Genomic DNA, 72089 nt, shown 5'->3' with positions numbered 1-72089 from the left:
AATCCCTTAATTCATTGCAACTGAACGTTGAGAAAATTGTTCTTAAACTGTTGGACTATTTTTTCACATAGTTGTTCACAAAGTGGTGATCCTCACCCCATCTTTGCTTGTGAACGGCTGAGCCTTTTGGGGATGCTCCTTTTGTACCCAATCATGACACACACAATTAGTGTCCTCAGTTCCCAAACGCTTATTGAGTGTTGTTAGAAGGAAAGGTGATGTAACACAGTGGTAAACATACCACTGTCCCAGCTTTTTAGAAATGTGTTGCAGCCATCCATTTCAAAATGAGCAAATATTTGCACAAAACAATAAAGTTTATCAGTTTGACATTAAATATCTTGTCTTTGTGGTGTATTCAATTGAATGTAGGATGAAGAGGATTTGAAAATCATTGTATTCTGTTTTTTTTTTACATTTTACACAAAGTCCCAAATTAATTGGAATTTCGTACTATCATATTGACCCAGGCCAATAAATGGGAAATGCAGCGTGCTGTCTCGTCAAGGGGACACTGGAACCATCCTTCCGGTAAACTGTTTTGTGTCTGCTCTAACCTGGGACATTGAATCTAAGATTAAGTCTGTTGTTGGTGATACACCTAACCCTGTTGTTGGTGATACACCTAACCCTGTTGTTGGTGATACACCTAACCCTCCGGTGGCAAACTTGTTCATACCAGCTTCGTTTAGGGGAGAAGAAATTCATTGGGGCCACAATAGCCATTTTTCATGTAATCCTGGTCTTCAGAGGACCATGTACGTGCTTAAACAAAGATTCTGGTGGCCGCAAATGTTAGCTGATGTTACCGAATTTGTCAATGCTTGTTCCATCTGCACCAGGCATAAGTCATATACACGCCCACCTGTGGGTGCTTTGTTACGTTTACCTGTTCAGCAATGGTCACATATTTCAGGTGATTTCGTGAAGGGTCTTCTGCCCTCGAAGGGCAACTCAGTAATTATGACTGTAGTCAATAGATTGTCTAAAATGGTTTATTTTTTACCTCTGCCCAAGGTACCCTCTGCTAAAGATACCACTGTCGCCTTACAACACATCAGGCCCCTCCCACCAGCACGCCCACAAACACAGACCAATAGAGACAGAGAGCCAACATGAGTGACAGCGAGTCACCTGAAGGTTTCCTCCAACAAGACTTTTTTTTTACAAAGAGCTTGATGGGCGGAGTCAGTGACTGATAAAATGTGAGTCTGGGGCCCCGCCCACAAAGGCTGAAGTGTTGTGTGGGCCGCCAGAAGAGGAGGTACTGCTGGCCCACCACCAGAGGGCGCCCTGCCTGAAGTGCGGGCTTCAGGCACGAGAGGGCGCTGCCGCCATGGACACAGCCGGGGGTGACAGCTGTCGCTCATTACCTCTTGACAGCTGTCACCCATCTACTCAACATCATCTCACTCCATAAAGACCAGACGTCATCTCCACCTCGTTGCCGAGATATCATACTTCATAGGAGGTACTACTCTCAGCCTTTTTTTTGAGATTTATAAATCTGTGATTGTGAGTGTTTGCAGGAGAACCGGTCGTTTTGGTGGAGGCTGTGCATGACGGCGCTCCTTTTCCTCTGAGACCACTGCAACGTGTTGAGTGAGAGGTGGAGGTGGCATTCCCACCGTTGTTGTTACTGGGTGTACACACACCCACACTTGACTGTCTTTGTTCTTCGCCAGCAGTACCAGATCCGACAGTCGGGGACGGTGATCACCTGGGAATTTGGGACTTGGCGGCTCCAGTATTCACCAGGTTCTGGGGCGGCGGAAATCGTGTGGTTCCGGCTCTTCTCAGGACAGACGTCTTCTATCCTCGAGCCTGCCCACACGTCACCTCTGTGTATTGACTGTTATGATATTCTGTGATTGTCTGTATGTTCGTTGTGCACATTCACAACATTAAATTGTTATATTTTGGCTCATCTATTGACCGTTCATTTGCGCCCCCTGTTGTGGGTCCGTGTCACTACACTTTCCCAACATGAAGTCAACAATGCTGATATTTGTGTGTTCAGCTGAGAAACGTTTGACTGACTTTGAGTGTGCAGTGGAAGAAGATCAGCTGAAGTGACCATCAGAGATGTAACGGGGGCAGACTCAGCGCTCTACTACTGTGCTCTGGAAACACAGTGAGACAAAGTGTTGAAGACGTCGTACAAAAAGCTCCACACCGATACGTGACGACTCTCCAAAGAGCAGGAAGTGGTTTTCAAAGCGCAGGATTCTGCACCTTCCTGATTCCAGTCACCGTGGTTACACCTGATCACCAAACGCTGTGGGAGGGGCATGAAGGGATGAAAGGAGGAGCCAAAGTGTCAGCCAAGAAAAGACTCAAACTGCACGAGTGCTGTTTCACACCAAAGAGGACTTTGTCTTGAAGATGATGTCAGTGCACTTCACTTTGTTTCTGATCACACTGACAGGTAGGTGACATCATCAATAACCAATAATCACCATGAACATTCATCACCAACAACATCTGGACCATCAAGAGACACTTTTGTGTCCTTCAGGTGTCAGCTGTGAAGAACTCACTGCAGTCCACCATCAAGAGGACACTTTAGAAGGCAGTACTACTACTCTGGAGTACAAATACCACAAAACTGCTACTGCTGGTGATTATTTCTTCTGGTATCGACAATATCCAGGAAAACCACCAGACTTCCTCTTGTTCATCTCAGGTTCAAGCAGCACAAGAGCAGCAGAGTCTGTGAAATCAGACAAAAGGTTCTCAACTAAACTGTCTGAAGATAAACGTGGTGTGTATTTGGAGATCAGCAGTACTGCAGTTACAGACTCTGCTGTGTACTACTGTGCTGTGAGGCCCACAGTGACACAAAACACTCAGTCTGTGGACAAAAACCTCACTCAGTGACAAACAGCGCCACCAAGTGGACACAAAGCATGAGTTTGAACTCTTTGTTCAAAAGCACTTAAATATTCAGCACTAAGAAGATCCAGTTTACTGTGGTGTACCACAGGGGTCAATCTGAGGGTCTCAGTACAATTTAAATGTTGGCTTTCTGTGACATCATTTGGCAACACAACATTCTCCCTTTTGCTGATGACATCCTGTTCTATCTTTCTGTACTGATGGCAGTCGCTCTGTTTTTCTCACAAACTTTGTGTTCACAGCTGCAGTTCTCCTACCAGGGTTCCACCAATCACACATTTTCCTTCCTGACTCAAACTAAATAAAGTCCTTAATGACCACTAGAGGGAGCCACAGACTGTTTGCCATCAATGGATGATGTCATGTTGACGGTTTACCAACAGATGATGTAGATGAAGGTCCAGATGGTTCAGAGTCTCAGTGTTCTTCCTCTCTCTCCTCCCCTCTCACTGCAGAAGGAGAAGACAGAGTGATCCAGCCCACAGCAGATGTCATTGCTGCTGAAGGACACCACGTCACACTTCAATGTTCCTTTCAGACCAGTGACGCAAGTCCTAGATTTTTCTGGTACCAACAAGAACTAAATGGTTCTCCAAAGTTTATGCTGAAACGTTTCAGTTTTGGAGGAGGACAAAATGCTGCAAAGTTCAACAAAGAGAGATTTGATGCTGAAGTCAACAAGACATCAGTTGATCTGAAGATCCAGAAACTGCAGCTGCGAGACTCTGCTGTGTACTACTGTGCTCTGCAGCCCACAGTGACAGCAAGCAGCAAAAGAGAGGACAAAAACACTACACAACCACCACTAGAGGGAGTCAGTGTGCAAAAACACTACACAACCACCAATAGAGGAAGCCAGGAGCATCCGAGTTGGGTTTCAACTGTTGTTTCATGGAGTGGAGTCATTCTTGAGGAAGAGTGTAACAGTGTGTTGGAGGTTAAGTGAGTGTCTGACAGGATGATGAGTGTTAAGTTGAACATTGAAGACATGATGATGAATGTCATCACTGCATATGCTCCACATGTAGGTGTGAGATTAAGGAGAAAGAAGATTTCTGTAAAGTTCATTGAAGTGTTGGAGAGTGTTTTCTTTCATTTTCAGATGTTTTGTCTCCGTAAGGTCCACAGTTTATGGAAAAATGCCACAATTGTTCCTGTGCTAAAAGTCAGTGCACCCAAGCTGCTCAGTGACTACAGGCCGGTTTCACTGACCTCTTCAATGATGAAAACATTGACAAAAATTGTTAAAACTGCTCTTTTAAACTCTGTCAATAATTTGGACTCTCTCCAGTTTGATCCAGGTCAGATTGGGGGACTGATGATGCACTTTATTGAACACGGTCCTTCCACATTTAGAGGGGACTAAAACTTTCGCACATCTTATAGTTATTGATTTTTCTTCTGCTTTTAATTGTATTCAGACTCACATTTTAGCAGAGAGGTTAAAAAAACAAACACTGACCCAGGAATTTTATGCTGCTGATGGACATAATTCTGAATACAAACAATTCTAAGGAGCCTTTGATATGAGACAGTGGAGTCACACCAATATGAAGGATGCAGCCTTCAAAGGACGCAGCCTTCAAAGGACGCAGCCTCTGTCTGCTTTACAGTTTTTGCCAACTGTTTACACCCAAAAAGTGAATGTTTAAACTAAAACGTCAAATCCAAGTCTTCTTGTAACAACAGTTAAAACACAATGTGACAATATGTTAAACACATTTTCTGATTTGCACTTTGCTTCAATTCTTTAACAGTTGTTGCAGAACATTACACACAGTTTCTAACATTAGACACTGAACTCAAAGATAAAATACCTTGTTATCACTGGGAAAAACACTTTTCATAAAAGTGCAAAACATGTCTGGTAAATGGAAACACTTATGCACAAAAAACTGGGACTGAGTTTTGTGTTTTATCTGTTGCTATATTGTAAATGTAAATTGTTCGGTAGCATTCGGATTGTGTCCTTTAAGTTGAAGTGATTAAAGTGGTTGAAAAAGGGAGTGGGAATAAATACATTACCCCCCCCCCCCCCCACACACACACACAGACACTCCTTTTCAGACTAGATTAAACTGGATGTATAATCCAGATATGTAAGATGTTACAGTTTTGAGCTGTATATTGTTTGAATGCTGTAGGTTTATGGCAGATTGTATTTTTAAGTTGTGTGCGTATGTTATCTTTTCTTTTTCTGTGGTCTGAATAAACCATTCATTCATTCATTCATTCATTCATTCATTCATTCATTCATTCATTCATTCATTCATTCATTCATAAGATCTTTCAATTTCTTTGTAAAAAAAAACTACAAACAGGGGAAAAAACACTTTTGTTGCTAACTACTGTAACTTTCAGAGCTCTTGTTTGAGAAAAAGTAAATAAAAAAATATACTGACTTCAGTGTTTGTGTAAAACTCATCAGTGTGTTGCTGTTGATTTATAACCATTTCAAAATGGTGTGTGTGGATCATTTTGTTGCTCAAAGGACATTTTTAGAAGAGATTGTTAGGTTTTGACTATAGGATTTCATTTTGATGGAGCTGTGAGGAGTTTTACAACAAGTGTTGTGTCTTATCTTGCTTTTGTGTGTCAGGAGTTGGACTTTATGTGGTATGTTCTCTGTTTTATTTTTTGGTTGCATTTGTGTTCTGTCTGTTCTCTTGCTCTGTCTTTCTGCTTGGGTTTTCTCTGTCCTGTTCTTTCTTGTCTCTCTCTTGGTGCTTGGTGGTGGGCGTTCCTCTCTGTCTGGCCACACCCTGGTTCTGGAAGTTCCTCTCACACCTGTTCTAACATTTTAAAACAACACAGTTGTGTTTCTGCGTCCTGCATTTGTGTCCAACCTGCATTGCCGTCAAACCAAATAGACCGATCTGGCCACAGTAGACACAAACACTTTCCAGCTGGCGGTACGCCACCACAGCCAGCAGTTAGCTCAGCAAGAGGACCAGCTTGCCGCTCTGAACTCTGGTTTTAGCAAACTCACTAAACAGCAAGACTCCTTCATGGCCTCTGTGAGCTCTCACATGGAGCAACTGCTGTTGACCATGAAATGTCAGGCTAGGAGACCGACATGGTTCCCGCCGCCACCCCACTTCTGGGACCGTCAGCAGCCCCGCTGGCTTCTGTACCTTTCTCTGATTTTTGTAACCAACTCTCTCAGCCTGAACTTTTTCTGGAGAGTCTGGGGACGTGAAGGCTTCATCATGCAGTGTGAGTTGCACTTTGAGCTAATGTCATCAATATTTCTGTCTGAAAAGGCGAAAACAGCATTTTTGATCCCTCACCTGGCCGGCCGGGTTACAGCATGGGCTACAGCTGAGTGGAGTTGCAATTCACCCTCCTGCTCCTCTCTCTCACCCTTCAGCAACTCTCTGCAGCAGATGTTTCAGCATACTTCTCCAGGGCGCGAGGTGACGCACTTGCTGATGAGGTTGAAGCAAGGCAATCGCTGGGTGGTCGACTACGTCATAGACTTCCGCATTCTGGCCATGAAGAGTGAGTGGAATTCCACAGCACTCCATGATGTGATCTTCCAAGGTGTGAACGACAGCATCCAGAATCAATTTGTTGTTGTAGATCTGCCAGATGACCTTGATGACCTCATCGCACTGGCAATCCGGACTGATCACTGTCTCGCCCACTGTCCACACAGAGAAAACCACCATCCCGTGCAGCTGGCTGTCTCATCAGAACGATCCTCTACCTCCACTCATGCCAGTTTCAATGCTTCCCACGGCGCTGCAGAGAAGCCCATGCAAGTGGGACACACACACCTCTCTGTCGAAGAGTGGCAGTGACACCGTGTGGAGGGACTGTGGGTTTACTGTGGACAAGCTTTTTAGAAATGTGTTGCAGACAACCATTTCAAAATGAGCAAATATTTGCACAAAACAATAAAGTTTATCTGTTTGACATTAAATATCTTGTCTTTGTGGTGTATTCAATTGAATGTAGGATGAAGAGGATTTGCAAATCATTGTATTCTGTTTTTATTTACATTTTACACAATGTCCCAACTTCATTGGAATTGGGGTTGTAATTTCGTACTATCATATCGACCCAGGCCAAAAAATGGGAAATGCAACATGCTGTCTCATCAAGGGGACACTGGAACCATCCTTCCATGTACCTGTTTTGTGTCTTCTCTATCCTGGGAAATTAAATCTAAGATTAAGTCTGTTGTTGGTGATACACCTAACCATCCGGGATGCCCAGGTGGAAAACGTGTTCGTACCAGCTTCGCTTAGGGGAAAAGAAATTCATTGGGGCCATGATAGCCATTTTTCATGTAATCCCGGTCTTCAGAGGACCATGTATGTGCTTAAGCAAAGATTCTGGTGGCCACAAGTGTTAGCTGATGTTACAGAATTTGTCAACGCTTGTTCCATCTGCACCATGCATAAGTCATCTGCACGCCCACCTGTGGGTGCTTTGTTACCGTTACCTTTACCTACCTCTTTACCCCTCTGCTAAAGATACCGCTGTTGCCTTACTTCCCCATGTCTTCAGGTTACATAGTTTACCACAGGATATAATTTTGGACCGGGGTCCACAATGTGTCTCTCAGTTTCAGAGGGAGTTCTGCCGTCTCCTCGGGGTCACGTCCATCCTTACCTCAGGATATCATCCTCAAGCTCATGGTCAAACTGAACGCCTTAATCAGGAACTAGAAAAAGGAGTCCGGATCCTAGCTTCACAGTTTCCCTCGTCCTGGTCTTCTCAACTGCCATGGATTGAACTCGCCCATAACAGTTTGACCACATTACACCCATTTTGGCATCCCTTCACTGGCTTCCTGTCCCAGTGAGATCAGATTTTAAGGTTCTGCTACTAAACTATAAAATTATTCATGGACTGGCACCTCCCTACCTAGCTGACCTAATTAAACCTTACGTACCGGCCCGGACTTTACGTTCTCAGGGTGCAGGACTACTTTGTGTCCCTAAGGTGAATAAGAAGTCTGCCGGTTACAGAGCTTTCTCTAATCGTGCCCCTGTTCTGTGGAATGATCTCCTTGCATCAATAAAACAGTCAGATTCTGTGGAGACTTTCAAGTCCAGACTTAAGATGCACTTCTTTTCCCTTTCATATGACTAGCATACTGGTACAATTTTGTTTGACACTTTTTACTTTTTTAAATCATTTATTAGTAATTGGAGCGGGCTGCGGCCTCAACTTTACCTAAATTCTGGGTCTTTTAGTGAAGTTTAGGGCTAGTGGCCGGCGATCACCTTAGAATTTTTCTGTTTTTCTTGTTGTTTAATGCTGACAAATTATACAGTATTTTTTGTCTTTCTGATGCCTGATTCTGTTTTTTGTCTCTGTTTAAGGTGCAGCTCCATCCAGAGATGGGAGTTGTATTCATGTTGGAGATCCTCCTGTCCTGTGCGCCAATAGCATTTCTTGTATATTCGTCCGTGAATTGTTCTGTAATTTATGTCTGTATCATGGCCCAAGCAGAGGGTCTGGTCTTGCGTCTGATCTGCTTGAGGTTTCTTCCTCAGAGGGAGTTTTTCCTTACCACTGTTGCTCTGGGGGTTGGTAAGGTTGTGTGAAGCGCTTTGAGGCAACTCTGTTGTGATTTGGAGCTATATAAATGAAAATAAATCAAATCAAATCAATTTTATTTATATAGCACCAAATCACAACAAACAGTTGCCCCAAGGCGCTTTATATTGTAAGGCAAAGCCATACAATAATTGCGGAAAAACCCCAACGGTCAAAACGACCCCCTATATGCAGGCACTTGGCGACAGTGGGAAGGAAAAACTCCCTTTTAACAGGAAGAAACCTCCAGCAGAACCAGGCTCAGGGAGGGGCAGTCTTCTGCTGGGACTGGTTGGGGCTGAGGGAGAGAATCAGGAAAAAGACATGCTGTGGAAGAGAGCAGAGATCAATCACTAATGATTAAATGCAGAGTGGTGCATACAGAGCAAAAAGAGAAAGAAACACTCAGTGCATCATGGGAACCCCCCAGCAGTCTAAGTCTATAGCAGCATAACTAAGGGATGGTTCAGGGTCACCTGATCCAGCCCTAACTATAAGCGTTAGCAAAAAGGAAAGTTTTAAACCTAATCTTAAAAGTAGAGAGGGTGTCTGTCTCCCTGATCTGAATTGGGAGCTGGTTCCACAGGAGAGGAGCCTGAAAGCTGAAGGCTCTGCATCCCATTCTACTCTTACAAACCCTAGGAACTACAAGTAAGCCTGCAGTCTGAGAGCGAAGCGCTCTATTGGGGTGATATGGTACTATGAGGTCCCTAAGATAAGATGGGACCTGATTATTCAAAACCTTATAAGTAAGAAGAAGAATTTTAAATTCTGTTCTAGAATTAACAGGAAGCCAATGAAGAGAGGCCAATATGGGTGAGATATGCTCTCTCCTTCCCCGTCAGTACTCCTGCTGCAGCATTTTGAATTAACTGAAGGCTTTTCAGGGAACTTTTAGGACAACCTGATAATAATGAATTACAATAGTCCAGCCTAGAGGAAATAAATGCATGAATTAGTTTTTCAGCATCACTCTGAGACAAGACCTTTCTAATTTTAGAGATATTGCGTAAATGCAAAAAAGCAGTCCTACATATTTGTCTAATATGCGCTTTGAATGACATATCCTGATCAAAAATGACTCCAAGATTTCTCACAGTATTACTAGAGGTCAGCGTAATGCCATCCAGAGTAAGGATCTGGTTAGACACCATGTTTCTAAGATTTGTGGGGCCAAGTACAATAACTTCAGTTTTATTTGAGTTTAAAAGCAAGAAATTAGAGGTCATCCATGTCTTTATGTCTGTAAGACAATCCTGCAGTTTAGCTAATTGGTGTGTGTCCTCTGGCTTCATGGATAGATAAAGCTGGGTATCATCTGCGTAACAATGAAAATTTAAGCAATGCTGTCTAATAATACTGCCTGAGGGAAGCATGTATAAAATGAATAAAATTGGTCCTAGCACAGAACCTTGTGGAACTCCATAATTAACTTTAGTCTGTGAAGAAGATTCCCCATTTACATGAACAAATTGTAATCTATTAGATAAATATGATTCAAACCACCGCAGCGCAGTGCTTAATACCTATGGCATGCTCTAATCTCTGTAATAAAATTTTATGGTCAACAGTATCAAAAGCAGCACTGAGGTCTAACAGAACAAGCACAGAGATGAGTCCACTGTCTGAGGCCATAAGAAGATCATTTGTAACCTTCACTAATGCTGTTTCTGTACTATGATGAATTCTAAACCCTGACTGAAACTCTTCAAATAGACCATTCTTCTGCAGATGATCAGTTAGCTGTTTTACAACTACCCTTTCAAGAATTTTTGAGAGAAAAGGAAGGTTGGAGATTGGCCTATAATTAGCTAAGATAGCTGGGTCAAGTGATGGCTTTTTAAGTAATGGTTTAATTACTGCCACCTTAAAAGCCTGTGGTACATAGCCAACTAATAAAGATAGATTGATCATATTTAAGATCGAAGCATTAATTAATGGTAGGGCTTCCTTGAGCAGCCTGGTAGGAATGGGGTCTAATAGACATGTTGATGGTTTGGATGAAGTTACTAATGAAAATAACTCAGACAGAACAATCGGAGAGAAAGAGTCTAACCAAATACCGGCATCACTGAAAGCAGCCAAAGATAACGATACGTCTTTGGGATGGTTATGAGTAATTTTTCTCTAATAGTTAAAATTTTATTAGCAAAGAAAGTCATGAAGTCATTACTAGTTAAAGTTAAAGGAATACTCGGCTCAACAGAGCTCTGACTCTTTGTCAGCCTGGCTGTTATGTGCCGACGCGGGTTGAGGAGCGGACCTGCGTCTGACTGAACCCAGCACTAAATAACCAGAAAGCGGTTCCAAAAACAAAACAATTTTATTTCCCCTCTTGTGCAATACTTGGTGTACAACATAAAAGTGTGTTTGTCTGGCAAGGTGAAGGACGGCGCGCTGACAGCATGTGTCCCTCACCCGTCCTCCTTCACAGGCACGATGTGTCAAACCCAGGCGCGGTCCTGAGCGTCTCACAAACGAACGTCACAAGGTCGAGTTCCCGGCAATTCTGCTTGAATCATTCAAGGCTTAAATGCAGAACGCCATCTCATTATCTGCTTCAGCTGAAAGTCTTTAAGTCTGGACGTGAGCATCATCCACAGGTGCAGCGAGTCATTAGGCCTGCACATGAACATCCTTCACAAGTGCAGCCAATAATGTTGATGAGGGTGAAGGATTCTTCTGCCAGCACTGTCTCCACAGACAAAAACCAGTTTGCATACCACCTGGAGAGCAAAGAAAAGAAAACAACACAAAAACATCCAGCCAAACCCCCCAACACACAATAGTACCCCCCCCATCAACGGGAAGCCTCCCGGCGACCGAACAGACCAGGCCCGAGAACAGCACCTCCCTCCGGGGTCCATGACAGCAAGCAGACGGCGAAACGCTCCCAAGGTCCACAGCAGACAGCAGGACAGGGCACCGTGGCTAGAAGGCCGGCTGGCATCAACAAAACCCCAAAAAAGTCCCATATACAACCCAACATACAAAAAAAACACAAAACCCACCCAAAACCTCCCCAGGGGGCCGTCCCATCCAACCCCGGGAAGAAAAGAAAAACTCCCAAATGCAAAAACCCAACACAGCCCCAACAACACAATACAAACACAAAGTCACAAAGAAAAACAACAAACAACCCCCCCCAGAACGATATGCAGAGCCCAACCCCCCCCCCCCCCTCCCCCAGAAGACCTTTACCGCCAGTTCCAGGAGAGACAACCAAAACCGGAATCCTACAGAGGTCTCCAGGTTAACATGGAGGAGCAGCGCCCCCCAGAGGACCGTCCCATCAACCCCAGGAGGCCCCCTCCCCACAACCCAGGAACCCCAGACCCGGCCACACTTGGTGAGTCGGCCCCACACTCAATTCCCCCCCAGAGGACCGTCCCATCAACCCTGGAGGTGGAACCTGGAAGGAAAAAAAAAAAACACAAAAATCCAACCCCCGGCGGACTTCATTAAAACCCCCCCGGGGGCAAATAAAACAACTGGAAAACCCTGTTACCTCCCCCAGCACCCCGAAAGACCCCAGATCACTCCCAGAGCCAGTCGGTAGCTCCATCTTGGCGAACGGGGAAGCCGGGGAAGGAAACAGGAAAAACTAACCCGGTCCCAACCCCGAAGCGCAGCGGAAAACCGGAAATACGTCCGGTGCACTTACCCGACCATACCACCAGCCTATCGGGAGGGGCGGAACTACCGAAATGGCGAACGGCAACAGATCGGCCCACCCCTCCGACTGAGGTATGTTCCCGCTGCACCACACCCCGGTAACACCAATGACAAACGGTCAAAGGCCCACCGAGGCTGGAGTGGAACCGGGCCCTAACCAAACCCAAAAAAACGCCCCTGACAACCCCCCCCCTAGGTGCAGAGGTCTTCTGAGAAACACTCAGCGTGACCAACCTGCACCACCCCACAACCCACAAGACGAACAGTCTTAGGGCAAGTGAGGTTGGGGTTAGGGAAGCAGGGAAATAAAAAACAACAAAACAAAACGACCCAATCCTAAACAGAAAATACCTAAATTCAAATGATAAAAACCGACGATTGGCTGAGTCCAGCCGTGCTCTGACCCGCCAGTCGTTCACTCCACCAGAACCGCCTCTAACCACCCAAACAATTTATAACCCCTTACAAAAAACAAAAACAGCCCAAACAACTAATTATTATTATTATTATTTTTTTTCCATTATTGTGCCTGTCCAAGAACACCTGGAGATATCCTTAAAGGATCCTAACAATGGAGAGTCATTACTCCACAACGCAGTGACCCAAGCTAAGGCGTCACGTCGGAGCAAATTTGTCACATATGAGACACGGCTACCATCAGAAGAGAAGGAAGCCGAATCTCTGGGTGACGGAGTTATCTGCACCGGTATCGATAGTGCCGCAGCTGGAGGAGCAGAAAGCAGAATGGCGTGCGCTGCAAGCTCCGTAATGCAGGCATCTGTTTGTTTAATTAGGTTTGCGCGATACTGTAATTGCTCCCATATTTTCTCCAAGTATTCTTGAACTCTTTCGGCAAAAGGAACTGCTTCTGCCGCTGGGTCCATTTCAGAATGGCCGGGAACTACTGTTACCAAAGCGCTGTTAAGCTTAGCAGAGAAATTACCAGAAAGCGGTTCCAAAAACAAAACAATTTTATTTCCCCTCTTGTGCAATACTTGGTGTACAACATAAAAGTGCGTTTGTCTGGCGAGGTGAAGGACGACGCACTCTCCAGCACCCAAAGGGATCGAAGCCCGGCGCTTCTGGACTCAAATTCACCGCTAAAACACCCCCCAGGTGGACACGACAAACTGACTCTAAGAAGGACAGAAGAGGTGAGGCAAGTCAACAGCCACAACCAATATCCTTCAAAGGCACACACCATCAGCAACACATTCAGGTCTGAATCCAAGCTCCATGCAAATGAGCAGCTTCTCACAACAGGCGGAGGATCATCACTCCGCACGCCACGGCAGTGAGAAGCGAGCTGCACAATTCTCATCAATGCTCAAATACACTGCGCAACAAAATACCAAATTACTGTTAACACTTATTCAGACAATAAATCACCTCTGATGTGTGCTGACAGCATGTGTCCCTCACCCGTCCTCCTTCACAGGCACGATGTGTCAAACCCAGGCGCGGTCCTGAGCGTCTCACAAATGAATGTCACAAGGTCGAGTTCCCGGCAATTCTGCTTGAATCATTCAAGGCTTAAATGCAGAATGCCATCTCATTATCTGCTTCAGCTGAAAGTCTTTAAGTCTGCACCTGAGCATCATCCACAGGTGCAGCGAGTCATTAGGCCTGCACATGAACATCCTTCACAAGTGCAGCCAATAATGTTGATGAGGGTGAAGGATTCTTCTGCCAGCACCGTCTCCACAGACAAAAACCAGTTTGCATACCACCTGGAGAGCAAAGAAAAGAAAACAACACAAAAACATCCAGCCAAACCCCCCAACACACAACACTGGCTACAGTGCTGAAAAGAAACCTGGGGTTGTTCTTATTTTCTTCAATTAGTGATGAGTAGTAAGATGTCCAAGCTTTACAGAGGGCTTTTTTTTATAGAGCAACAGACTCTTTTTCCAGGCTAAGTGAAGATCTTCTAAATTAGTGAGATGCCATTTCCTCTCCAGCTTACGGGTTATCTGCTTTAAGCTGCAGGTTTGTGAGTTATACCATGGAGTCAGGCACTTCTGATTTAAGGCTCTCTTTTTCAGAGGAGCTACAGCATCCAAAGTTGTGCTCAATGAGGATGTAAAACTATTGATAAGATAATCTATCTCACTCACAGAGTTTAGGTAGCTACTCTGCCCTGTGTTGGTATATGGCATTGGAGAACATAAAGAAGGAATCATATCCTTAAACCTAGTTACAGCGCTTTCTGAAAGACTTCTACTGTAATGAAACTTATTCCCCACTGCTGGGTAGTCCATTAAAGTAAATGTAAATGTTATTAAGAAATGATCAGACAAAAAGGGGTTTTCAGGGAATACTGTTAAGTCTTCAATTTCAATACCATAAGTAAGAACAAGATCTAAGGTATGATTAAAGTGGTGGGTGGACTCATTTACATTTTAAGCAAAGCCAATTGAGTCTAACAATAGATTAAATGCAGTGTTGAGGCTGTCATTCTCAGCATCTGTGTGGATGTTAAAATCGCCCACTATAATTATCTTATCTGAGCTAAGCACTAAGTCAGACAAAAGGTTCGAAAATTCACAGAGAAACTCACAGTAATGACCAGGTGGACGATAGATAACAACAAATAAAACTGGTTTTTGGGACTTCCAATTTGGATGGACAAGACTAAGAGTCAAGCTTTCAAATGAATTAAAGCTCTGTCTGGGTTTTTGATTAATTAATAAGCTGGAATGGAAGATTGCTGCTAATCCTCCACCTCGGCCCGTGCTACGAGCATTCTGACAGTTAGTGTGACTCGGGGGTGTTGACTCATTTAAACTAACATATTCATCCTGCTGTAACCAGGTTTCTGTAAGGCAGAATAAATCAATATGTTGATCAATTATTATATCATTTACTAACAGGGACTTAGAAGAGAGAGATCTAATGTTTAATAGACCACATTTAACTGTTTTAGTCTGTGGTGCAGTTGAAGGTGCTATATTATTTTTTCTTTTTGAATTTTTATGCTTAAATAGATTTTTGCTGGTTATTGGTGGTCTGGGAGCAGGCACTGTCTCTACGAGGATGGGGTAATGAGGGGATGGCAGGGGGAGAGAAGCTGCAGAGAGGTGTGTAAGACTACAACTCTGCTTCCTGGTCCCAACCCTGGATAGTCACGGTTTAGAGGGTTTAAGAAAATTGGCCAGATTTCTAGAAATGAGAGCTGCTCCATCCAAAGTGGGATGGATGCCGTCTCTCCTAACAAGACCAGGTTTTCCCCAGAAGCTTTGCCAATTATCCATGAAGCCCACCTCATTTTTTGGACACCACTCAGACAGCCAGCAATTCAAGGAGAACATGCGGCTAAACATGTCACTCCTGGTCCGATTGGGGAGGGGCCCAGAGAAAACTACAGAGTCTGACAATGTTTTTGTTCAATGTTAATTTTAGTGACCTCCGATTGGCGTAACCGGGTGTCATTACTGCACTTATTACAAGTACCATTACTGCTAAAGGAGGCCGAGGAATAACTAAACATTTCACACCCAGAGCAGAAAAGTGCAGGAGAGACAGGAGAAGCCGCCATTTTAAACCGGCTAAGAGCTAGTAGCTGCGCTAAGCTAACAGATTCCTAAAAACACACAAAGTGAATAATGTGTAAATAATTTAGAGGTGATTCAGCAGAGGGAGTGCTTTAGTTAAGGCATGTGAAGATTACACTGTGAAATAAATCGTTATCTAGTTATCTAGATCAATCTAACTGCGCAGATTAAACAGCTAACAGATACAGCAAAACACCGCTGTGCTCCGGAACAGGAAGTGATACAATACCGCAGTGAGAGCCAACCACCAGTAGAGGCAGAGTTCTAGTATACACTAGTGTATACTCAAAATACGAGGGCTGTCAATAAAGTATAGGTCCTTTTTATTTTTTTCAAAAACTATATGGATTTCATTCATATGTTTTTACGTCAGACATGCTTGAACCCTCGTGCGCATGCGTGAGTTTTTCCACGCCTGTCGGTGACGTCATTCGCCTGTGAGCACTCCTTGTGGGAGGAGTCGTCCAGCCCCTCGTCGGAATTCCTTTGTCTGAGAAGTTGCTGAGAGACTGGCGCTTTGTTTGATCAAAATTTTTTCTAAACCTGTGAGACACATCGAAGTGGACACGGTTCGAAAAATTAAGCTGGTTTTCGGTGAAAATTTTAACGGCTGATGAGAGATTTTGAGGTGATACTGTCGCTTTAAGGACTTCCCACGGTGCGAGACGTCGCACAGCGCTCTCAGGCGCCGTCGTCAGCCTGTTTCAAGCTGAAAACCTCCACATTTCAGGCTCTATTGATCCAGGACGTCGTGAGAGAACAGAGAAGTTTCAGAAGAAGTCGGTTTCAGCATTTTATCCGGATATTCCACTGTTAAAGGAGATTTTTTTAATGAAAGACGTGCGGGCGGATTGCAGCATCGGCTCGCAGCCGCCGCGATGCTCCGCACAGGAAAAACACCTCTGCTGGAAGCCTTAAGGACAAGTTGGAACATGTCCAGCTGTTAAACAATTTCTCATATACTCACTCCACTGAAAGCCATCAAAAGCCGCCTGGATTTTACAAATGGTTATCAACACGGAGGTGTTTTTCCTGTGCCGCCGCACCGCGTCAGCTGCGTCCCGACGCGCGGACCCCTCCGCACGTCTTTCATTAAAAAAATGTCCTTTAACAGTGGAATATCCGGATAAAATGCTGAAACCGACTTCTTCTGAAACTTCTCTGTTCTCTCACGACGTCCTGGATCAATAGAGCCTGAAATGTGGAGGTTTTCAGCTTGAACAGGCTGACGACGGCGGCTGAGAGCGCTGCGCGACGTCTCGCACCATGGGAAGTCCTTAAAGCGACAGTATCACCTCAAAATCTCTCATCAGGGGTTAAAATTTTGACCGAAAACCAGCTTAATTTTTCGAACTGTGTCTACTTCGATGTGTCTCACAGGTTTAGAAAAAATTTTGATCAAACAAAGCGCCAGTCTCTCAGCAACTTCTCAGACAAAGGAATTCCGACGAGGGGCTGGACGACTCCTCCCACAAGGAGTGCTCACAGGCGAATGACGTCACCGACAGGCGTGGAAAAACTCACGCATGCACACGAGGGTTCAAGCATGTCTGACGTAAAAACATATGAATGAAATCCATATAGTTTTTGAAAAAAATAAAAAGGACCTATACTTTATGGACAGACCTCGTAAACTGAAATTGAACAGTCTCCCCCCTTCTGGTTCTGGGTACTCCCCGTTTGATGTTGTGTTTGTCATCTACCATCCGTTTTCCCCTGCAGATTTACGTTCACCGATTCATTATGCGGTGTTGACGAACCTGGGAACAGGCCAGGAGAACTTTGGTGAGAAGCTCAGAGCAACAAGAATGTGGCTGATCACAAGAGGTCAATGGCGCCATCCTACACCCCAGCTCAACGTGTTTGGTTGTCTCCACATCACCTGTCACTTCAAGGAGTGCCCCCGAAAATGGCTCCCTACTCGTTGGCCTGTTCCCCATTTCCGCCTCCGCCTTCCAAGATCCATGAAGATCCATCCCACATTATATGTGAGCCGGCCAAGATGAGTCCAGTCGGCAAAAAATGTAAACACATCAGGCCCCTCCCACCAGCACGCCCACAAACACAGACCAATAGAGACAGAGAGCCAACATGAGTGACAGCGAGTCACCTGAAGGTTTCCTCCAACAAGACTTTTTTTTTTTTTACAAAGAACTGGATGATCAGCTGATGTTTCCTTTGGTCTTGAAGTCCTCCACAAACAAACATGTCACTTTACTGCTTTCTGCTCTTTTCTCACTTTATAGGTCAGTTTGACACATTGAAGCTGCTGCAGGTCAACTGATAAAGTCTGACCCTCATCTGTCCGTCACCTCGTCCTGCTCAAACTCCACACCTTCTGACTGCAGCCGCACTTTGAACACTTTCAGTCTGACGCCTTCATTTGGATCCTTTTTCCAGGTGGAGCAGCCGGAGACAAAATCTCTCCTGAAGCAGCTGAAGTCAGTGGAAGAGAAGAAGAATCTGTCAGACTCAAATGTGTCTACGAGACAGACAGCGAGCACGTTGGTCTCCACTGGTACGAGCATCATTCTAACCAGGCGCCTCAGTTTATCCTCTGGAAAGGAGCGAGGTCACGGAGCCACGGTCAATACATTCCTGATCATCGATATCGATCCCAAACATGGAGGACTTCAGCTGAAGTGACCATCAGAGATGTAACGGGGGCAGACTCAGCGCTCTACTACTGTGCTCTGGAAACACAGTGAGACAAAGTGTTGAAGAGGTCGTACAAAAAGCTCCACACCGATACGTGACGACTCTCCAAAGAGCAGGAAGTGGTTTTCAAAGCGCAGGATTCTGCACCTTCCTGATTCCAGTCACCGTGGTTACACCTGATCACCAAACACTGTGGGAGGGGCATGAAGGGATGAAAGGAGGAGCCAAAGTGTCAGCCAAGAAAAGACTCAAACTGCACGAGTGCTGTTTCACACCAAAGAGGACTTTGTCTTGAAGATGATGTCAGTGCACTTCACTTTGTTTCTGATCACACTGACAGGTAGGTGACATCATCAATAACCAATAATCACCATGAACATTCATCACCAACAACATCTGGACCATCAAGAGACACTTTTGTGTCCTTCAGGTGTCAGCTGTGAAGAACTCACTGCAGTCCACGATCAAGAGGAAACTTTAGAAGGCAGTACTGCTACTCTGGAGTACAAATACAACAAAACTGCTGATGCTGGTGATGAATTTTACTGGTATCGACAATATCCAGGAAAACCACCAGAGTTCCTCTTGTTCATCTCAGGTTTGAGCAGAACAAGAGCAGCAGAGTCTGTGAAATCAGACAAAAGGTCCTCAACTAAACTGTCTGAAGATAAACGTGGTGTGTATTTGGAGATCAGCAGTACTGCAGTGACAGACTCTGCTGTGTACTACTGTGCTGTGAGGCCCACAGTGACACAAAACACTCAGTCTGTGGACAAAAACCTCACTCAGTGACAAATAGCGCCACCAAGTGGACACACAGCATGAGTTTGAACTATTTGGACAAAAGCACTCAAACATTCAACACTAAGAAGATCCAGTTTGCTGTGGTGTACCACAGGGGTCAACCTGAGGGTCTCAGTACAATTTAAATGTTGGCTTTCTGTGACATCATTCGACAACACAACATTCTCCCTTTTGCTGATGACATCCTGTTCTATCTTTCTGTACTGATGGCAGTCGCTGTGTTTTCCTCACAAACTTTGTGTTCACAGCTGCAGTTCTCCTACCAGGGTTCCACCAATCACACATTTTCCTTCCTGACTCAAACTAAATAAAGTGCTTAACAATGACCACTAGAGGGAGCCACAGACTGTTTGCCATCAATGGATGATGTCATGTTGATGGTTCACCAACAGATGATGTAGATGAAGGTCCAGATGGTTCAGAGTCTCAGTGTTCTTCCTCTCTCTCCTCCCCTCTCACTGCAGACATGAAACACTGGCTGACAAACATCCTGATTCTGACTCTCTGGCTCGGTAACTCTTTAAACCTACTGATTGTTCTCCTTTAATCAATCATCTTTATTGATTCATCTCTTCCTCTGCATGTTCTGTTCTTCCCCAGAGTGTAAAGGAGAAGACAGAGTGATCCAGCGCACAGCAGATGTCATTGCTGCTGAAGGACACCACGTCACACTTCAATGTTTGTTAAGGATTTTATATATATATATATATATGTTATCACTGTTAAACATGTGTACCTTCGTCTTCTTTCTTATGAAAACGGTGTTGTGCTGTTTGCACCTAACCCCGAGAATGTATGTGTTATTCAACCTTGTTTTAGCATGCTGGGGTCAATCTGAACTGGGAATGAAGAGCTGGATGTACTTATTATTATTATTATACAACTTGTTTTTGTAGCCGCTAACGACTGGGAGTGAAGCATGACGGGGTCAGTCATGAACTGGGAGTAATAGACCTGAAGGTTGTTTTTGACTGTTGTGACGTGATGCTTAGTGTGAAGACCAGGACACTCCAGGCAGATGCACAACAGCTGATAACTGCAACAGACGAACGAGATGTGCTGACCTCCGACGATAAGAGTAAAAGAAAGAAACTGTTTGTCCTTACAGGTGCGCTTATTGACGTATGTGTTTATGTTACGGGAAGAAACTTGTCTCGCGTTGTCCCCCCCCCCCCTTAGGACAAGTTTTATGATGTAATGAGGGCATCTCTAATAAAAAGAGCGGGAGCACAGGCCAGACTTTAGTGTAGCCTTGGTGTACAGCCTGGCCGCATTCCGCGCGTGATTAATTTGACTTTCTGTCTCACTGGTGTTTCTTGACTCTGTTTGTCTTATCAAAGGTTTTAAGAATGTTTGGAGGAGAAAATACCCAACATTGACTGGGGGCTCAGTCCGGGATCTCAACAATACCGGAGGTGTCCAGCGGAGGTCGTCAAGTCCAGACGTAAATCCTTGGCCAAGGTCCGATCGATTGATCGTGTCTGCAATTGTCGACCACCGTTGGCATCGTCTGGTTGACGAGATTTTCCCGAAGAAGACAGACAGGAAGTCGAGTCAGTGAGTAAAATTTCTTTGTAAACAGTACTGAGTGAGTGGTGATCAGATCACATAAACAGTTAAATTCCGCAAGCGATGATACAGAATCGTCTGTTAATGAAACACAGTTAAACTCTGTAAGGAGGGCGGACTCCTCTGTTTATATACGCGTACCGGTAGGGGATAAAAGTGATCACATAAAACAGTTAAACTCCGTAAGCGATGATACAGAATCGTCTGTTAATGAAACACAGTTAAACTCTGTAAGGAGGGCGGACTCCTCTACGGTTGCGAGGGACGCACGTAGTTAAATTCCGGAAGGAGGATACGGACTCCTCTGTTTTAATACGTAAAGGAAATCCCGGGTAGAAATATGTGCACTGTAAAAAAGCAGTTAAATCTGGCAGGGACGGCGGAGTCCCCTAATGCAGGACATTAGTTAAATTTCACGGGAGGGCGAGCTCCCCTGGGCTAAGAATACGCGTACGATTATTAAAAGTGTTTCTATGTGTAAATAGTGTTTTGTGTAAGTGTAAATAACTGTGTGAAAGTGTAATACTTTGGACAACGTTAGTGACAACCGTGTGCGGATGCGAAGGCAAGTGATTCCGCTTCCTACGGGGAGGTGAAAGGAATCAACCACACGACGGCAAATTAATTGTCACGTCCAAAGAAAGTGAAAACTTCAGATTTAGAACACCCTAGGTGTGCCCCCGTCTGAAGTCCAAATTATAACAAGGGATAATAAAAATGGGGGGTAAGACGTCTAAAAAGAAGGAAAATTTATCAACTGACGACTGGAAATTTATGGAAGCAAAAAAAATCCAAAAGCAACAAAGAAATTGGAAACCTGGATAAATAAACATGACTTTGACGGACGACTGAACCTGATCAGTATACAGAAGCTAAAGAAGGAGTTAGAACAGCAACATAAAGGTGATGAGAAAAGATGCAGAAAGTAGGGGCCGATTTAGTGGCATTTTGGGAGGAGGAAGCAGAGAACAGACAGAAGGGAGCAGAGAAGCGACGATTAGAGAAAGCAAGGAAAAAGAAAGCTGTAGGTAAGGCAGAAGAAGATGTGATAATTCAGCACAGAGAACCAGAACAGCCTCAGCAACCACCGCCGGCTGAATCGTCGGTGACAACAACACCTTTATCTCCTCTACCAGAGGATGACGATGTACCGCCACCACAGTATGATTTGGCAGTAAAACCTAAGGTAAAAAGTGAAAAACCAGAAAAACCAGAAAAACCACAAACACGCAGTCAAGCGAAAGTGCCTACTGCCCCTCCCATGGTGGAACACAGTGACCAGGGAGGTGCCTATCCTATGATAGAAGTACCAAATCCTCGTGCAGGAACAGCAGGACATCGATCAACCATGCTCGTATATCGAACATGGAATGCTGATGATATCAAAGCAGCAGTCGACATGATACCATCGCCACATGTCGATATTGAGGGATTTATGCAGGATATAGAAAACATTAGAACATCTTACCACCTTAATGGACCTGAAGTCCAACAGGTGTGGATGAAAGCATGTGGCCCTAAATGGAGTCAGATACGCGGAGACTGGAATCCTGCAGACCAGGATGGCGTACCATTGCCACATGATGATCCAGTCTTGAAAACAAGAGTGGAAGCTATGATTACACGAGCAAAAGGTGTGTTAGGACCAAAGATAAATTATACTGAAATTACCAGGACAACTCAGAAAGAAGGAGAACCATGGACAGAGTTTAGATGCAGGTTTGAGAGTGTATTTAGAGTCCATAGTGGCATATTGCCAGGAACACCAGTGTATGAAAACAAATTGAAAAATATTTCACCTGTGAAGCTGACAATGACCGATTTGATTCATGATGGCAACTCAACAGCCGTCATAACAGTAACAGGTGCCACTGAAGATGTTTTAAAATTGAGATTCACAGGTATGCCTTTACATGTGTCACTTTGTAAACCATATTTGACAGAATGGCAAGAATTGGGACTGACAGTCATAACAGCTTTGTCAGCCACTGATTGGAGCAGAGTTGGACCAGGAACAGAGTTCAGTCCATCAACTAAATTGTATAAAGTGCCAGTTAATGTCTCATTGGTGCTGACAGCTGGAACACACATTAATGTGTCCACTTCACAATCCTGAGTGTTTCAGTTGAGTCCTGAAGAAGATGATCTTCTCTCTTCGGTACCATCAGGATTGTGGACAACAGGTCCTTCAGACGTAGGACTGATAAAAAATGCACAACCTGTAGTTATAAGACCAAAAACAGAATACAGACCATGTGTAAGACAGTATCCATTGAAACCTGATGCAATTGAAGGAATCAGACCAGTAATAGAGGATTTATTAACAGCAGGAGTAATAGTGCCATGTCCAGATTCACCATGTAACACACCCATATTTCCTGTAAAAAAGGCTCCGCCCTCAGTGGGATGGAGAATGATTCAAGATCTGCAGGCAGTAAATGCTGCTGTGATTAAAAGAGCACCATGTGTTCCAGATCCACATACCTTGTTAAATTCGCTGAGACCAAATTCTAATAGTTTCTCAGTAATTGACATAAGTAATGCATTTTTCTCTGTACCAGTACACCCAGATAGTCAATTCTGGTTTGCTTTTACCTTTAAAGGACAACGATATACATTCACCAGATTACCGCAGGGTTACGCAGAGAGTCCAACTATTTATTCTCAAGTCATGTCAGTATGTTTAGCTAATTTCGTTCCACCGGCAGATAGCCAACTGTTAGTGTATGTTGATGACATTCTGATTGCCTCTGACACACGAGAAAACTGCATAACTGACACAGTAGCATTATTATGTTTCTTATTTGATAATGGCCACAAAGTGAGTAAAAACAAAGTTCAGTTGTGTAGGGATAAAGTAAAATATTTAGGACATGAATTATCAGCCACAGGGTGCACGATCCTGTCTGACAGGAAGGAAGCAATTTTGCACGCTCCAAAACCACAAACCAAAAAGCAGATGATGTCATTTCTTGGACTGACTAATTACTGCAGGGCATGGATTCCCTGCTATGCAGAATTGACTAGTCCACTTTCTGATTTGATGTACAAGGATGATATTTCAATGTCAACCGTGTTGGAATGGAACAAAGATGCTGAGGAAGCTTTTGTAAAAGTAAAACAAACAGTGTCATCCACAGTTTTGGCACTACCAGATTATAGTAAACCATTCATTCAAACAGCTGATTGTAAGAATAAGTTCATGACTAGTGTTTTGGTTCAAGTGTATGGCTCAAAATTAAGGCCAGTTGCCTACTACTCATCTAAATTGGATGCAGTAGCAAGTGCTTTACCACCATGTGTACAGGCTGTTATTGCAGCCTCTATGGCTGTTCAAAGTAGCAGTAATGTTGTTCTATTCCATCAGTTGACACTGAAAGTTCCACATGCAGTTTCTGCACTTCTGTTGCAGACAAACATGAGCCTTTTGTCCCCAGCAAGACATCTTTTGTGCATGTCCTTGCTATTATCACAACCACACCTTACGGTAGAGCGCTGTACAACATTGAATCCATCCACATTGATACCTTTACCTGAGGATGGTGAGCCGCACAATTGTCTTGATGTAGCTACGGTCTGTATGAAAGCACGCCCAGACCTCCAGGACACACCCATCCCAAACAGTACAATTGTGTATGTGGATGGTTCTTCCACTAAAAACGCTTATGGACAAACACAATCTGGATATGCTGTTGTCACAAATTCAGAAGTATTGGATTCTGCTTCATTGCCATCCTCATTTTCAGCACAAGCAGCTGAATTAGTTGCTTTAACTGCAGCTTGCTATCTGTTTAAAGGTACGGCTGTAACAATTTATACAGACAGCCAGTACGCTTTTAGCACAGTGCATGTGTTTGCAAAACTGTGGGAAGAGCGTGGAATGGTGACATCATCTGGAAAGCCAGTGACTCATGCCACACTCCTAACTGCACTACTGAAGGCTGTGAAATTGCCTAACAAATTGCTATATGCAAATGTGCGGCTCACACCAAGGGCTCTGACAGTATTTCAAAAGGAAATGATTTTGCTGACAGAGCAGCAAAAGAGGCAGCAGCAGCTTCTTCTATTTTTGTTGTACAGGAAACCACTCCAGATTTGCATTTAGGTCATACACTGCTTGCTGACATGCAACAGCAGGCAACTGAAAGAAAAACAGATGTGGATAAATAAAGGAGCTACGTATGCAAATGATTTGTACGTATGCCCACAAAAGAAACCCATATTGCCAAAAAATATGTTTAAATGGGCAGCTATTATGAGCCATGGCGTGACGCATGTCTCATCAGGGGGTATGATATCGCAATTGCAATCTATTTTTTGTCTTTATGGGTTCGATGCATATGCAAAACAGCATTGTAGAGCATGCATGACATGTGCAAAACACAATTCACAAGGCAATTTGAGACCCCAAAGAGGCAAATTTCCAACACCACAAGATCCCTTTCAAGTGATTCACATGGATTATATACAGCTGAGTAAACATGAAGGGAAGGAATTTTGTTTAGTCGTAATTGATGCCTTCTCAAAATGGGTAGAATTGTTCCCTACAAAACATGCAGATGCACTTACAGTGGCTAAGGCATTGTGCAAAGACATCATTCCACGATTTGGAATACCAGAAACAGTTTATTCAGATAATGGAGCACATTTTGTTAATACAATAGTGCAATACGTAGGAGAAGCGCTACAGGTCAATCTCAAAAATCATTGTGCTTATCAACCACACAGTGCCAGATTAGTGGAAAGGACAAAGGGCACAATAAAAATAAGATTAAGGAAATGTATAGAAGAGACAAAACGAACCTGGATTGAATGTTGGACCTAGTAAAATTGTATATGAGAATAACACCAACACCATCAGGGTTAACACCATTTGAGATACTTTATGGACGACCATATCGTCTACCAATTTTGACATGGATACTAAAACAGCAGATGAGGAACAAACATTAGCAAAGTTTATGAAAAAGACATTAACACAGAAAGAGATAACTTAAACACATTTACTGCCGAATAATTTTGATCTTCCACAGGACGGCCTTCCAGTAGTCTAGCCAGGAGACTGGGTGTTCATCAGAGTCCAGTCCTCGTTGGGAAGGTCTATACCAAGTGCTGTTAACAACACCAACTGCAGTAAAGATAGCGGAGAGATCAACGTGGATACATCACTGTAAGATACAGCGTGTGTTGGCGGCCTCCACAGTGTAAGGGGAAGTCTGGCTACAAAGGGAGTCTATTTAATTAGCAACAGATTGTCTCAATGCCAGTGAAGCAGGGAGATCCTTGCACTATTAGGTGAGGTGGTTAACAACACTGTATCCTAGCAATCATGACTGAACTACAGCAGACCCCGGAGCGGCGTGCTCAGCGCCGCTGCTGCCGGACTGTTGGTAGGGCAGCCGGTTGCGTTGTGATCTTAGTGTGTTTCGTGCTCCTCGGATTCCTGGCCTGGTGGATGACCCAAGAATTGCAGCTCACTGTGGACCGAGCCAGAGAACAACGCAAGCAACGTCAGAAGAGGTTTATTCATAATGTGAACGAGACAGATGGACACCCTCATATATACCATACTAATATGTGGTACAGATATGTTCATTTATTGGCTATGGAATTACGTTACTAATTGTTATGTTTGTTCGCAAATACCTATATCCTCAACACACCCAGCTCTGACGCTAAACCGTACCCTGCTAGGGTGACAGAATGTCTTATCATACGGATGCATAATCAAACTGTATTTTGGGGCAGCAGTTCTCAGCAAATCTGATAAGATGTAACACCACTTGCCTCAGTGCAACCACTTATGATAGGGATTTCAACAGAGGACGTACAAGCGTGCCCAAGTGCTGCTTCATTGACTAGACTGAAGGGAAACGCAAAATATCATCACGTTAATTGTCCATCACAACGGCCATTCCCAAATTGCTTTACGGGACAGGGAATAAAACTGTAGGTAAATTAAGAAACGTCTGTGTACCCAAACGTATGTTTTATCAAATATTTAAGCCTAGCCAAAACATAATATGTGGATGGTACTTATCTTCATCACATTGGACGGGGATGTAATTATACAGGCTCCTGTCCATGGGGAACGGATGAATCATGTGCTTATGTTAGTAAGTTTTTGCTACCACCTGTAAATGGTACTCCGGTGTATGATGACATCTATTGGCTTTGTGGTTCCAGACTGTACATGAGTCTCCCACCAAATTGGGGTGGTGTGTGTGCACCTACCCAGGTGACTGACCATACATATGTGGTAGGACCTCCACAGAGAAGAATGGCAGCACCAGACGGAGGAGATTGATATACCCAGATGTGTTACCACATGATCACATGTGGGGCTCGGATGTACTAAAGGACCAAAAATTGTGGTCTGTAGGAGATAAATAGCACATTCATTGTTCCCCTGGATAGGAGTGGGAAAAAATTCATTAATGATTGAAACTCTGAATTATCGATTGGGTCTGTTCATGAATGTAACTAAAAAAATAGTAGCAGCTCAAAACACTGAAATAGATGCTTTACGTACCATGGTGATGCAAAATCGCATGGTTTTAGACTTGCTTACTGGTTCACAGGGAGGAATTTGTGTTCTGCTGAACACAACATGCTGTACTTTCATCCCAGACTCCATTCCAAGAGCTGAATAAACTTCGTGATGCAATGCATAAAGACACCCTAGCCGTGAACCGGTGGAATCCCTGGTCCTGGTTGACTTCAGGACCATGTTGGCAGTTTACTATTGAAAAATGGTGACACCAGTTATTATAGTCCTAATTCTGATTGGACTTTGCATGTGTTGTGTGATCCCTTATATCAAAACAATGGTTGGCAAAATGGTGTCAAATACATTTGTACAGTGTAATCTGGCCTTCCAACAAACTATGCCAAAATATCAAGCATTGAAACAGTCAGACCTTAGTGGAGAAAACTATAATGACTGTACTGAGAATTAAAAGCTCACAACTCCAGTTCAAGCTTGAACTGTTGACGTGATGAGTTAACACACTCTTAGCCTATGAAGCTTTAGCTGAAAAAGTATAAGACAAGTGGTGTAGTCGAATAATACAGAAAAACGGTTCATTTATACCAGTCAGCCGAAGTGATGTATGGTGGTGGTGTGGTGATAACAGAATCTTTGACAGACTGCCACAAAATGTGTCAGGTTATTGTGCATTAATATCATTATTGTTACCCATGACCCCTGAAGACGTTACGACATATGCAGCCTCTCTTATTCCTGAGGATTGGCAGAAAGGCATAGCCAGACATAGAGTAAAAAGAGATTGGAAGGAGTAGGAAATCCAACATATATTGACGCAATAGGAGTCCCCAGAGGAGTGCCTGACGAGTATAAACTGGTTGATCAAATAGCAGCTGGATTCGAATCTTCCATCTGTTGGTGGTGTTCAATTAATAAAAACGTGGACAGAATAAACTAAGTTAATAAACTAACTAACTAAGCTGGGTGATGCCTACTATATGTTTAACAGGTGATAAACAGGTGGGAAATGTTAAGGATTTTATATATATATATATATATATATATGTTATCACTGTTAAACATTTGTACCTTCGTCTTCTTTCTTATGAAAACGGTGTGTGCTGTTGCACCTAACCCCGAGAATGTATGTGTTATTCAACCTTGTTTTAGCATGCTGGGGTCAATCTGAACTGGGAATGAAGAGCTGGATGTACTTATTATTATACAACTTGTTTTTGTAGCCGCTAACGACTGGGAGTGAAGCATGACGGGGTCAGTCATGAACTGGGAGTAATAGACCTGAAGGTTGTTTTTGACTGTTGTGACGTGATGCTTAGTGTGAAGACCAGGACACTCCAGGCAGATGCACAACAGCTGATAACTGCAACAGACGAACGAGATGTGCTGACCTCCGACGATAAGAGTAAAAGAAAGAAACTGTTTGTCCTTACAGCTGCGCTTATTGACGTATGTGTTTATGTTACGGGAAGAAACTTGTCTCGCGTTGTCCCCCCCCCCCCCCCCCCTTAGGACAAGTTTTATGATGTAATGAGGGCATCTCTAATAAAAAGAGCGGGAGCACAGGCCAGACTTTAGTGTAGCCTTGGTGTACAGCCTGGCCGCACTCCGCGCGTGATTAATTTGACTTTCTGTCTCACTGGTGTTTCTTGACTCTGTTTGTCTTATCAAAGGTTTTAAGAATGTTTGGAGGAGAAAATACCCAACAATGTTCCTTTCAGTCCAGTATCACAAGTCCTTATTTGTTCTGGTACCAACAAGAACTAAATGGTTCTCCAAAGTTTATGCTGAGACGTCTCAGTTTTGGAGGAGGACAAAATGCTGCAGAGTTCAACAAAGTGAGATTTGATGCTGAAGTCAACAAGACATCAGTTGATCTGAAGATCCAGAAGCTGCAGCTGCAAGACTCTGCTGTGTACTACTGTGCTCTGCAGCCCACAGTGACAGCAAGCAGCAAAAGAGAGGACAAAAACACTACACAACCACCACTAGAGGGAGTCAGTGTGCAAAAACACTACACAATCACCACTAGAGGGAGTCAGTGTGCAAAAACACTACACAACCACCACTAGAGGGAGCCAGTGTGCAAAAACACTACACAACCACCACTAGAGGGAGTCAGTGTGCAAAAACACTACACAATCACCACTAGAGGGAGTCAGTGTGCAAAAACACTACACAACCACCACTAGAGGGAGCCAGCGTGCAAAAACACTACACAACTACCACTAGAGGGAGCCAGCGTGCAAAAACACTACACAACCAGTACTAGAGGGAGACAGTGTGCAAAAACACTACATAACCACCACTAGAGGGAGACAGTGTGCAAAAACACTACACAACCACCACTAGAGGGAACCAGTGTGCAAAAACACTACACAATCACCACTAGAGGGAGTCAGTGTGCAAAAACACTACACTAGAGGGAGTCAGAGTGCAAAAACACTACACAACCACCACTAGACGGAGCCAGTGTGCAAAAACACTACACAATCACCACTAGAGGGAGTCACTGTGCAAAAACACTACACAATCACCACTAGAGGGAGTCAGTGTGCAAAAACACTACACAATCACCACTAGACGGAGCCAGTGTGCAAAAACACTACACAACCACCACTAGAGGGAGTCAGAGTGCAAAAACACTACACAACCACCACTAGACGGAGCCAGTGTGCAAAAACACTACACAATCACCACTAGAGGGAGTCACTGTGCAAAAACACTACACAATCACCACTAGAGGGAGTCAGTGTGCAAAAACACTACACAATCACCACTAGACGGAGCCAGTGTGCAAAAACACTACACAACCACCACTAGAGGGAGTCAGAGTGCAAAAACACTACACAACCACCACTAGAGGGAGTCACTGTGCAAAAACACTACACAATCACCACTAGAGGGAGTCAGAGTGCAAAAACACTACACAACCACCACTAGATGGAGCCAGTGTGCAAAAACACTACACAATCACCACTAGAGGGAGTCACTGTGCAAAAACACTACACAATCACCACTAGAGGGAGTCAGTGTGCAAAAACACTACACAATCACCACTAGAGGGAGTCAGTGTGCAAAAACACTGCACAACCACCACTAGAGGGAGACAGTGTGCAAAAACACTACACAACCACCACTAGAGGGAGCCAGTGTGCAAAAACACTACACAACCACCACTAGAGGGAGTCAGTGTGCGAAAACACTACACAATCACCACTAGAGGGAGTCAGTGTGCAAAAACACTACACAACCACCACTAGAGGGAGTCAGTGTGCAAAAACACTACACAACCACCACTAGAGGGAGTCAGTGTGCAAAAACACTACACATTCACCACTAGAGGGAGACAGTGTGCAAAAACACTACACAAGCACCACTAGAGGGAGACAGTGTGCAAAAACACTACACAACCACCACTAGAGGGAGACAGTGTGCAAAAACACTACACAACCGCCACTAGAGTGAGCCAGTGTGCAAAAACACTACACAACCACCACTAGAGGGAGCCAGTGTGCAAAAACACTACACAACCACCACTAGAGGGAGTCTCATGTTGTTCCACTTCAAACCTGATCAGTGTCCTTTGAAAAACTTGAAACACAGTTGAGTAAAAGTACTGACATTTTACCAGAAAATTACTCCCATGAAAGTTAAGGTCTCACATTAAAATTTCACTGAACAAAAAAGTATTCAATTATCTGACACTGACTGTCTTTAAGTATAAAAATAATTTCTGAAATACTACTGAGTTATTGAAATAAACAAGAGAAAATATTTCAGGTTCTTGACTGACCAAATCAATCTCCAGACCTGAACTCACTGAGCAGTGTTGTTTCATGTCTTGAAGACTGAAGGAGCACTCTTCCTCCTCCCCCCCAAAATAAATAAATAAAATAAAGACATTAGTTGTCAATGGTGGTCTTGAAACCTCCATTCATCTTGTCTCATTCTCCCTCAGATGGAGCTGGTCCTGTCATGTCCGTGATGTTCACCAGCCCATCTGAACACCATTTCAGTCTTTTCATGTTTCTGTCCATCGCACAGCTTCTCTGTTTTCACTGAGTGTTGGAGTTCTATCATCTGTCAGACCCAGTGAGGTCCTTAGTCCAGGTTTCATCAATATAAGAGAAATGTCCTTGAAATCATTGTGGAGTGATGACCTAATTTTGGAACATGGTTTCAATGTCTGGGTTATGTTGAACCTGGTTGAAGCTTAATGTCTTCCTGCCTTTATATGAATCTTGCTGACCTGCATCCACATTTAGTCATGTTGTGAGTGACACTAAGCAAGGTGGAGGTGTGGCTTTAATTCACAAATCTGTCTTAAGCATAATGGTTTATGAGGGTCCTAAATTTATCTCATTTGAACATCTGGTTCAGTGCCTCTCTCAGGCTGCCACGAGCTCTCAGCATCTGCTTCACCTGTGAAATAACATACAGATGGACATACGAATGCCAGGAGACTAACAGCATCTTTATGTTAGTGAATGTATTTGTTAGTGAATGGAGCAAGCGCTTCAGTTATTTTTTGAACTGGAGGAAGACTGAGTGCGCAGTGCATCGTCAGAGTCTGAAACAGACAGTGAGGATTCTGGTCATGAAAGAGATAATCCCTGGAGGAGCAACCAAAGCAGGTGGATCCACCAACGTGCGCACAGAGATCTGAACAGAGGGTCTGAGCATGCGCTTCTGTTTCCAGATCTCCGCTTGGACACGCAGCAGAGACACGCCCCAGTGCTGTCTGCTGGAACACAGACACCGCTCCAGCAGTAAGCAGATTTCAGCCTCAGAGAACACCAGGAGTCAAGTTTCCACCCAAAGTCCAAAACACCTTTTTCTTTTGTTTTTTAAAACTGAAACAATTAGAACAATTTGCACCAACACCAATAAAATTACTGCAAAAAACAAGGCATTAGGGAAAAAATACAACTAAACAGACATTGAAATGGAAGATCTGTAGAAATTTTTTGGACTTCTGATATACATGTCGTTGGTGTCACTGCCGAGTCTCCAGGACTACTGGAAACAAAATAATATTTGTCTGTGCCCTTTCCAGCTAAAGTAATGTCCAGAGACAGATTTAAATTGATATTCTAGAACAGCCACCTAACTGATCCAGATCAGGATGTAGAAAATGATAGAAAAAAAGGGAACAGCAGGTCATGACAAACTGTTTGGAGTCAGGCCTCTTTATGATGACGTCCTCAAGGCCTGCCAGGCTTATTACCACCCGAGCAGGGAGCTGGCAGTGGATGAAAGGATGGTGGTGACGAAGGAAAAACTGAAATGACTCTGGACGGTGAAAGACATTCCCTGTCCTACCCCAGTGTTTGCTTATAGTAAAAACATGGGTGGAGTCGACTTGTCTGACCAGCTCATCCAGTCCTACTCCACCCGTCAGAAAACTGCACGCTGGTACAGGACAGTGTTGCTGCACGTCCTTGACATTGCAGCCATAAATGCATTTGTCTTGCATCATGAGATCAGCAGGGTCAAGCAAGTGCAGTCCAGACACACAAGGACTTTATGGTGGAGCTGGTGTGTCAAATGTGTGGCAGAGACAAGACAGGTGTCCCACAGAACAGGAGCCAGAACCACGTTCCTGTGCCAATTGTGACAGGCACAGATCCTCACCAAAAAGCCACAAAAAGCAGACTGAGGTGCCAACGGAGCCTTCAGGTGGATAACAAGAGGAGTGACACACCGTGGAAGTGTCAGGCCTGTGATGTGCCCCTCTGTGTTGTGCTGGACAGGAATTTTTTTTTTTTTTTTTTGAGCAGCATAAATAATTTGTTTTACATCAGATTTTGATATCTGATTGTTTTGTGAATGGGTTAGGGTTAGCATTTCCTGCAGTATATGTTTTGAAATGTACAATTTATATTTACATTCTAAAGCTTGTGATTTTGACGGTTTTGTAAATAATTGTACAAAAATGCCTGAAGCATTTCCTGCATTTATGTAGATAGTTGTATTTTACTTTGTTTTTGTTTGCTACATTTGTACATATGTGTTTTGTAATTCACAATTTATATTTACATTTTAAGTTATGAAAATGGTTCGTTAAACAGGTTTGTGGTTTTCACAGTTAAAAAACAAAACAAACTTTTACTGCTCAGATTTTATGTTTTTGTGTGATTTTAGGTTCACTGTGTTAAAATACACCTGCCCATGAGTGTTTCTCAATTGCCCTCAAAGTATTGAAACACTTGGTATTTCACACATTTTAATTTGTAGATTCCATTTCAAATACAAAAAAAAAAAAAATCTAAAATTATTTTCAAACAAACAAAACTCTACAACTTGGTATAAATTAATTAAAATATAAAATCCAGCTTCCTGATGAAGTGGTGTAGAGGAGAAAGTTCAGCTACAATTCGCCAGAAAGTACATTTGAGATGAAAGCCTAGATTTATGTTTTTGTGAAAGAAAATGTTGTATTTCTTCATAATTGATGTAAATAAACTCCAGGACATATTCAGTGACTTGGAAATGTTCATGTTTCCATCCCCTGACTTGTCTAAAGAAAACTGGCAATAAAACTGATTTATTATTACAGGTTTTATACCAAAGCGTAGCATTACTTATGTAACCCATCATCTTGGCTTTTATATTTTAATTAATTCATATCAAGTTTTAGAGATATACTTTCAGTTCGAGTTTAAGGAAGGTAATTTTTTTTTTTTGTATTTGAAATGAACAATGAAATAAACAAATTAAAATGTGTGAAATTCCAAGTGTCCCAATACTTTTGGAGGGCACAGTATCCTAACCTTATGATGAGTGCAAAATGAGTGTGGGATTATTACTGTTTTGAATAAGAATGCTGAATTTTCACTCTTGCTGCATTTTGTGTGAAATCATAGTCATATCGTATATCTATCGATGGAGATATACATCTGGGCTTCAGTATTGAGATACAATAATTTGGCCATATTGTGCAGCACTGCTGTCAACTAGCTGAAAAGTTTGAATATTAATTTACAACTCCATAAAAATGCTTAAAGTGACAGGGGGTCAGGTAAATAAATAAATAAATCTGAAGCACCTAAATCACATGGAGAGCTGCTGAAGAGCTTTGCTTGTTCATGTCTGTGACATAAACATATTAATAATAATCATACAATATAATACATTAAAATTCATTTTAATAGCCATCTCCAAATGATATAAATTCATTTTTCGCATTAAAGGCTATTGTTTCATTGGATTACTTATTGATGTACCACCACAGCTCAATGCTCAAAGTGACATTAGCTTCATTGTTCTGCTGGTTTTTAGTTCAATCATCAACACTTCTCCCTTTACCAGTTGCCTCTTCCGGGGCGTCTGTCTCCCTGATCTGAATTGGGAGCTGGTTCCACAGGAGAGGAGCCTGAAAGCTGAAGGCTCTGCCTCCCATTCTACTCTTACAAACCCTAGGAACTACAAGTAAGCCTGCAGTCTGAGAGCGAAGCGCTCTATTGGGGTGATATGGTACTACGAGGTCCCTAAGATAAGATGGGACCTGATTATTCAAAACCTTATAAGTAAGAAGAAGAATTTTAAATTCTATTCTAGAATTAACAGGAAGCCATGAAGAGAGGCCAATATGGGTGAGATATGCTCTCTCCTTCTAGTCCCCGTCAGTACTCTAGCTGCAGCATTTTGAATTACTGAAGGCTTTTTAGGGAACTTTTAGGACAACCTGATAATATGAATTACAATAGTCCAGCCTAGAGGAAATAAATGCATGAATTAGTTTTTCAGCATCACTCTGAGACAAGACCTTTCTGATTTAGAGATATTGCGTAAATGCAAAAAAGCAGTCCTACATATTTGTTTAATATGCGCTTTGAATGACATATCCTGATCAAAAATGACTCCAAGATTTCTCACAGTATTACTAGAGGTCAGGGTAATGCCATCCACAGTAAGGATCTGGTTAGACACCATGTTTCTAAGATTTGTGGGGCCAAGTACAATAACTTCAGTTTTACTGAACTTAGAGTTAAACAGCAGGGCAGATCAACTCCTCAGATTAATTTGGTGCAAAAGGTGGGGAAAAGTAGCTCAGCTCTCAATGGTTTGCAGCCAAAGTTAAAGCAGTTACCCCCAGGTCAATATTTGTGCATTGCTATGCACACAGACTGAATCTGGTTCTGTCTCAGGGGGCTAAATGCTTATCTGATTGCAGAATATTTTTTGCATCACTCTCTGGGTTTGCCACATTTTTCTCAAAATCCACAAAGAGGATGTCTTTTCTTGAGTCTGCAGGCTGCTCAAGGTTGCCCAGAAATGCTCCTACTCGATGGAATTTCACATCACGGATAGTGATCACTGTGGCAAACAATTATGATGCCCTCCTGCAAACTTTTGAGATGATCATTGCAGATAAGTCCATGGATGATGACACATTAGACTGTGCCAAATGGCCTTCTGATGAAACTGGAGGATTTTGAGTTTGTGTTCATGTTGTACACATATGAACAAATCTTCTCTGAGACTGATGTGGTGTTTGACATTGTCCAGCAGAGAGCTATGGCTGTTCTGTACTGTACTGTTGTGGATTTCTATGTTCATTTTGGAGATTATTTAAGTATTGTATTTATTATTTAAGTATTTAATTTTGATTACAACTTTATTTTTCAGTAAGATAATGTGAATGTCATTTGATTCTATTTTGTATTTGGATATTGAACATTTTGCACACCATTGCACATCTGAAAGAAAAACTATTTAACGTGTTTCCTATAAATGCAGTCTCCTGCCTGCTGATGTTACTTTCAAATAGTTAAATTAATGAGCCATACTTATACATCACTCTGTATGTAAAAGTTAATTAAAACATATTTATGAGTTTGCTACCCCTTTAAGGTTAAAAACAAGAATGACACCTGTATGATGTAAGATAATTACAAATAATGCTAATGATTGTGGGTACATTACACACATAACAGTGTAGCCTATGGAATAATGAGGCATCTGGTGCTGAGGTGATGGTAGGGGGGCCCCCAAATGAAATTCTGCTTAAGGCCCCATAAAGGCTTGGGCCGGCCCTGATGAAAACCCTAAAAACACTAACGAAGAACATATGCAAAACAAAATGTAACACAAACACCATCGGGGACTCACAAGCTTACTCGACCACTAAAAAAGAAGCATTTGGAAAAACCACTAAAAGATGGTCAGCATAAAACTGATGTGCAAAAGGCAAATAAATAAATATATAAATATGTGCAAATCTACTAAGATTTGTTCAAATGCACAATTGCTGCTGGGACAAAACTACTCCTGTAGCGTTTTGTCCTACACCTTGGGACTTTAAACCTACAGCCAGAAGGTAGGAGCTGGAATTCATTAGCCAGAGGGTGGGAGTCATCAACTGTGATGCAGCTGGTTATCCGCTGTAATTATTTGGTGTACAGGGACTCTAAACTCAGCTGAGACTCATCAATCAGCCAACTGGACCATTAATAATCTGACCCAGTCTGTTCCTGTCCTTCAGTGTCAGACTGCCAAACCAGGCCACCAAAGAAAAAGAAAACAGATTCAATAAAAGCACGATAAAATAGTGTTAACATGGTTCGGCCGATGTGGAAGTAGGACAGTTTCCTGAGGCAGAACAAGTGCTGGTGTCCCTTCCTGCACACCGCCTCACAGTTTGCCTCAAACTTCAGCAAATTATCAATAATAGTGCCAAGGTATTTAAGTTTGCACAATTTCAACTGGTTGACCATTAATTATTGTGTTGTCGGGTGTGCTACCATGCTTCCTGAAATCAATGACCATATCTTTAGTTTTTCATGTATTGATCTGAAGATATGAGTCCTCACACCATTTAACAAAATGGTCAACTGCATTTTGTTAAATGGTGTGAGGACTCATACAGAAGCCCTATTCTATGATTTTCTGATCGTATATGAACAAAATGGATATCTAATCCATGATATTTGTAAAAAATACATATCAGCACGATATTTGCAGTCACTTTTTTGGAAAAAAAGTATGATCCTGTGATAATCTTAATCCTTTATTTCTGTAATTTTGCGTAATTTTTGGTATATTATGCTCAGAAACATTTTTGTTTTCTGTGGTTGCAAATGGGTAGAATAGCAATATTTCTGCTTTTGTAGAGATGTATTTTTCATACCCTCAGCAGACTTTGTTTAGACAGTGATCAGGATCACCAGCTTAGTCATTAGTCTCCTTTACCTCCTCCTCAGCTTCCAGTTGTGGCCGTCATCCACACCAGGTCCTTCACTTGGGCAGACTCTAAACTACCACATCTCTCACTTAGCTTTTCATTCAGCAGAGAAGGCTCAGGTTTAATGTAAGGTTTATTGTACCTTGTCACCAACTCTTCTTCAACCTGGGACAAGGTGAGGGACTTCTGGATTGTGCAGGGTATGGAGGACACTTTATCAGGAACACTTCTTTGGTACAGAACATCTGCCATCAAGTGGGTTGTGGTTTTGCCATCCAGCGTCTCCTCGTTTTGATCAAAATTGTCAATGGCAGCATCAACGATTGTTTCTCTGTTGTCTGGATTGAATGGACAAATGCCTCTAGGGACATATACTGCTGATGTGTTAGCTAGCTGATGATTGACCACAGAAGTGACAAATCATCTCACTTCATCAGAGGAGATAGAATGGCCAAGAGAACTGAGGATGAGACACTTACTGCCATAGTCATGATGCCTTTGAACTCCAAGTCCAAAGGTTATTGGGGTTTGGGTATTACAAGACAGTGCAATGATTTTGTGACATATAGCGAGAACTTTTAGAATATCTTTTCTTCTCAAGGCTTCTGAATAGTGGGTGGAATGATCATAGTCAGATTTTGATGTACACCACACAACAAACTCATGACCGTTGGGGTTTTTCTGTTATGTGTCGGACGCAGCTCGGAGAACCGACCAGCGTTTGAAGGACCCAGTATGAAATAAGCAGAGCACGGTTCAAAGGCTAACTGAATTTAATACATAACAGTGATAATACAAAAAGGTGCGGTCTGGCGTGGTGCGCTCCCAGCAGCGCTAACGGTCCGGAGCCAGAAGCTGTTTCGGACCCAAGGACCCCGCCGACACCCCCCAGGTGGCCGCAACAACCGAGTCTGTGAAAGAAGGAACCATTATGTGAGTCCACACTCTACACACAGAACACTTAAAGGTGTACAAACAGCAAACACTTCCTGGCTTGATTACTGATCAGCTTCCAACCTGCGGGCATGGAACATCCAGTTCACAAAACTCCACCGCAGTGGAAGCTGATACATGACTAACAAACAGCTCAATACAATAAGGTGTGAGGGACACCACATTTACTGACTGTATAAATGTTAGTCACAAAATCCAACGTACCTCAGGAAGTGTGCTGACGAGCGTGAGACCTCACCCCCTCCTCTTTCACAGACCGTGCATCAAACCTGGACGTTTCTCAGCATCCGCTGCTGATGAGATGGCTCCCGAGACGACGATCTCACCCGTCTGGTCCCAAGGTCGAGTCTCTGGCAAATACACACTGTGCACTCCAGTCTTAAATGCCAACATGCTCCAATCCATCCAGATGCACCTCAGCTGTGAGTCCTGACGAGTCGCAGGTGATCAGGGTGAGGTCCTGACAGCCTCAGCAACACAGCCACTCAGTCCCAAATGCACGCCACCTGGGAGGAAAACAACAGACAAACAAACCGGCAGCCAGGCCCCCCCCAGCCATATAACAGTACCCCACCCTCACGGGAAGCCTCCCGGCGACCACACACACCTGGCCCAGGAGAAACACCCCCCTCCAGGGACCATGGCTGGAAACCGCGTCTGCGTTCGTCCTCCAACAGACTTGGGTTGAACTGGCCTGCATCTTTGCCCTTGTTTGACAGTCTCAGCACAGGTGTGGCCAGGAGTTCCTACACCTGTGCGGTCAGCCTTTAACCAAACATGTGTGATTAGTCATAAACACCAAAACCACCAAAACACCCCCCCCCCCCGCCCCAGGGGACCGTCCCATCAAACCCCAGGGAAGGGGAGAAAAAGAAAAACAACCCACTGTAACTCACAAACAAAAATGCCAAAATACCCCCCCTCCCCCCCCCCAAACGACACGCAGGGACCAACACCCCCCAGAGGGCCACCCGCCAGCTCCAGGAGTAATAACCACGGCCGAGGTCCCTCTGGGATCCACCGTCACCCACGGGGACTACCAGCGCCCCCCCAGAGGACCACTCGTCAACCCCAGGAGACGCCTCCCCTCACGACCAATGGACCCAGCCCCGGCCGTCCACGGCTAGATGGACCCAACGCCTTTTCCCCCCCAGAGGACACCACAGTCAAACCCTGAGGGCGGAAACTGGGGGAGGGAAAACAAAAAAAAACCCCAAACCCCCCCCCCCTCCCCTCCCGGGTGCAGAGGCCACCTGGGAAACGCCCAGCACAACCTAACTGCACCCCTCCAGCAATGCCGACACTACGGCACACCCGGCTGGAGTCAGAGGAGAAGAGAGGGCACAACAAAAAACAAAGAGAACAAACAACCCAAATACCACCCCATCACCCCCCCAGGGGACCGCTCCATCTAACCCTGGGGATGTGAAACAAAAAGAAACAAAAGAAAAAAAAAAAACAGACCAACACACAGTTGTTTGGGTCCCCGTTTTTCTTTTTTTTTTTTTTTTGTTTTTGTTCTTGGTTAGCAAAGGCTACAGGGTCACACCCCCAGACAAATAGTGGACAACAAAAAAGAAAAGCCCACACAAAAACCAACTCAAAAAACACCCACACAAAATAAACTAACACAAAACAAATCAGTGAGTTATACCGTCAAGCTCAACCAAATGGAACACACCTGTTCCTACTCCAGAGCTTGACGGTACCGTGATTCAGTCACCACAAGGGGGAACCAGAGTGCTAAAAATGAAAAAAACCCCTTGGGCGACAGAAAAAAAACAAACGAGCTGCTTTTGTGTGCGCAGCTGAGTGCAACACACAACCAAAATGTGCTCAACTAAATAACGCCGGAGCTGATACAACAGACGCAGTAGTTACCTTTATCCGGGGAAACGGGGCTACGACTGTAACACAGGAAGCCCAGCGACCCGTGCTAACAGAGCTCCGCCGTGCGCGTGAACCCATTACAAACGCACTCTTGCAGCTCTCGTTTACACCTCCCATCCGGTCGGAGTGTGACGCGAAGCCGTCGCCAGTCACACTCCACCACGATCCACGGATGAGGCACAACACAGGAACACGGCTGCAAGAGAGCACAAATTAGTATCCAGTAATGGGTCTCACACACGCACCTTCCGGGCGGAGAGCCCCGCAACTGATCCGGATAACCACTGAACGTCTGCTGCCGCCTTCCCGGCGCGTTACCGTCTCTGCTAACGCTGGGTCCGTGATGTTTGGCCAGAGACTACTGTTATGTGTCGGACGCAGCTCGGAGAACCGACCAGCGTTTGAAGGACCCAGTATGAAATAAGCAGAGCACGGTACAAAGGCTAACTGAATTTAATACATAACAGTGATAATACAGAAAGATGCGGTCTGGCGTGGTGCGCTCCCAGCAGCGCTAACGGTCCGGAGCCAGAAGCTGTTTCGGACCCAAGGACCCCGCCGACACCCCCCAGGTGGCCGCATCAACCGAGTCTGTGAAAGAAGGAACCATTATGTGAGTCCACACTCTACACACAGAACACTTAAAGGTGTACAAACAGCAAACACTTCCTGGCTTGATTACTGATCAGCTTCCAACCTGCAGGCATGGAACATCCCGTTCACAAAACTCTACCGCAGTGGAAGCTGATACATGACTAACAAACAGCTCAATACAATAAGGTGTGAGGGACACCACATTTACTGACTGTATAACTGTTAGTCACAAAATCTAACGTACCTCAGGAAGTGTGCTGACGAGCGTGAGACCTCACCCCCTCCTCTTTCACAGACTGTGCATCAAACCTGGACGTTTCTCAGCATCCGCTGCTGATGAGATGGCTCCCAAGACGACGATCTCACCCGTCTGGTCACAAGGTCGAGTCTCTGGCAAATACACACTGTGCACTCCAGTCTTAAATGCCAACATGCTCCAATCCATCCAGATGCACCTCAGCTGTGAGTCCTGACGAGTCGCAGGTGATCAGGGTGAGGTCCTGACAGCCTCAGCAACACAGCCACTCAGTCCCAAATGCACGCCACCTGGGAGGAAAACAAACAGACAAACAAACCGGCAGCCAGGCCCCCCCCAGCCATATAACATTTTCCGTAATTATTGTATGGCCTTGCCTTGCAATATAAAGCGCCTTGGGGCAACTGTTTGTTGTGATTTGGCGCTATATAAATAAATTTGATTTGATTTGATTTGAGTTGATCTGGAACAAACTTTTTGCACTGGTCTATTTCAAATTCATCACTAGAGGCATAATGATCATGTTGAAATGTTTTGCCTTGAACTGCATTGCGTAATATTCCAGCAGCCCTATGCAAAATGACTTGATCATCCTGTGGCATGATATCACTTTCTAGTTCATATTCACCTTGGTCAGTAAGCTGGATGTGGAGTTTAGATACTTTTTGCAATGCATCACCAACCGTCACAGTACTTGAGCAGACAAGATCAAACTTGCCAGTTTGCACAATGGATACCAACTTATCCCCAAAGTGACTCTTTAGTTTGTCTTTCAGTTTCCAAGTAGAGTAACTGCTTGATTTTGCAGTGCCATCCTCCTGAAGAATCTCAATAAATTTTGCATGCAAGTCTGAGTGAGAGTGGTACAACCATTTTAGTCTTTGAAAATACAGTCTTGTTAATGTAACTGTACAGTTTCAGTGCAGCCTTGTCATATGTCATTAATCCCTTCTCATGCTGGAGTTTTGTCCTAGCAGCTTTTTATATTGCTTGTACTTATATAACCTGTGTAGCAATCAGGGTAGGACATCATAAGACTGATGGGATAGTCTTGTCTATCCTCTGCTGCCTTAAGCATTTTCTGCCTAGTGGATTCACCTGTTCCTGTCGAAATTGCAATGACTTTTTTACCCCTTATGTATGACTTACCACAAACAAAACAGTCTGTTTGTATGTTAAACCTTGAGGAATCATTTCTACTTAGTCGACTCCCAATATAAGTATTAGACTGGGCACTAGTTGAAGGAAACACTTCCTCTGATATGTCCGTTTTAACAGAACCAAGGTTTGTCTTACTCATATATGATGCTCTACAATCTTTATGATATTTAATTTTGATAGCCCCCTTCAAAATGTCTTCTCTATTTCCAGATAGTCATTCATAAAGGGCATCTTTTCCTTTCTCTGCAGCCTGAAATATCATGTTCAGTCCTTCAACCTGGGGAGAATTGACAACATTCTTTTCTGACTTTCCAAGCACTTCATTACAGATTAGGTGGCGTGAAATATTTGTCTTCTCTTCTTTGGGGGTTCTTCACAGAGTTCCATCTTGCAGCTGAAAGGAATGAGCAGAATTTTTGGACAATAAAATGAGTTCAGGTCGTACTCTGCAGAAGTGAAAACATGGAAGGTAGGATGGATCATCACTGACTGAGGGAGCTGCAGGCAAACGGCAGTTTGATGGAGGACCAACTGGATGGCGAAAAGGCTAATTAGCAAGATTTTAGGTCATGTCATTAGCAGGTCATGTCATCGTTTCACTGTTTTCAGTTTCTAGGAACTGCTTTTTCCCGTCTTGCTGTTTAACAGGGGGCACTATCCTGCATGAAAACTGCTGGCTGATTGGGCGATGAACACAGGGAAGGAAGCACATGGTATTGAAGACGCTTCTGATAAACACTGGCATTCATTCTGCCATGGAGCTGGATAAGAAGCCCAACTCCTGCTGCAGGAAACACTTCCTCCTCCACCTTTCACTGACTCCTTTACACACTTTGGGTTGAGTCTTTTCCCAGTTTAATGACAAACATGATGTTTCCCATCTGACCCAAATGAATTAAACTTGCTTTCATCACTAAAGTGAACTTTGGAGCAGTTGTCCTCTGTCCACACAACAAGTTCCTCAGCAGAGGTTAATTTAGCTGTTTGATTCTTTCTGCTAAATAGAGGTTTGGTCACTACAGTGTGGGCTTTTAGTCCAAATGCTCTTAAATGTCCAGACCCTCTGTGAGGAGGCAGATCCTTACCCCTAACAATCAAACAGGGAAAAAAGACTGAACAAACACTTCTAGCTGCAAAATGATTATTTTGAAGCCACTGTGAAACACCAGACATTTGTTTTGATAGTATTTTTGCAAATACATATACAATTAAATCAGCCGCATACATTTGGCTCTTTTGCAGTTGGTGGGAAAATAATTAATATATAACTAAAAAGAACAGGGCCCAAAATTGAACCTTGTTAAATTCCCATTCTGCAAGTCTGGACAGTTGACAAAGATCTAATTCATTGCCAGTGGTGGGCACAGTTCCGATAACCATCGTAGATAATGTTTTCATTATCGGTTTATCTTCTTAAATAACTTTAAAAAACATTATCGGACTAATTATCTTGTGATAAATTTTTGTCCGATAATTTTTAGACCGATAACGTGGTAAATTGAGCTGGACAGCTACAAATATTTATGAAACTTAAAATCAGTTGAGCACTTACAGTAGTGTTCAGAATAATAGTAGTGCTATGTGACTAAAAAGATTAATCCAGGTTTTGAGTATATTTCTTATTGTTACATGGGAAACAAGGTACCAGTAGATTCAGTAGATTCTCACAAATCCAACAAGACCAAGCATTCATGATATACACACTCTTAAGGCTATGAAATTGGGCTATTAGTAAAAAAAAAAGTAGAAAAGGGGGTGTTCACAATAATAGTAGCATCTGCTGTTAACGCTACAAACTCAAAGCTGTTATGTTCAAACTGATTTTTTATCAATCCTGTGAATCACTAAACTAGTATTTAGTTGTATAACCACAGTTGTTCATGATTTCTTCACATCTGCGAGGCATTAATTTTGTTGGTTTGGAACCAAGATTTTGCATGTTTACTAGTGTGCTTGGAGTCATTGTCTTGTTGAAAACCCATTTCAAGGGCATGTCCTCTTCAGCATCAGGCAACATGACCTCTTCAAGTATTTTGACATATCCAAACTGATCCATGATACCTGGTATGTGATATATAGGCCCAACACCATAGTAGGAGAAACATGCCCATATCATGATGCTTGCACCACCATGCTTCACTGTCTTCACTGTGAACTGTGGCTTGAATTCAGAGTTTGGGGGTTGTCTCACAAACTGTCTGCGGCCCTTGGACCCAAAAAGAACAATTTTACTCTCATCAGTCCACAAAATATTCCTCAATTTCTCTTTAGGCTAGTTGATGTGTTCTTTGGCAAATTGTAACCTCTTCTGCACGTCTTTTTTTTAACAGAGGGACTTTGTGGGGGGATAAATTAGCTTCACACAGGCGTCTTCTAACTGTCACAGCACTTACAGGTAACTCCAGACTGTCTTTGATCATCCTGGAGCTGATCAATGGGTGAGCCTTTGCCATTCTGGTTATTATTCTATCCATTTTGATTGTGGTTTTCCATTTTCTTCCACACGTCTCTGTTTTTTTTTTTTTTGTCCATTTTAAAGCATTGGAGATCATTGTAGATGAACAGCCTATAATTTTTTGCACCTGCGTATAAGTTTTCCCCTCTCCAATCAACTTTTTATTCAAACTACGCTGTTCTTCTGAACAATGTCTTGAATGTCCCATTTTCCTCAGGCTTTCAAAGAGAAAAGCATGTCCAACAGGTGCTGGCTTCATCCTTAAATAGGGGACACCTGATTCACACCTGTTTGTTACACAAAACTGACAAACTCACTGACTGAATGCCACACTACTATTATTGTGAACACCCCCTTTTCTACTTTTTTTGCTAATAGCCCAATTTCATAGCCTTAAGAGTGTGCATATCATGAATGCTTGGTCTTGTTGGATTTGTGAGAATCTACTGAATCTATTGGTACCTTGTTTCCCATGTAACAATAAGAAATATACTCAAAACCTGGATTATTCTTTTTTTGTAGCAGATGTGTAGTTCTACCCTGTGCAAAACAGAAAAGAACTGCTTTAAGAAGAAACCACTCTATCCTCTTTAGGCAAAGGAGAACTGATCCCCGCCCAAAAACTAATTTCTTTTAACCCCATACCGATACATGGGCAATATCACCGAAGTCATCCAGAGGCATACATCTTTAACTTATGTTCAAATTTTAACCAAACTAATTTCGGACAAGTTATTAATATTACTGTCATGTCTGAAGTTTATCAAGTGAAAATATCAGATATATGTTTTAGTTTAAAGTAATGTGCTAATTTTTAAGGTTTTAGTGTGGATATATGCTGTGCCCAGCAGTGCATTATGGGTTGGATAGGGTAATCTCAGTACATTCACGACATGAGAAATGCATTTGAAACACTCTGATCAGGCTCTACGGACAACAGCATTAAACTCTAGTGCCTAAAACTCTCGTGAATATATTCTCTGGTCTTATAGACTTTGTTATTGTGTTTGCGTTTATTAAATTCCACACATCTTAAATGCAGCAGACACGGATTATGTAGAATTTGGCAAGTGTTTAAGGTCTCTACTGCCCTCTACTGGCCCGTAGTGTTCATGGCAGTATTGGCCCTGAAGCTGGGCTGATATATTTTCAATCACTGTACTCATCTACAGCTCAAAATGTACCACAGACTGCACGGTGTAAAAGTTCAGAGTGCACTATTTATCTTCTTACACACATTGTACGTTCAAAAACCATACGTCGGACTCATGTTTCCAGAAGCTACGGAACCCTGGATAGGTCACTTAAAGTGATATTTTCTTCTGGCCATGATAATTTGTGCACACGTTTTCCTTTAATTGAGCCCACAAATTAATAAAACGTGCTCTCAAATTAATAAAACGTGCGCACGTTTTCCTTTCGTTCAAAATGAACGTCATAATATGATCTAAATTGTCATCCTCACGATGGGGAGACGCTTCGCCCTCAGCATCCTTTTTAATGTGCTTAAACTCCAGATGATGTCATGCTGGGCAGCTGGAGTTCTCTGTATGTCCTTGTGCACCGAAACCATGATGATACACTCTGACCAGATCCATTTCTAATGGGGAAATGTATTACACTGTCTGCTGGTTTGTTGACTAATAGCCAACATTTATGTGTCAAGACAATACTGAGTGCACGTTTTACAGTATCAAATCAAATCAATTTTATTTATATAGCGCCAAATCACAACAAACAGTTGCCCAAGGCTCTTTATATGTAAGGCAAAAGCCATACAATAATTACAGAAAAACCCCAACGGTCAAAACGACCCCCTGTGAGCAAGCACTTGGCTACAGTGGGAAGGAAAAACTCCCTTTTAACAGGAAGAAACCTCCAGCAGAACCAGGCTCAGGGAGGGGCAGTCTTCTGCTGGGACTGGTTGGGGCTGAGGGGAGAGAATCAGGAAAAGACATGCTGTGGAGGGGAGCAGAGATCAATCACTAATGATTAAATGCAGAGTGGTGCATACAGAGCAAAAAGAGAAAGAAACACTCAGTGCATCATGGAACCCCCCAGCAGTCTAAGTCTATAGCAGCATAACTAAGGGATGGTTCAGGGTCACCTGATCCAGCCCTAACTATATGAGCTCTGTGAGAAAAGTATCCGACCTTTTTATTTTATGCAAAAAATATATGGATTTGATTCATATGTTTTTACGTCAGCCAAGCTTGAACCTTCGTGCGCATGCGTGAGTTTTTTTAACGCCTGTCGGTTGCGTCATTCGCTGTGGGCAGGCTTTGAGTGAGCACTGGTCCACCCCTCTCGTCGTTTTTTTCATTGCGAGGAAATGGCGGAATGATTAGGGCTTTGTTCCATCAGAATTTTTTCAGAAACTGTTAGAGACAGGCAGCTGGAAACCATTCGGAAAATTCACATGGCTTTCGGTGAAAATTTTATGGGCTTCACAGAGATTAAGGAGTGTTACTACCGCTTTAAGGATGGCCCACAATGGCGCACGGCACGGCGCGCTCCGAGCCGCGATCGACAGGCAGAAACCACCAGATCATTTCTAAACGGATGGCTGTGTTGATCTGGGACCGTCGTGTGCAATTTCTCTGGTTATCACAAGAGCTGGACATCAGCCATTTTCCGGCAGATTTCACTTTTAACAAGAGATTTTGTCATGGAAAGCCGTGCGGAGGCTTCGCGCGTCATGACGGATTCGCTGATGGAGTGAGACAAAGAACACCTCCGTTTTGGAGTGTCAGAGGACAAGTTGGGACATGCCCAGCTCTCCACAATTTCTCTTATACTCACTCGACTGGTAAGCCACTGAAAGCCGAGATAGGCATGTCCCAACTTGTCCACTAACACAGTATTTGACCTGTTGTGCACATTTGCTGCAATAAATTGTATTTGTTGGCTTATCTATTGATCGTTCATTTATGCCCCCTGGTTCGGATCCGGAAGGGAGACGAATGGAAGACGGCATTTAACACCGCGTTAGGTCACTTTGAGTACTTGGTCATGCCGTTCGGTGTCAATGGAAGCCGACGTCCGGGAGTATGTCCGGGCTTGTACCACCTGTGCCAGGGGCAAGGCAGTACATCAACCGGAGAAGGGACTCCTCCAGCCACTGCCAGTGCCTCATCGCCCCTGGTCCCACATTGGCCTGGACTTTGTCACGGGTCTCCCTGCGTCCCAGGGAATGACAACCATCCTGACGATAGTGGACCGGTTCTCCAAGGAGGCCTACTTCGTGGCCCTCCCGAAGCTCCTGACGGCCCAGGAGACTGCAGACCTCCTGGTCCACTACGGCGTACGTCTGCATGGTATCCCTGCAAACATCGTCTCGGATCGTGGTCCCCAGTTCTCCTCGCAAGTCTGGAGGAGTTTCTGTAGGGAACTGGGGGCCACCGTGAGCCTTTTGTCCAGGTACCACCCACAAACCAACGGACAAGCAGAGCGGGCCAACCAAGAGCTGGAACAGGCCTTGCAATGTGTGACCTCCTCGCACCCGACAGCCTGGAGTCAACATCTGGCCTGGATCAAGTACGCTAACAGCAGCCAAGTCTCGTCTGCAACCGGCCTCTCCCCATTTGAAGCATGGTTGGGGTACCAGCCCCCATTGTTTCCGGCTGTGGAGGGAGAGGTTGGGGTTCCCTCGGTCCAGGCCCACCTCAGGAGGTGCTGTTGGGTGTGGCGAACAGCCCGCTCTGCCCTGCTGAAAGCCCGGATGAGGGTGAAGAGCCATGCAGACCGCCGACGCGCCCCGGCCCTAGAATATCAGCCCGGGCAGGAGGTTTGGTTGTCTACTAAGAACATCCTGCTCAACACGGAGTCACCGAAACTTATGGACAAGTATATTGGACCATTCAAGATCACCAGCATCATCAGTCCAGCCGCAGTGAAGCTAAAACTCCCAGCTTCACTGTGGATCCATCCTGTTTTCCACATCTCCAAACTCAAGCCATACCACACCTCGGACCTTTGCACCCCCGGACCAGCACCGCCTCCTGCCCGCATCATCGATGGCGAGCCTGCGTGGACAATCCGCAGGCTCCTGGATGTTCACCAGAGGGGTCGGGGTCTCCAGTATCTGGTGGACTGGGAGGGTTACGGACCTGAAAAACGCTCCTGGGTGAAGAGGTGCTTCATCGTAGATCCGGCCCTCCTGGCCGAGTTCTACCAGCGACATCCCGACAAGCCTGGTTGAGCGCCAGGAGGTGCCAGTTGAGGGGGGGGGGGTCCTGTTGTGTGGGACGCCCGAAGAGGAGGTACTGCTGGCCAACGCCAGAGGGCGCCCTGCCTGTTGTCGGGTTTCAGGCACCAGAGGGCGCAGTCGCCAGGTGTCACCAGGAGCCAGGAACTGACAGCTGTCAGCAATCATCATCATACCCATAAAAGCCTGGAGGAGACACCACATCTCTGCCGAGTTATCAGCTTACCATGCAGGTAAACTTACTCAGCCGTTCTGTGCCGTTCGCACAATTTTTGCTACTGAGTTTTGCAGTCTTAACCTTTGTATACTCACAGCTTGGAGCTGGGTTTGTGGAAGTTGGAGGGAGTTGGTGTTTCCCACTCCTCACTTTCCTAACTTGCTAAGTATACTGTTGGTGCTGCATGTTCTCAGCGTTCCTGTTTTTCCTGGGAGTGGTGGATTTTTCCCTCAGGAGGGAACAGTGATTTTTTGCTGACTATTTACTGGGTGTTCACACACCCACCCTTAACCTGTTTTTGTTCCTGCCAGTAGTACCGGATCTGACAGCTGGAAGCAGAGGCCACCTGGGGACTCGGGACTTGGCGGCTTCGACGTACTGCAGGTCTCCGTTGGCGGTGGAACCTTGTGGGTCCCGGCTCTTCTCTGGATAGGTGTCTCCTACTCTCGGGTCTGCCCACACGTCACCTGCTGTACTTGTGATTGACTGACTAAAAGCAGTATTTGACCTGTTGTGCACATTTGCTGCAATAAATTGTATTTATTGGCTTGTCTATTGACCGTTCATTTACGCCCCCTGTTGTGGGTCTGTGCATTACACTTTCCCCAACACACTTAGTTCTGTTGATATTTAGTTATTTATTCTAGTATTATTTTATTTATTCATTCATTTTTTGTTGTTTGAAATATTGCTGCTCTTGGTGTTTGAATTGCCAATTGGAGACAAATAAAGTTTTTTGAATTTACATACAAAGCCGACTGTATGGACAGGATATCGAGGCGTAGTCGGGGGAGGATGGTTTCTGGTTTGGTGGGCTCAGGGTTTCGCTGCTTTTTGCAAATGATGTGGTGCTGTTGGTTTCATTGGCCTGTGACCTCTAATACTCACTGGATCAGTTCACAGCTGCGATGAGGATCGGCATCTCTAAGTCTGAGGCCATGGTTCTCAGCAGGAAACCCATGGATTTCCTACTCCAGGTAGGGAATGAGGTCTTGCCCCAAGTGGAGTTCAAGTACCTCGGGGTCTTGTTCATGAGTGAGGGGACAATGGAGTGTTAGATTGGCCGGAGAATCAGGGCAGCAGGGGTGGTGTTGCATTCGCTCTGCCATACTGTTGTCAAAAAAAGGGAGCTGAGACAAAAGGTGAAGCTCTCCAGCTACTGGTCAATGTTCATTCCTACTCTCACCTATGGTCATGAGGGTTGGGTCATGACCAAAAGAACTAGATCGCACGTACAAGTGGCCGAAATGGGCTTCCTCAGGAGGGTAAGGTGAGACGGTCGGTCATCCGTGGGGAGCTTGGAGTAGAGTCGCTGCTCCTTCGTGTTGAAGAGAGCCAGCTGAGGTGGTTCGGACACCTGGTAAGGATGCCCCTGGGCGCCTCTCTCGGGAGGTGTTCCAGGAGCCAGCTGAGGTGGTTTGGGCACCTGGTAAGGATGCCCCTGGGCGCCTCTCTCGGGAGGTGTTCCAGGAGCCAGCTGAGGTGGTTCGGACACCTGGTAAGGATGCCCCTGGGCGCCTCTCTCGGGAGGTGTTCCAGGAGCCAGCTGAGGTGGTTCAGGCACCTGGTAAGGATGCCCCTGGGCGCCTCTCTCGGGAGGTGTTCCAGGCACGTCCATCTGGGAGGAGACCCCAGGGAAGAACCAGGACTAGGTGGAGAAATCATATCTCCACACTGGCCTGGGAACGCCTCGGGATCCCCCAGTCAGAGGTGGTCAATGTGGCCCGGGAAAGGGAAGTCTGGGGTCCCCTGCTGGAGCTGTTGCCCCGTGACCTGAACCCTGAAAAGTGGTTGAAGATGAGTGTCTGAGCTGACCATATGTGTGTGTGTGCACACTATGTACAGCAATAAGCAATCGACACCAAACTTGCTATGGTCACTGGGGCCCTGAGGCTGGAACACACACACGGTCATCCTTATATGTTAGATCACGACCCGCTCACTGGAGCCCTTATTTTCACAGTTCACGTGGTGTTCAGGTCAGGTAGCAGCATCACACTTTACTTACTACATAGTAGCGGCTGGTTAGGGTACACTTTAATTAGAATCCAAACGGGTCAGCGCACACCGTGAGCGAGTTAAGAGGTGTGTTTTTTCAAATAAGATGTACCTGCTGTGTGCGGCATGCTGACTGGCAGACTGTCGATACGCCTCCCAAGAAGCGATGGGCGTTAAAACGTAAAAAGTGCAAAACGGACGAGTTAAGAAACATCTGCAGAGATAGTAAGAACATGATATATCCCAGAGTGCTGCAGTGATACGACCTGCTGTCACCTTTTATCATCATTCACTTGAGTCTCATAAATGTCACAAACGGCTCTGAAAATTAATGACGACAACATAAACACAATGCAACGCAACTTACCGCACCTTAACTAAAGGGACAGGAAATACACAATGACATGGACAAAACTCAGCACTGTTACCTGTGTGTGGAACAGATAACTCAGTATTTTATATATATAGATCTTTGTAATTGTGCAATGGACTGGACAGCAGTATTTCCAGGGTGACTCCGCCTCTCTCCTTCTGACTGCTGGGATTTGAACCAGCCACCGTGTCCCTGAATTAGAATAGTCAGGTATAGAAAATGAATGAATCGCTGTCATCTGTCTGATGTAAAACTCAAAGGAACAGACGAGCGTCAACCAGATTTGGGTCCAAACATAGTTGTATTTGAAGTAATTGTACTGACAGTTACTTTAAATAATTGTACTTGTAATCAACTGCTTTTTAAAAGTTACTGTTTGAAGAATTACTTTTGGTATATTTGACTCATCAATAACTCAATCAGACCATGAATGTTGTTGAAACGTACCCGTCAGTCAGCTGATTGCTGTTGTTGTAAACCAAATCAATACACAGTAAACAGGCCGTTATCTTCATCCACATTCATCCCTGAACCTGGTGAATATCATATTTTTGTAGAACCTTTTAAAGTGCCTCCTGCTTGGAGATCCCTTTAGCTCCTCATTCAAACTGTTCCACCGATTCAACCACAAATCAAAATACAAAAACGGTCCAACATGTGATACTTGGAACTATTTGACACACTGACGTGTTTGAAGACAAACATTTTATTGTGACGAGAGCGACGGAGCATCAGTGTCACTTCCTGAGATGAAGGTCGAGGACATTTAACCGACAACTGAATAAAGAGAAAATCCAGACAAAGTGACTGAGGAAGGAGACGAAGCTGCTGCTGAACTCCAGAAGGAAGCAGAGTTCAACACAGGAAGCATTCAGAGAAAGTTCTTCTCACAATGCTGCTGCCACACACACTTTTCATTTTACTAACAATTCTAACAGGTAGGATTCAACATCAACAAGAGTTTCTTCATGTGGCTCATTTTTCTCTCTTTTTGCTCTAACACAGTTTGTGTCCTTCAGGTGTCAGCTGTGAAGAACTCACTGCAGTCCACCATCAAGAGGACACTTTAGAAGGCAGTACTACTACTCTGGAGTACAAATACCACAAAACTGCTGATGCTGGTGATTTTTTCTTCTGGTATTGACAATATCCAGGAAAACCACCAGAGTTCCTCCTGTTCATCTCAGGTTTTGGCAGCACAAGAGCAGCAGAGTCTGTGAAATCAGACAAAAGATTCTCAACTAAACTGTCTGAAGATAAACGTGGTGTGTATTTGGAGATCAGCAGTACTGCAGTGACAGACTCTGCTGTGTACTACTGTGCTGTGAAGCCCACAGTGACACAAAACACTCAGTCTGTGGACAAAAACCTCACTCAGTGACAAACAGCACCACCAAGTGGACACATAGCATCATGAGGAACTCTTTTGACCAAAGAACTCACATGGTGACACAAAGAAGGTCCAGGTTGCTGTGGTGTACCACAGGGGTCAATCTGAGGCTCTCAGTACAAATTCAATTTTGGCTTTCTGTCACATCATCTGGCAAAACAACATTCTCCCTTATGCTGATGACATCCTGTTCTCCCTTTTAAATAAAATGCTTAACAATGACCACTAGAGGGAGCCACAGACTGTTTGCCATCAATGGATGATGTCATGTTGACGGTTTACCAACAGATGATGTAGATGAAGGTCCAGATGGTTCAGACTCTCAGTGTTCTTCCTCTCTCTCCTCCCATCTCTTGAAGACTGAAAGAGAACTCACCACAAATAAAAGAAAAATGAAAGAATAAGAAATGAAAATTAGGTGCCATCTATCAGTTTGTGTTGCATATTTCAAATCAAATCAAATCAATTTTATTTATATAGCGCCAAATCACAACAAACAGTTGCCCCAAGGCGCTTTATATTGTAAGGCAAAGCCATACAATAATTACGCAAAAACCCCAACGGTCAAAATGACCTCCTGTGAGCAAGCACTTGGCAACAGTGGGAAGGAAAAACTCCCTTTTAACAGGAAGAAACCTCCAGCAGAACCAGGCTCAGGGAGGGGCAGTCTTCTGCTGGGACTGGTTGGGACTGAGGAATCAGGAAAAAGACATGCTGTGGAGGGGAGCAGAGATCGATCACTAATGATTAAATGCAGAGTGGTGCATACAGAGCAAAAAGAGAAAGAAACACTCAGTGCATCATGGGAACCCCCCAGCAGTCTAAGTCTATAGCAGCATAACTAAGGGATGGTTCAGGGTCACCTGATCCAGCCCTAACTATAAGCTTTAGCAAAAAGGAAAGTTTTAAGCCTAATCTTAAAAGTAGAGAGGGTGTCTGTCTCCCTGATCTGAATTGGGAGCTGGTTCCAGAGGAGAGGAGCCTGAAAGCTGAAGGCTCTGCCTCCCATTCTACTCTTACAAACCCTAGGAACTACAAGTAAGCCTGCAGTCTGAGAGCAAAGCGCTCTATTGGGGTGATATGGTACTATGAAGTCCCTAAGATAAGATGGGACCTGATTATTCAAAACCTTATAAGTAAGAAGAAGAATTTTAAATTCTATTCTAGAATTAACAGGAAGCCAATGAAGAGAGGCCAATATGGGTGAGATATGCTGTCTCCTTCTAGTCCCCGTCAGTACTCTAGCTGCAGAATTTTGAATTAACTGAAGGCTTTTCAGGGAACTTTCAGGACAACCTGGTAATAATGAATTACAGTAGTCCAGCCTAGAGGAAATAAATGCATGAATTAGTTTTTCAGCATCACTCTGAGACAAGACCTTTCTAATTTTAGAGTTATTGCGCAAATGCAAAAAAGCAGTCCTACATATTTGTTTAATATGCGCTTTGAATGACATATCCTGATCAAAAATGACTCCAAGATTTCTCACAGTATTACTAGAGGTCAGGGTAATGCCATCCAGAGTAAGGATCTGGTTAGACACCATGTTTCTAAGATTTGTGGGGCCAAGTACAATAACTTCAGTTTTATCTGAGTTTAAAAGCAGGAAATTAGAGGTCATCCATGTCTTTATGTCTGTAAGACAATCCTGCAGTTTAGCTAATTGGTGTGTGTCCTCTGGCTTCATGGATAGATAAAGCTGGGTATCATCTGCGTAACAATGAAAATTATACAATGCTGTCTAATAATACTGCCTAAGGGAAACGTATAAAGTGAATAAAATTGGTCCTAGCACAGAACCTTGTGGAACTCCATAATTAACCTTAGTCTGTGAAGAAGATTCCCCATTTACATGAACAAATTGTAATCTATTAGATAAATATGATTCAAACCACCGCAGCACAGTGCCTTTAATACCTATGGCATGCTCTAATCTCTGTAATAAAATTTTATGGTCAACAGTATCAAAAGCAGCACTGAGGTCTAACAGAACAAGCACAGAGATGAGTCCACTGTCTGAGGCCATAAGAAGATCATTTGTAACCTTCACTAATGCTGTTTCTGTACTATGATGAATTCTAAAACCTGACTGAAACTCTTCAAATAGACCATTCCTCTGCAGATGATCAGTAGCTGTTTTACAACTACCCTTTCAAGAATTTTTGAGAGAAAAGGAAGGTTGGAGATTGGCCTATAATTAGCTAAGATAGCTGGGTCAAGTGATGGCTTTTTAAGTAATGGTTTAATTACTGCCACCTTAAAAGCCTGTGGTACATAGCCAACTAACAAAGATAGATTGATCATATTTAAGATCGAAGCATTAAATAATGGTAGGGCTTCCTTGAGCAGCCTGGTAGGAATGGGGTCTAATAAACATGTTGATGGTTTGGATGAAGTAACTAATGAAAATAACTCAGACAGAACAATCGGCGAGAAAGAGTCTAACCAAATACCAGCATTACTGAAAGCAGCCAAAGATAATGATATGTCTTTGGGATGGTTATGAGTAATTTTTTCTCTAATAGTTAAAATTTTATTAGCAAAGAAAGTCATGAAGTCATTACTAATTAAAGTTAAAGGAATACTCAGCTCAATAGAGCTCTGACTCTTTGTCAGCCTGGCTACAGTGCTGAAAAGAAACCTGGGGTTGTTGTTATGTTGAGACGCAGGTTAGAGGAGCGAACCAGCGTCTGACAAGGACCCAGCGCTAAAGAAACATAGAGCGGTTCCAAAGAACATAACAGATTTATTTCAAGTGCAAATATAAACAAAAAGTGAATTAACAGCCTGGCGGGGTGGAGGACGACGCGCTCTTCCTAGCGCCCAAGGGATTGGAGCCCGACAGTTCTGGACCCAGAAATTCCCGCCGGCACCCCCCAGGTGGTTAATGAATCGGACAGCGCCTGTTAAGGATGAGAGGCGAGATAAGTCAACACTGTTCACACAAATACTGTTTAGGATTCACACCATCAGCAAACACATTCAGGTTCTAATTCAGACTCAAATTACAGAAACAGCTCTCACAGCCCATGGAGGACCATCAATCCACACGCCACGGCTGTGAAGAGCAATTTACACAATTATCAGAGTAGCTCAAATATAGCTGCGTACAAAACGCCAAATTACTATTGTTAATTACTCAAAGTAATTCACAGCTTTAGTTACCTCTGAAGTGTGCTGATGGAGCATGTCCCTCACCCATCTCCGTAACAGGCATGGTGCGTCAAACCTGGAGCGATCCTCAGCATCACAATGTTAGACAAACGATCGTCACACAGCAGCAACAAGGTTGAGTCCCCAGCACCTTACACAGAGCAGTCATGGCTTAAATGTAGTACATCATTAGGATATCTACTTCAGCTGGAAGTCCTTTGGAACTGCACGTGAACTGCTCATCAGGTGCATCCACTTCAGCTGGTAGTCCTTTAGCTCTACACGTGAACTGCTCATCAGGTACATCCTCTTCAGCTGGTAGTCCTCTAGATCTGCACATGAACTGCTCATCAGGTGCATGGGGTTGGCATGATGACAGTGGAGGGTGAGAGATGCTTCATCCATCATCACAGCCTCAGACACGCCCCCCACAAACCACCCGAAGTATACACAAACACACAAACAGTATCTTGGCCAGCCAAACCCCCACAACACACAACAGTTGTTCTTATTTTCTTCTATTAGTGATGAGTAGTAAGATGTCCTAGCTTTACGGAGGGCTTTTTTATAGAGCAACAGACTCTTTTTCCAGGCTAAGTGAAGATCTTCTAAATTAGTGAGACGCCATTTCCTCTCCAACTTACAGGTTATCTGCTTTAAGCTGCGAGTTTGTGAGTTATACCACAGAGTCAGGCACTTCTGATTTAAGGCTCTCTTTTTCAGAGGAGCTACAGCATCCAAAGTTGTCCTCATTGAGGATGTAAAACTATTGATGAGATAATCTATCTCACTCACGGAGTTTAGGTAGCTCCTCTGCACTGTGTTGGTATATGGCATTGGAGAACATAACAAAGAAGGAATCATATCCTTAAACCTAGTTACAGCGCTTTCAGAAAGACTTCTGCTGTAATGAAACTTATTCCCCACTGCTGGGTAGTCCATTCAAGTAAATGTTATTAAGAAATGATCAGACAGAAGGGGGTTTTCAGGGAATACTGTTAAGTCTTCAATTTCCATACCATAAGTCAGAACAAGATCTAAAGTATGGTTAAAGTGGTGGGTGGACTCATTTACATTTTGAGCGAAGCCAACTGAGTCTAATAATAGATTAAATGCAATGTTGAGGCTGTCATTCTCAGCATCTATGTGTATGTTAAAATCGCCCACTATAATTATCTTATCTGAGCTAAGCACTAAGTCAGACAAAAGGTCTGAAAATTCACAGAGAAACTCACAGTAACGACCAGGTGGACGACAGATAATAACAAATAAAACTGGCTTTTGGGACTTCCAATTTGGATGGACAAGACGAAGAGTCAAGCTTTCAAATGAATTAAAGCTCTGTCTGCGTTTTTGATTAATTAATAAGCTGGAATGGAAGATTTCTGCTAATCCTCCCCCTCGGCCCGTGCTACGAGCATTCTGACAGTTAGTGTGACTCGGGGGTGTTGACTCATTTAAACTAACATATTCATCCTGCTGTATCCAGGTTTCTGTAAGGCAGAATAAATCAATATGTTGATCAATTGTTATATCATTTACTAACAGGGACTTAGAAGAGAGAGACCTAATGTTTAATAAACCACATTTAACTGTTTTAGTCTGTGGTGCAGTTGAAGGTGCTATATTATTTTTTCTTTTTGAATTTTTATGCTTCAATAGATTTTTACTGGTGGTAGGTGGTCTGGGAGCAGGCAACGTCTCTACGGGGATGGGGTATTGGGGGGATGGGCAGGGGGAGAGAAGCTGCAGAGAGGTCTGTAAGACTACAACTCTGCTTCCTGGTCCCAACCCTGGATAGTCATGGTTTGGAGGGTTTAAGAAAATTGGCCAGATTTCTAGAAATGAGAGCTGCTCCATCCAAAGTGGGATGGATGCCGTCTCTCCTAACAAGACCAGGTTTTCCCCAGAAGCATTGCCAATTATCTATGAAGCCCACCTCATTCATGAACAGTTTGTACATTTTCATGCCATAATGCAAATGTGCCAGATTTAGATAAAAGCTACTTTCCATCTGTAGTCCTCAGACACACAACAACAACAACAACAACAACAATAATTACAATAAATAAATAAAAACAAAACATGAGACTATGTAGAATATATCTCACCTGTGTTGACAGGTTTGATTGGTTTAGAGCCATTTTTTAAAAGCACTCAGGGTGGGACTGTCTCGTATGTTTGTTGGAAGGCTGTTCCACTCTGTACTAACCTTCACAGAGATGGTGTTTTGTCCTGTGGCAGTTTGTCTGAAGGGCACCACACAGTCCCCTCTAGAACCAGACCTAGTCCTGAGGTTAGGATCGTTATGTTTAATAAATTCCTCCTCCTCTTGAGGGGCTAGGCCATGGAGAGTTTTGTAAATGAGACAAGCACACTTCAACATTATAACATTATTAAAACTTAAAAGATGGTATTTCTCTAGTCTTTTCATGTTTCTGTCAATCGCATAGTTTCTCTGTTCTCACTGTTTGAGTTCTGTCATGTAACAGTGAGGTCCTTAGATCAGGTTTCATCAATATAAACACAACTGTCCCACACCAGAGGGAGTTCCGCTTTACTGATTTCCCTCAGTTGGAGGTTGCGTCTGTGAGTCATTGTCAAGTGATGACTCAGCTTACCTCATTGAATGTTTGTTCCAGCTTTCATCGAATTAAATTTTCGTACCATTGAAAGCATGTACAAATAGTCATTATTTGTTTTATATAATGGCGAAATAGATCGTCATTTGATATTTTATTAATTTCTAAACAACAGAAAAGGGACTTACATTTTGGTGTTCCACTGTGACGTGTAGTCCAGTGATGTTGTGCACTGACTTCGGACTTCCATTAAAAAAAAAAAAAAAAAAGACTGTAGTTCTTTAGTTCAGCCAAAATCACATCAGCGTTCATGTTAGCAGCTCTTCATGCATCCAGACAGCTTACAGGGAGTGGATTTTGTGTGTGTGTGTGTGTGTGTGTGTAGCAGCGTCAGTTAACTCGATCAAATCATCATGTCGCTGTCCCGTGCGCACGCCCACGCAACCGGTTCGGTCCAGCTGTACCTCTTCAGTGCAGCAAAAAAAAAGTCACATCAGAAATGAGTCCAGGTTTTCTTTGTCTTCCTGCTAACAAACAGCACAGTGGATTTGTTTTGTGTCTGTATCTTACAAGAATTAGCAGTGTCAGTTAGCTCAAATTATGTCTCAGGAGAGTCGTGTCCACACCCGCAACCTGGTCGGCGCTTGTGCGTGCGTGAACAACAAAAATAAGACTGTATATGTCCTCAGTGCAGCAAAAAAAAAAAAAAATCACGTCAGAAATGACAGTCTCCAGGCAGCACAGTGGATTGGGTTTGTGGGTGCGCATGCACGAGCATTCATGTGCGCGCAGGTACTCATGCGTGAGCACGAGTGTTTGCGGCGCGCGTGCACAAGTATGCGCGATCACATGTGCACGTGTGCATGGGGCTGTGCATGTGCACATGAGAGTGCAATGGTACCAAAAGTATGGAACCAAATTTGCACTCTAAATGGAACGAAGCCACACTCTGAATGCAATGCAACACAAATGGGATGAATTAATCCATGTCATGTGACATACAAAGCACCAATCAAATGACAAGAATCCACTCAGCCATTATATAATACTGGATAACTCTGTTGCTTTCTCTGCGTAAAGCACTGTTTACCATATCAATGGACAACAAAACGCATAGACCATTTTGTATGTTGTTCAAAACATGCATTTGTGTTTGTTTGAACCTTTTTGTTGTACAGTCTTTCACACAAGACCTCAAATTATCTTTATAAAGTGTCAAAACAGTTGTTTATTATAGTTTGCTGTGTGTGGAAAACTATTTTGATGGTTAACCTTTATTACACTTATAAAACACAACAAAAACATATCAATCAATCAATCAATTTTTTTTATATAGCGCCAAATCACAACAAACAGTTGCCCCAAGGCGCTTTATATTGTAAGGCAAGGCCATACAATAATTATGTAAAACCCCAATGGTCAAAACGACCCCCTGTGAGCAAGCACTTGGCTACAGTGGGAAGGAAAAACTCCCTTTTAACAGGAAGAAACCTCCAGCAGAACCAGGCTCAGGGAGGGGCAGTCTTCTGCTGGGACTGGTTGGGGCTGAGGAGAGAACCAGGAAAAGACATGCTGTGGAGGGGAGCAGAGATCGATCACTAATGATTAATGCAAAGTGGTGCATACAGAGCAAAAAGAGAAAGAACAGTGCAGATATTTATTTATTTATTTTACATTTTACATATTTATTCTGAAAGCACGGGTTGTCCTGAAAAAAGGACATAAAACTTGATTGTGGGATGCAGGGTAGAGCTGTTAACAGAAATAATAAAACATTTATGCCAGGCGATGTGAACTGTCCAAAAATGCTCTCAGACCCAGAGGGTTAATGTCCCACATGAAAACTCCTTCCAATCCCATCAGGAAAATGTTGATGTCACGTTTGCCTCGACCCGGAGTCCGTATCTGGGTTTGTCCCCCATTAGGTCCAGGTTATTCCTGAGTATTCTGCTATTTTGTTTTTCACATGATTACACTTTAGTCATTTGTCTTATTTTGGTTCTTTTCATCTCTTCTTTGTGTAATGCTTTTGTCACTGGTTTTGCTCCCTGTATTTTATTTTTTGTGTTGTCATTAGTTCCATAATCTGTTATCCTTCTGCCATTGTGAGTTTTGTTCTAGTTTAGTCATCTTATTTTCTTGTCCTCTATTTAGGTTTGTCATTTTATTTCCAAGTTTGCCTCTTTCTTCTGTTTGGGTTAATTGTTGTTGGTTTTATGTTATCCGCTGGTGGTTTTTCTGTCACCAATTTCTCCTGCGTCGGTCTGCTTTGTTTTTTCCTCACTGCACTTTCTTGCACCTGCCTTGACTCATCTTTGTCTTGCTGTCATGCATCCTTCCACAACTTTCCCTGCACCTGTTTCACATTCACACCCTGATTACCCTGCCTTGTATTTAAGCCCTCACTGTCCCCCTGTTCTCTGCCAGTTTGTTGAATTCCATTTCCATCCTCACCTCTTGTCTCAGTCTTGTTTGCCTCACTGTATTTTGACCTTGCTTGTTTTTTCTGATCTCTGCCACATCGTGAACCCAAAGTCTGCTTGTTTTTGGAACCACTCTCCTGCCTCACGATTGTCTGTTACCTCCACACTGCTGACTGCCAAACTGTGTACTGAATCCTTGCCTGATTTTTTTCAATAAAGCCTTTTTGATGACATCAGTTCCTCAGCCTGCGAGTATGCATTTTGTGTCCACCTCCAGTTTAGAGTCTCACCATCTCGCATCATGACAGTTTATGGATCTGGAAAAGTTGTGATTTCTTCAGTGCATTCAGGGATCAATCCACTGTGACACTCTGGATGTGGTCTTCATTTGCAGTATTACCATCTTAGATCCTGACACAGCCTCTCTTATGTTGGCAGTTTCAGATCACTCACATATTACGTTTGAAGTGTCATTATCCTGTCCAATAGAACTGGATTCTGTGTGTCATCTCAGACTCACATGAGCTCCTTGACCTTACGTGAACTTCACACCAGATGACCTGATATTGTAGTATCTCTTTCCAAACAGGGTCAATCAGTAGATAGCCCCGTGGATAACTTAAATTCATTGTTCATGAGTACACTGGATTTGATTGAGACTATACACTCTAAAATCTCTTCACTCTAATACGGAAACACGTTGGTTTAGTTAACATTTGCAAAATCTAAACAGAAGCATCATTTGGCGAAGCTCAAAATTAAACATATTTCATAGCTCAACAACAAGTGTGTGTTACTGTGTTGTGTCCTCCCCCTGGTCCCTGTCCTGTGTCATATTTGATAATGTAATAGTTTTTTTTTTTTTTTTGGGGGGGGGGGGGGGGGGGGGGGGGGGATCGTTGCTGCTTTACTTTTTGCATTCATGAGTTCTTCTTTAGTTTCTTGCTTCTCTTCTGACTTTTGTGTTCTGCTTTGGTTCTTCTTTCACTGGTTCTTATGTTAAGTACTTATTTATGGTTTAAGTTGGGTCGTACTCACGCTGGTTCCTGGTAAGTTTGATGCCTTCAGTCTGTCTATTCTGTCCATTTCCTTTTTTTTTGCAAAAACTACTTTCATCTGCTCTTCCACATTCCTGTCCGTGATACCATATCTACCCTTTACTTCCTTGTCACCTCTGTTCCCTTCACTAACATGACATTTAAGTCTGCTCCTGTCAGCACTTTTTCATGCTTAGGGTCGCTCTCCACCACCTCATCGAACTCACTCCAGAAATCTCTCCATCTCACAACCTACCTATGGGGCATATGCACTGATGATATTCATCATCACCCCTTCTGGTTCCAACTTCACACTCATCACACTGTCAGACACTTGCTTCACCTCCAACACACTCTTCCTTTAAAATGACCCCAACACCATTTCTAATTCCCATCCACAACATGGTAGAACAACTTGAACCCACGTCCTATGCTCCTGCTCTTACTGCCCTTTCACTTGGTGTCTGAAACACACAATATGTCTGCCGTTCTCCTCTCCATGTCAGCCAGCTCTCTCCCTTTACCAATCAAACTGACAACATTTAAAGTCCTGACTCATTTTCATCCTAATTTTCCTCTTCTCCCTGTGTCTCTGGACACATCGCCCTCCTATTCTTCCTCACTGCTCATCATTAACTTTATTTGCACAGACACCCTGTTGAGCAACAGCACCCTTGGCGGTCGCTGTTAACCCGGCCCTCGACCCATATGGGATGGAAATTAAATTTGTGACTTGAAAATATGTTGGCTTTTTCCTTTTTTTTGTAATTCCCTTCCTGACACAACCCTGCTCATTTATTCAGACTTAGGATCAGCGCTCAGATTGTACTGGCTGCAGACACCATGTGGCTGAGATAGCTGGAATTTTCCAAAATGCAGAAGGCTCATGATCAAGAGCAGAAAAGGAGGTAAACAGACTGCATTTATAACACACTTTTCACATCAGTGCCTCACATTCACCCCGATGTCAGGCTGCTGCCATACAAGGCGCCCACGACACACTGGGATCAACTAGGGGATTAAGACCTTGTCCAGGGTCCTTAGTGATTTTTCCGGTCAGGCTGGGATTTGAACCGAGGATCCTCTGGTCTCAAGCCCAACACTAAATCATCACCTCCCCTAAGTGATGTGAATGTGAACAAGAGAGGATGTGAAGAATGCAGATGTTGCTGCTAATGCCTGCTGTCAGCCAAAGAAACCTGCTGAAGACAACAAGCCGCCTCTTCTTTAAAGACATGTGGGACAAAATGTGTTATCACAGGACGGTTCAGCTGTGCTTCAGGAGACGGTGAGCGACAAGAAGACCAGCAAACACAATGGAGCTGCTCCTGTTTTTGTTCTGGGTCCACACAGCAGATACAGACAGATCCACAATGGTATTTGGCACAAGATTTACTCTGAATGTCCTTCCTGATGCAACTCCAGTGTTACCTGGAGAAACACACACAGCCGCTGGTGTTCCAAAGAGGTCTCCCATCCAAGTACTAACCAGGTCCTGCACTGCTTAGCTTCTGAGATCTGACGGATCAGACCGACACAGAGCAGACCGGCTGCTCCAAAAAGTACACTGATAAAGCTGATCAACAATGACACTGAAAAGATCTTGGAAGTGAAGAAGAGGACGGAGCCTGCATGTTTATGCTGAAGCTAATTAGGTGTGTGAATGAACCAGACAAGCAGGAACCACAAGTCAGGACGGGGAGGAACTCACAAGTTTGCAAAGAAAATATGTGGCTCTGCATGAAAGGTTTCTGGATTCTACTAAAAAGTTAGTAGAAGAAATGTCAAGACTTACCAAGAGAGAGACAAATCAGCCACAAAGTCACCCTGCTCTGGGACAACCTGCTGCCCCCCAGTGCCCCTTCTACCAGAAGTGACCATGAAACCAGAGTTTAGGATCAAAGGTCAGATTGGGGAGACAGGTCAAAAAGACAAGTTGTCCTCTTCTAACCTGATTCAGCAGAATGATATTGGCCAAAAGAACAAACACAGTGAGGCTGTTGTTAGAGTCTTGGACTGAGTTTCCGTGATATGACGGACATTAAGTCAGATCTCACCCTGTCTCAGCTGCGTCCAGTTCTGTGAGGACATTATAAAGAGGACAGTTCCACTAACTTGTATAATCGTCTGATAAACCTCACAGTAATAAATCACCACAGAACTTCTGGTTTTGGGCTATTGAGCTGAAAGAGAGACTTTTGGTGGCATCCAGAGAGCCAGACACTGAAGAGCAGCATGGCCCGGACCTCATTCAGAGGACGTTTCTGAGGGCTGTAGAAACAGGATGGAAAGTATCAATTTAAGTGACACCTGGAGGATCCTGCTGCCACAGATGAGCTACAACAAGCACAGCAGCCAGTCTGGAGTGGGAACGACACCAAGAGTTTAGAAAGCACATCAAAGGACCTAAAGTCCAAGAACTTGGAGTGGAAATTCAGTGAAACCGAGAGGCTGCGGTGGGACGTGTGGAAAGACAAAAGCCCCCCCCCCCCCCCAACAAAAGGTAAAACCCCTAAAGCCCAAAAGACAGTTTCTCACCCCGAGTCGGAGCTCCTGGACATTGTCACACAACTGAAAGGTGAAATGGAGGAGATCAAGAAGGCTATAAGTGGGTCTCCTAGGCCCCCCACACCCCAAGAGTGGGGGGGGAGACGTGTTTGCAGAAGCTGTCAGTCCACTAACAGTGGAGATCAGTGTGACCACTGTATTAAATGTGGGATGAATGGACACATGTCAAGAGTGTTGGACTGGGGAGTAGCCAGGTAAAGACTGGGCAGGTAGACAAGGACGCTAGTATGGCAGCAACCACACCTACACAAGTCCACACGCTGGATCTGTATAAACTGATCAGTGACAGTATTCAAAGGTTCGAGTTAAGGCTCACAACTGAAGCAGAAGTTCTCCAGAAAGAAGAAAGAGTCAGTGTCAGTCTATTGGGCCTCATGTATCAACGTTGCGCACTTGTGGCATAAATTTACAGAGTAAATTTGAAGTACACCAAAGTTGCCGTGACACGTATCAAGCAGTGCGCACCTGCCCAGTTCTGGCGTACGCCTGACGTGACCTTGATAAATGCAGCGGGTGAAAACAATCGTAATTATAATGAACATGCCCATAAATATTCAGACTTCGCTTCAGACACACCCTCATTTTACGACATGGAAGCCAGGAAGACGGCAAAGAAAAAGAACTCCACCAATCACGACGCGTGCCAATAAAGCGTCAAAAGCGGCCGTCGTATCAATTGTTTTGTAGTATAATCAAAAAAGTGTTACAGTGGTCGCTCGTGGGAGTTATGTTCTAACAATAGCCCGTAATACGGGAAACCGCGATGTAGTCAGCGTTATTTTTTATAATTATTATAGACGTTTTAAAGCTGTAAAACCCTGTAAAACCACTTTATACACTTTCTCAATCAGGCATGAACATTTTCTCACTTTTCTCTCGTGTGTAAACACTCTCAAAGTTCAAACCTTAGTAGAAAAATAAGACCAAACTGTTTTCAGGCCCAAACATTTGTTTGAGAAATAAAAATAGAACGTTTTCCTATAAATAATTATGATGGCTTTTAGAACTAACGAATCAACCTACGAGGTTGGACACATAAGAAATTATTAATAGTGACTGACCAGTATTTCACAGATCGGGCCTCTGCGTCCTTTACGCCGCGCCTTTTTCCACTCACACCTGGCTGCAGGTGTCTGTTTCCGAGTGAAGAACACAGTTATGAGTAGTTGTTGGCGCTCTTTTTTCTTCTGGGCGAGAAGATTCTTATAAACAGATACGCAGAACACAGAACACTGTAAAAAAAAAGCATGCAAAATTGGACTAAAAACTCTGCAAAATGGCGAGGTCGCGAAAGGTGAACCACGTTATAGCGAGGGACTGTATTCTCTTTTCACATGTCAATAATTCTTGACATGTGGATATTTGCTCGCTCAATTAATAAGACACGCCTAATCTGTCAGATTTCTTTATTCTTAAGATGTATTTATTTATTTATTTTATTGTAACAAACGAATGGAGACGACAAAACCTGGTTACAGCACGGGCGAATTAAGGGAATAACGAAACTACAGTTATTATCAATTTCATTGTCTAAAACGATCACACCACATGAAGTTAAGCTCAGCGCTGCTCTGGCTCCAGGCTCGACGTCTGGAGAAAAAGGCGGGATTTGTATTGATTATTATGTAGTATAATCAGGAAAGTGTTATTTATGTAACATATGCATTGATTTGTATAATGGCTCTGTTTATCATGTTGATCATCTTCATTTCTATGTGGATTCCAGCGCTGGTTCATTTTGGTGTATAATTTACGCCACCTCTCGACCCGGTGTATATTTTCAGCGCAGTGTACGCCAACGACCACATTGATAAATGCCAAGTAGCGCAGCTGTTTTGGCGTACACCCCATATACGCTCAAATATCGCCGTACGCAACGTTGATACATGAGGCCCATTGTCCCCTAATCGAAAATCACAGTTGATCAGTTTAATTGGGAAAAAGTAGGTTATAACCTGTTTTTTTCCAATGATGTAGAGACAAAAGCTGTGTGGGACACTGGGTCACAGGTCAGCTAATGATTGACAACTGGACACAAGAACACATGCCACATACTACCATTAGGGACCTTTCTGAATTGGTGGACACAAGAATCCTGGATGGGAGGGCAGTAAACCAGACGGCAGTTCCATTCGTAGGGTGGGTTGAGGTTACCTTTAAGTTGCCGACTGATAGTGGCCAACAGGTGGAGCTGCTTGTTCCTGTGTTAGCAGCAAATGAAGACGGGGTAGCAGAGCCCTGTCCATCTGAGGGCAGAGTTTAAAATGATGTTGTTGCCTTTTATAACTCTCAGTGGTTGAGCTCCATCCTATATGACATGTGACAGGACGTCCCCTGTGAGACTCCTGTGTGGACTGAAGGTGAGGAATCATTTACCAACTGAACTTTCTGAAAATAAACTGAAGACTCTTCTGTTGTTGGCTGCTAACAGTTACTGATCAAACCAAGTCTGATCTGATCCACCACAGGGATCTGTCCCAGGTCCTGGATGGTAACCACCCAAGAAGACAACTGGTCCATCACCACTTCTGGAAAATAACCATCTATTTACTGCAGACAAGTGAAATGTGGACGTGGCCTTGACTTCTATAAACAGGAGAGCATGAAGAGACAGCAAGTAATAATTATAATAGAATTATCAGAAAACCAAGACAGAGACAACAAACACCAGGGACCTGAACCAAGACAACACTCTAAACTCAATGTGAGAGAGATGATTTACATAAACTGACATGTAGAGATGAGTGTCATCAGTGAAAAGTAATTCCACATTACTGCAGTGTTTGTCCAAGAAGTGCTGTCAAAAGAGAGACTAGCAGAGGGCCGAATACAGAACCCTGCAGTACTCCATGTTTTAGTTGAGTGATACATCTTGCCAGGTATCTCTAATCTCAGAGTCTGAGGACCCAGACACAAGAACGTGACTTCTGGCGATGTGGCCGATGATTTGGACCAAATGATTTCTCTGTGATACTTTGAACTATTTGACACAGTGATGTGTTTGAAGACAAACATTTTATTGTGACGAGAGCGACACAGCATCAGTGTCACTTCCTGAGATAAAGGTCGAGGACGTTTAACCGACAAATGAAGAAAGAAAAAAAACAGACAAAGTGACTGAGGAAGGAGACGAAGCTGCTGCTGAACTCCAGAAGGAAGCAGAGTTCAACACAGGAAGCATTCAGAGAAAGTTCCACTCACAAATAGGGATGGGTATTGATAAGATTTTATCGATAGATGCCATTATCGATTCTGCTTATTGATCCGATTCCTTATCGATTCCCTTATCGATACCTCTTGTGAATTTTGTACTAAAAGTAGGCTTTACAGGTTTTCTATGTATTTCCTTGAGTCTTAAAGTAAATAAATATGAAATTAGTTACTGTATCCTTGATCTCTGGACCATAAATAAAATAAACAAAACGGTCTTTCACTTGAAGTTATTAATTCGACTGGACTCTATCGTTTAACTTGACTCGGCAGAGAGCCGCGCAGCGTTGGAGCTGTGTGAACAGAACGGAGGCGATCTCCGTTTCTTTCTTGCAACAAGACAGGAGTCCCAGTAGTAACTTTAATCCGCCACAACATGACTCACGATTGACAGATTCAGGGATGAAAGTGGTGAAAAACAACAAAAAAAGCTGAAACCCAAAATTACCCCCAACAACCACCTGCACAAAAATGTTTCAATTCTGGAAGCTCTGAAATACAATCTGGGACTATTCCAGACAATAAACTGCAGTGAGTGCAGCATCCATTTAGTGAGAAAAAAAAAATACAACTTTCCTTATTCAAATTTATTCCAGTAGTATTCTGCTCTTACTAGGATGCAGCAGTTTTCTAGTTTGGCAGAAAGTTCTGGGAAGAATCACTGAAGAAATAACAAACTGAAAATATGGTTGACCAAAACAAACTGTCATTAACTTAAATAAGACAGGGATGAAGTGGAGGAGTAAGAGTCACTAGGTGTTCACAGGAAATACTTATTTATTTCTGTATTTCTGTATTTATTTATTTATGTATGTTCATTGTTAGTTGGTTTTATATTTTTTCTGTTGTGTTTCTATTCAGGTTCTTTTTGTCTCTTTCTCCAAAATTGTATATAATCATTAGATTATTAATATATAAACAAAAATTTAAAAATATTACAATTTGTAATACATTTGGCTCTTTTACAACAACAAATGCTTGACAGCTGCAACAGCTTAATGGTAACTTTAACATTGAAAATGCCATAGACATGCTAATGCGTTAGCATCGCTCCCGTTTTTAAGTTATGAAATACATCTATCAACTGTTTCAGAAGACCATAACAGGTCAGATTAACATAAAAAAGGTAAATACTCACAGCCATATGCTCTTTAGGGTTTTAGCGAGGTAAAATTAAGATAAGTGAAAGAAAAAAAATGAATCAACGAAGCAATGCCTCAATCTGCAAATCACTGCGTCGATTGGTTCAAGGTTTAAAGCAAAGCCGCGCTGCAGAAAAGTCTGTAATCAATGTAGAGAAATGATCATTTTCCTGACAAACACCCCCAAAAACAACGGCCATTCTGAAGGACCGATAAGGGAATCATTAAGTTAAAAGGTTATTGATGTCGGTGGATCGAACCATTTCTTAATGATACACGAAAGGAACCAGTTCTTGATACCCATCCCTACTCACAATGCTGCTGCCACACACACTTTTCATTTTACTAACAATTCTAACAGGTAGGATTAACATCAACAAGAGTTTCTTCATGTGGCTCATTTTTCTCTCTTTTTACTCTAACACAGTTTGTGTCCTTCAGGTGTCAGCTGTGAAGAACTCACTGCAGTCCACCATCAAGAGGACACTTTAGAAGGCAGTACTGCTACTCTGGAGTACAAATACCACAAAACCCCTGATGGTAGTGATTTTTTCTTCTAGTATTGACAATATCCAGGAAAACCACCAGAGTTCCTCCTGTTCATCTCAGGTTTTGGCAGCACAAGAGCAGCAGAGTCTGTGAAATCAGACAAAAGGTTTTCAACTAAACTGTCTGAAGATAAACGTGGTGTGTATTTGGAGATCAGCAGTACTGCAGTGACAGACTCTGCTGTGTACTATGTGCTGTGAGGCCCACAGTGGACACAAAACAGTCTGCGGACAAAAACCTCAATCAGTGACAAACAGCGCCACCAAGTGGACACACAGCATGAGTTTGAACTCTTTGGACAAAAGCATTCAAACTATTAAACACTAAGAAGTGTCCAGTTTGCTGTGGTGTACCACAGGGGTCAATCCAGGGTCTCAGTACAAATTTAAATGTGGCTTTCTGTCACATCATTTGGCAACACAACATTCTCCCTTTTGCTGATGACATCCTGTTCTATCTTTCTGTACTGATGGCAGTCGCTCTGTTTTTCTCACAAACTTTATGTTCACAACTGCAGTTCTACCAGGGTTCCACCAATCACACATTTTGTTTCCTGACTCAGACTAAATAAAGTGCTTAACAATGACCACTAGAGGGAGCCACAAACTGTTTGCCATCAATGGATGATGTCATGTTGATGGTTCACCAACAGATGATATAGATGAAGGTCCAGATGGTTCAGAGTCTCAGTGTTCTTCGTCTCTCTCCTCCCCTCTCACTGCAGACATGAAACACTGGCTGACAAACATCCTGATTCTGACTCTCTGGCTCGGTAACTCTGTTAAACCTACTGATTGTTCTCCTTAATAAATCAATTTTTATTGATTCCTCTCTTCCTCTGCATGTCTGTTCTTCCCCAGAGTGTAAAGGAGAAGACAGAGTGATCCAGCCCACAGCAGATGTCATTGCTGCTGAAGGACACCACGTCACACTTCATGTTCCTTGAAAACCAGCAGCACAAGCAATTATTTGTTCTGGTACCAACAAGAACTAAATGGTTCTCCAAACTTTATGCTGAAACGTTTCAGTTTTGGAGGAGGACAAAATGCTGCAGAGTTCAAACAAAGAGAGATTTGATGCTGAAGTCAACAAGACATCAGTTGATCTGAAGATCCAGAAGCTGCAGCTGCGAGACTCTGTTGGTACTACTGTGCTCTGCAGCCCACAGTGACAGCCAAGTAGCAAAAGAGAGGACAAAAACACTACCACAACCACCACTAGAGGGAGCCAGTGTGCAAAAACACTACACAACCACCACTAGAGGGAGCCAGGAGCATCAGAGTTGTGTTTGAACTGTTGTTTCATGGTGTGGAGTCATTGTTGAGGAAGAGTGTAACAGTGTGTTGGAGGTTAAGTGAGTGTCTGGGGGAAACCGTGGTAAGAAAAAATAAGACTCCCTCTGGTGATTTGAGGAAGAAACAGAATTAAAACAAAGTCTAAATTGATCTCCAAGGGAGAAGGACAGGTGAGGACTTAAATACAAACACACTCATAAACAACAGGTGAGTTTAATTAGGGGTCGTCGTGTTAGTGGAAAGTCAAGAAATAGTCTAAGCAGTGTAAGCAAAGACGTTTGTTGAATTTTGTTGTTCGTGGGCGTCAGCATGAATTGGAGAACGACCCATCTTGTTCTTCTCAAACGGAGGTGGCAAACTGTGATACCGACAACGTTTCAGAATCGTCCTCACCTCAGCAAGCGCTCCAGTCTACATCAACAGCACCTTCTCTTCCATGCCAAGGTATGCCTATGTTAAAACCTAGTTTGATAGAAACATGATGGGCATAATTGAATCGTTATTTATCATAGTCTTATTTTCATTCATAATGTCAGAGTCAGCTGTGGCCAGGAGCAGCAGTGAGGCTATCGATGTCCCCTCAGACCTGACTGGTATAAACCAGCCCGCCACTCGACCAAGACTCGCTTCATTCCTGGCCACCACCATAGCAGGCAAAGCAAGAAGCTTCAATGTTCTGTGGTATGAAAAATTCCCGTGGATAGAATACAGTATTTCGAGGGATGCTGTGTTCTGCAAGCCATGTCGCCATTTCCCAGAGGCTGCCATCGAACACAGATTCAATAAAATTGGCTTTAAGGACTGGAAACACATTTCCCATTCATGCACCAAACATTACTGAAAAAACCTGTCGCAGGACACTTAAAAATTGCAATCGAAGGCCCTGAACATGCAGTGTTTGTTCAGCTTTTGAATAGGAAGCTGGCACAGGGCAGCGCATTTTCATCACTTTTGGAAGTCCTTGACTCTTGCCCGAATGACCGGATTAAAGCCGCTCATGGCGCACAACAAACACCTCCATGTTGGAAGTCTCACAGGACAGGAGTTGTGACATGCCCAGCTGTTACACAATTTCTCGGATACTCACTCGACTGAAAAGCCACCGAAAACCGTCTGAATCTTCCGAATGGTTTCCAACATGGAGGTGTTTGTTGTGCGCCATTAGCGGCTCTGTCCCGACGCGCGAATTCCTCTGCATGTCTTTCATTACAAAATCTCCTGTAACAGTGG

The 72089-nt window shown here is 43.5% G+C and overlaps 1 pseudogene and 1 gene segment (V, D, J or C); both read left to right on the top strand.

Moving 5' to 3' along the window:
• Positions 1-2384: 2384 nt before the first annotated feature.
• Positions 2385-2893, top strand: LOC117522249. The segment is given in 2 exon segments: positions 2385-2428; positions 2519-2893. Coding segments are annotated over 2 exon segments (405 nt in total).
• Positions 2894-18393: 15500 nt separating this feature from the next.
• LOC117522250 lies at positions 18394-52909 on the top strand (annotated as a pseudogene).
• Positions 52910-72089: the final 19180 nt, after the last annotated feature.

This window comes from Thalassophryne amazonica, chromosome 12 (assembly GCF_902500255.1).
Source record: "Thalassophryne amazonica chromosome 12, fThaAma1.1, whole genome shotgun sequence".
In the NCBI taxonomy this organism is placed as follows: Eukaryota; Metazoa; Chordata; class Actinopteri; order Batrachoidiformes; family Batrachoididae; genus Thalassophryne; species Thalassophryne amazonica.
The sequence above is the reverse complement of the archived record's forward strand: the minus strand, read 5'-3'. Positions and strand labels throughout refer to the sequence as shown.